The sequence below is a fragment of the Oncorhynchus masou genome, chromosome 6 (assembly GCF_036934945.1).
Source record: "Oncorhynchus masou masou isolate Uvic2021 chromosome 6, UVic_Omas_1.1, whole genome shotgun sequence".
Taxonomy (NCBI): domain Eukaryota; kingdom Metazoa; phylum Chordata; class Actinopteri; order Salmoniformes; family Salmonidae; genus Oncorhynchus; species Oncorhynchus masou.
This window is the reverse complement of record NC_088217.1, coordinates 44,568,224-44,640,312: the sequence shown is the minus strand read 5'-3', so window position 1 is coordinate 44,640,312 and position 72,089 is coordinate 44,568,224. Positions and strand designations below refer to the sequence as shown.

Here is a 72,089-nt window from a genome sequence, read left to right as displayed (position 1 = left end):
TCAACCACTCCACAAATTTCTTGTTAACAATCTATAGTTTTGGCAAGTCGGTTAGGACATCTACTTTGTGCATGACACAAGTAATTTTTCCAACAATTGTTTACAGACAGATTATTTCACTTATAACTCACTGTATCACAATTCCAGTGGGTCAGAAGTTTACATGTATTAAGTTGACTATCCCTTTAAACAGCTTGGAAAATGCCTGAAGGTACCACGTTCATCTGTACAAACCGTAGTACGCAAGTATAAACACCATGGGACCACGCAGCCATCATACGGAAGGAGACGCGTTCTTTCTCCTAGAGATGAACGTACTTTGGTGTGAAAAGTGCAAATCAATCCCAGAACAACAGCAAATGACCTTGTGAAGATGCTGGAGGAAACAGGTACACAATTATCTATATCCACAGTAAAACGAGTCCTATATTGACATAACCTGAATGGCCGCTCAGCAAGGAAGAACCCACTGCTCCAAAACCGCCATAAAAAAGCCAGACTACGGTTTGCAACTGCACATGGGGACAAAGATCGTACTTTTTGGAGAAATGTCCTCTAGTTTGATGAAACAAAAATAGAACTGTTTGGCCATAATGACCATTGTTATATTTGGAGGAAAAAGGGGGAGGATTGCAAGCTGAAGAACACCATCCCAACCATGCAGCACGGGGGTGGAAGCATCCTGTTGTGGCGGTGCTTTGCTGTAGGAGGGTCTGGTGCACTTCACAAAATAGATGGCATCCTGAGGAAGGAAAATTAAGTGAATATATTGAAGAAACATCTCAAGACATCAGTCAGGAAGTTAAAGCTTGGTTGCATATGTGTCTTCCAAATGGACAGTGACCCCAAGCATACTTCCAAAGTTGTGGCAAAATGGCTTAAGGACAACAAAGTCAAAGTATTGGAGTGGCCATCACAAAGCCCTGACCTTAATCCCATAGAAAATTTGTTGGCAGAACTGAAGAAGCATGTGTGAGCAAGGAGGCCTACAAATCTGACTCAGTTACAGCAGCTCTGTCAGGAGGAATGGGCCAAAATTCACCCAACTTATTGCGGGACTCTTGTGGAAAGCTACCCAAAACTTTTTGACCCAAGTTAAACAATTTAAAGGCAATGCTACCAAATACTAATTGAGTGTATGTAAACTTCTGACCCACTGGGAATGTGAATGATGAAATAAAAGCTGAATAATTCCCTTTACTATTATTCTGACATTTCACATTCTTAAAATAAAGTGGTTATCCTAACTGGGAATTTTCACTAGGATTGAATGTCAGGAATTGTGAACACAGAGTTTAGGTGTATTTGGCTAAGGTGTATGTAAACTTCTGACTTCAACTGTATCAGTTGAAACATCTTTACTACCCTACTGGCTACCGATGTCATTCTTCTGTGAGCTGCTCCATGTCAAAACCAGTTGAGAGCTGAACACTCTTGCTACCTGCAGATGATATTCCTCTGAAACTATGCTGTGTGCAATGCGCATGTGAATATATTTCACAGGCTTTGTGATTGTGTAGGCTGCTTTTTACATGATTTCTCCATTGTACTACATAATTGATAAGTCGTATACCTCCACTACACTACACTGATATGCATCCGTTGGTTATTAAGAAGTGAGTATACCTGCGTGCTTATACCTGCGTATACCCTCCACTACACCACTGGCTCTTTTGTGTTTTACAAAAAATCAACATGAGTAAGCTGGTATTACGATTGCTGTCCTTTCAGAATCACAAACTTGTCACACACTGAAGGCCTATAGGTTTGCCACTGGGCAAACATGTCTATAATATATATTCAGGCTGCTAAGATATTAATATTATATTTATGCGCTGAATGAATGGAGGGCTAGTAATTATTTGTTTTCTACTCTGCTGGTTTCTGGAAGAAATTAGAGTCCTCACTGTCCCAGACTGAGTCAAGAAAGAGTACACATGTATCTGACACCAGATGAGACCAGGACACTCAATATGTGGTCTCGAGATCGGACTACCTCGGACTGCGCAGCAAAATCATCCTGTTGTCCCGCATTTGGGTATTTTAAATATGGTCACCCTATCCCCGCTAGCACTAGCAGTAACCAGAAATGAACATTATATGTGGATCCCTCCCAACACTTTCCAGCATGAGCTACCAAGGTTGCTAAGATTGTTTTACAGTGTCAGAGGCCAAGTGTCCCTGTGTGTTTGACATTTTTCAACACAGAGTTTGTGTAGCCTGTGTGCAAATGTGTTCCTTCAGTTAAGTTCAACGTTAAGGTCTGTAGTTTTTCCATTTTACCTTCAAAGCACTGTGTGTGCATGTGTGTGTGTGTGTTGTCTCTGTTGGTGTTGTAGGCTTTGAGTCACAGAGGTAACAGCATGTGTCTGGTTTCAAAGACTGACCTTGTCTCTCTCCAGAACAAACATCTATAATGCAGAACCGCCTCAGCTTGCTTAGGTGACCACGATTTGATATAGGAAGCACTCACTAGGCTAATGACAAACCTAGCAAATAATAGCCTAATTTGTTCTGATCTGAACCTAAACTGGGCTGGGCGCAACATGATATCATAGGAAAACGTCATTCTGTGAAGTTTTTGCGATTAGAAAACAACAGATGATGTTTATGTCAATACATTGCAGTAAATAGGAAAAGAAGATTGTCAATGAATTTAGGTTTGTCAATACATTGTAGTAAATGGGAAAAACTGTCAACCCATCCTTCACCCACTCTCTTTCTCTTTCTTTCGGTCTCTCTCCCTTCTCTCTCACTTTCTTTGCCTACCTCTACCTCTCTACCTATCTTCACTTCTATCTCCATAATCCTTCTTTTACCCCCTCCACTCTCTCCCCCCTCTCTCTCCTATTTTCCTCTCCTCTCTTTCCCTATCCCCCTGTCTCTTTCTCTCTCCTTCCTCTCTTCTCCCCTCCCTCTGTCAATCTCCCCTCATTCTCCCCTTCTCTCTTTCTCCCTCCCTTCCTTTCATCTCTCTCTCTCTCTCTCTCTCTCTTTCTCTCTCTCCCACCTCCACAGACTGGAAATTGACATATAGAAGTCAATACATTGCATTGAATACAATAATTGTCAAGGATATTGACTGATAGGATTGCGTCAGGATTGCATAAATCAATACATTGCATTCAAGGCAAAAACGTTGATGATAAAGCTGCAATAGGTAAATTGGTGAAAGACTCAGACAGACAGACACAGACCTCTGTGACAGTTTTCTGGCCAGGAGGCTATCTACCAAAAGCTGCAACAGTCTCACCCTTCATCTGAACCCCTCTCCCCCCAGCACGGCCGGCCCTAGCTTTTTGGGAACCCTATGTCCGATTTGGTGGACCCCTTCTTGACGGCAGAGAGAATAGTTTTTTTTAAATATTTTTTTTACATTTCCTGTAATTCTCTCCATTTTACCTTGAGGTATAGGGAAAATGTTGTGATTTTAAAGCAAATTGGGGGTGATTGAGGACCCCCTAGCGGCCGGGATCCCTAAGCAACCCCTTATATTGCTTAAGCCCAGGGCCGACCCTCCCCCGCAGGACTGCCTAACTCACCACCTGAGAACAGACTTAATGCCTTCTCCCTTGTCAAGGAAACCACCATTACTGAACTCTTTTCTAAATTCAAAACCACAACCTGCGCCGTTGACCCCTTGCCCACTGCCATAGTTATCCGCCCCCTGGTGGTCACAATTGTAAACGCATCCCTCACATCTGACCCTGCTCCTACTCCTTTGAAAACAGCGGCTATCTCCCATTATGAAGAAACAGGGCCTGGACCCTGAGCTCCTCACCAACTACAGGCCAAACTCAACCCCTCCCTTCCTCACTAATGTGGTAGCATTACAAATCCAACAACACATCACCTCTCATAAACTTTTCAAATCACTCCAGACGGGTTTCCGGGCTATGCATAGCACTGAAACTGCCTTGGTAAAGGTAGTGAACGACCTCTGTGCTGCTAATGCTGGAAACATTGCCATCCTCATCATCCTCATCTGCAGCATTTGACACTGTAATTTTTCAATCATGCTGGGGTAGACTACTCTGGTTGACGAATGTGCTTAATATTAGCAGCTGAGAAATAAATATAGTAGAAGCTAGGATCCTCCTCTTTTTAGTGGCAACCATTATAACTCTGCTTTTACACAGGATTGTGTATAATAATGTCTGTGCTTATAAGAATATGTATTTCACTCCATTCATCAACCACTGTTTGAGGAGCAGTCTCTCGCTACACGACAGTTGATATTCTGCCCAAACTCTGTATGCCACGGGCTCTCTAACCCTGTTCCGAAAGCTAACCGGTGCTTAATTTGGGAAAACAAGTGAAATCTGTTCGGGAACATCGATAGTAACATGTTTTCTCAACAAAACATATTTCATGAATGAAACTGTTGACAGCCTCTCTGCAAGCTGGAGAAAGGAATTGAGAGAGGAGGAGATGGAAATGCAAGGTGGTGAGATATTCTGTAGGTAAAGGTAATGTGTCAGCCCATTCATTATGAAAGTAGAAAGAATGCCCTATTACTAGGCTATTCAAAATCAAATACAAATTCACTATAACTATACTCTGCAAGCCGCCCTGCACAGTCAATGAACCTATAGGCCTACGTTCTATACCAGACTCATGGATAGAAAGTTTGGAGTGTAGCATAGTGTCACCAGTCCATCCAGTTTGCATAATAATACACTTATAGACAATTAATAGAGTTTGTTTAATTTTGGAGATTAACTTGACCAATTATGTACCAAAGTGCATTTCTGATGCGTCAGCGCCATTCATGTACCGAGTGCATAGCAGGAGATTACCGTGACTCAACGGTCATGTGGACTTTGTGGTCATGACTGCCGGTAATACGGTCACTGGAACAGCCCCAATTTCAATTTAATTGACCACCAGAGCAACAACACAAGTTATATAATCTGTGAGAAGGTACTCACATACCTACAATGCCAAATGTGCTGTCCTTTCAGCTCCATGGACAGCACAATGGACAGCTCCATGGACTGCTCCATGGACAGCCACAGGCATCAAACAGAGGACAAATTAGGTTACTATACTGAACAAAAATATAAACACATGTAAAGTGTTGGTCCCATGTTTCATGAGCTGAAATAAAAGATCCCAGAAGTTTTCCAGGTGCACAAAAGCTCATTTCACTGAAAATGTTCTGCAGAAATTTGTTAGTGAGCATTTCAACTTTGCCAAGATAATCCATCTACCTGACAGGTGTGGCATATCAAGAAGCTGATTAAACAGCCAAGTCTACGACCATAAGGCTCCTTAAAACTTCTTATGGCTGCAGGTGCAGTATTGAGTAGCTTGGATGAAAAGGTGCCCAGAGTAAACGGCCAGCTCCTCAGTCTCAGTTGCTAATATATGCATATTATTAGTAGTATTGGATAGAAAACACTCTAAAGTTTCCAAAACTGTAAAAATATTGTCTGTGAGTATAACAGAACTGATATTGCAGGCAAACCCCTGAGGAAAATCAAACCAGGATGTGGCTTCTATTTTGAAAACTCCATGTTCCATAGCCTGCCTTTGCTCCATTTAAAGGGATATCAAACAGATTCCTTTTCCTATCGCTTCCTCAAGGTGTCAACAGTCTTTAGACATAGTTTCAGGCTTTTATTTTGAAAAATGAGCCAGGAAGATAACATTGCGTCAGGTGTTCGCATGAGTTTTGCTCACGCAACAGAGTTTGGGCAGCCATTGCCTTTCCCTCTCCTACTGAAAAATACAGTTGTGGTAGATATATTATCGATTATATATATTTTAAAAACAACCTGGGGATTGATTATAAAAAACGTTTGACATGTTTCTGTGGACATTACGGAAACTATTTGGAATTTGTCTGCGTTGTCGTGACCGCTCTTTCCTGTGGATTTCTGAACATAACGCGCCAAACAAATGGAGGTATTTTGGATATAAAAATAATCTTTATGGAAAAAAAGGAACATTTATTGTGTAACTGGGAGTCTCGTGAGTGAAAACATCTGAAGATCATCAAAGGTAAACGATTAATTTGATTGCTTTTCTGATTTTCGTGACCAAGCTACTTGATGCTAAGTGTACATAATGTTTTGTCGAGCGATCGATAAATTTACACAAACGCTTGGATTGCTTTCGCTGTAAAGCATATTTTCAAAATCTGACACAACAGGTGGATTAACAAAAGTCTAAACTGTGTTTACCTATATTGCACTTGTGATTTCATGAATATAAATATTTTTTTGTAATATTGTTTGAATGTGGCGCTATGCAATTCGTGAACTGTATTGTTGATTTAAGGGCTTGAAAGTAAGCATTTCACGGTAGCATAATTCCCCTTAGGCTATGTTCTGATTAGTTGTAATGATGGCATTGGAATTGCTGCCTCACATCTTTCATGGCAGTTTTTTAATAGTTAATTTGTTACTTTGTCTCTGATGATGGAACACACACATACTGGGGCTAATCTTGCAATGTGGGTCCTTCATAAAGTAATGATTGGTTTGGCTCCTCTCAACCAAAGGCATGTTGTTTTGTTCTTTTATTATTGCAGGAGTTGTCTAGAGACACCACTGCTCCTGGACGTCTCAGCTGTTTGAATTTATGCTACTCTGTTACATGAGAGGGAACGAAACACACATAGCTTAAGTCTTACATTGTCAGCAGCACTTTCGTATGTCGATAGGGACGTTGCAGAGTTGGCTGGTAGGTTACATCTCCTTAATTCCTTCTCTACCCCGTGGCAACCCCCTGGTCCTCCCCTTAACTCCACTCTACCAGACACGTAGCGTCACACTGTGAGTCACTCTTCTCGTGTTAATATGAGATCCCTCTGAAGTTTGGACTCTGATTACTTACACACTCCTGTCCCGCTGGCACTGTAATTACTGGGGTTGGGAACATACATGGAGGTGGGCAGAGCAAGGGTTGGACCCGTAGTAACAGGTTGAAGAAGGCAGAGACATCGTTAGGATGAATTTACACACACACATACACACACTCATTTGTCCTTAGATGGCCCTGCTCACACACTCATTTATATGTAGCCAAGCTGTTATGGGGACATGATGAGATATCCTTTAAAAGCTTTCCATTGCTCAATCTTTGGAATTGAGATTGGTGGAGAACCACACGTGATATCATTGTATGCAGATGACATTTTACCTTATCTAAACCAGAACATTCTCTATTATTTGGAAAGTAGATTTCAGTGGAAATGGACAAAGACGCATATGAAATACCTGGGTGTATTGATACTGTTAGGAATTGAAAACTGGTCACGGTGTGAAGAAATGCTCGACGCAAAATAGAAGGCAAACAACTTCTCCATATTTAAAGCTTTAATAGACAGACATAGACAAACATAGAAAGATATCTGCATATGGGAAGACCGACACATTCCTTTAAGCCGTTCGCAGCAAATCTCTCCCCTTCTATCGGGGAAGGCAGACCTAAATACTCCTCTTATATGTTTGTTGTCTCATCCTTCCCTGGGTCAAAACATTAAATCAAGGCTGAGACCTAGGGAATGAATAGACTATACATTTGAAACATCTTAATTGCTTAAGGACATCCATGGCCGATTTGATGGCTCAAGGGCCTAGATATCAGTTACTAAGACCTGCTTTATGGCGACCTCTGGCCTTAGAGAGGATACCAGGAGGCCAAATTCCAATAGGGAATAATCATCTGAATATAGGCCTATAAAATCAACTACTCTCCTTTAATATATAAGATTGAATCCAATGTTTAGAGATGGAGATCTCTCCCTATTTTTATGTTAGGTAGAGTCAACATAATCAAAATGAATATACTACCAAAACTCAGATTGGACAGATTGTTTGATGAGACAAAAGCTGTAATAGCAGAACTCTGCAACGTCCCTACAATTGGCTCATTCATCCCCCTCCTCTCCCCTGTAACTATTCCCCAGGCCGTTGCTGCAAATGAGAACATGTTCTCAGTCAACTTACCTGGTAAAATAACGGATAAATAAAAAATACAAAAATAGAGTGGAGGGATCCTCTTTAGGCTAGATAGGCCTATTCCAGGACTGTGTGGATCATACTAAATCAGAACTGACAACTGAGCCATATCAGATATTCTCTTAAAGTACACATATTCACTCTTCTGCCAGCACGGAAGGGGGGGGGGGTTCCCTGCCCCCTGAGAGTGAGAGGAGAGAGGGGACTGGGGAGACTAAAAGCCATTCTGGATGGACACCATGACTTTATTTGTGCACCATCAAACCTAAGACGAGTGACACTGCCAGGAAAAGTAATACCTCCCCCAGTCCAACTGCCTGTGTGTGACCTATGAAGTGCCATCATGCCCTTCGTTGGTCACACACAGTCAGTCATTTGGTCGCTGTCATGGACAGTGTGTGTTGGTGTCTTGTCTAATGCATGAATCATATATATAGCCTAACTTTTGCTCTTTTGTTTTCCTGGCCTGCAGCTCTTAGCCTGGTTGTTGAGAAGCATGGTTTGCTACAGTAAGTGGCACAACCATGAAGAGACTGTTGTGCCAGGGAAGTCGGTTAGAGAGAGAGAGAGAGAGAGAGAGAGAGAGAGAGAGAGAGAGAGAGAGAGAGAGAGAGAGAGAGAGAGAGAGAGAGAGAGAGAGAGAGAGAGAGAGAGAGAGAGAGAGAGAGAGAGAGAGAGAGAGAGAGAGAGGAGAAAGAGAGGGGAGAGAGAGAGAGAGAGAGAGAGAGAGAGAGAGAGAGAGAGAGAGAGAGAGAGAGAGAGAGAGAGAGAGAGGTAGGCCCTGGTATTTGTCCTTGAGAGGGCACAGAGAATGGCTCCGTTTCACAGTAACAGCCGAGTCGTTGAAGCCTTCTTTGTAAGGTAGAGTGTAGGGCTGTGAAGGTCATGGAATTTTCGATGACGGTAATTGGCCAGCCAAATGACCGTGGTAACTGTTAGAGTAATAACTTTTACGCACATTTTCTTGTGCTTCTGACTGCATGTGCTGCCATAGAAATATATCATTAATATCATTAATTGTATTTCTGTGTGCTGCTGCTGCATTTTGGGGCTGTTGCCAAGGCAACTGAAGACTTGTTTGGTTGAGCAACAAAGTTTCATCATGTTGTTAAGAGTCCATGTCATTTGGATCTCATTTGCAATGGGTTTTTATAACATACATTGGGCTGGCACAGTGGCTGGGTCAGTGTGTCTCTCTCTCTCTCTCTCTCTCCACTTCTTCCATTTTGCTATGGCAGGGCCAGGCTGATCCCTCCTGTTCTCTCCAGCTGGGCATCACATGCAGCAGAGCACCCAGAGAATTAGTTCCCATCGTTACTTTGGATGTGATTTGTTTTTTTTGCTGATTGTGTGTGTGTGTGTGTGTGGAACACACTGTTCCTGTTGCCACTGGGCACACTGAGCAAGTGTTGTATAAGTTGACATCTGGGGAGGGCACAATGTGTGCTCAGGGGTCAAGGGTCAGGAGGACTCTGGAGGAAAGCAACCCAGGCTGCTTCAGGCAGAGACAGCGAAATTGTGAGGGCATAGGGTTTGGAGTTCTCTCTCTCTCTCTCTCTGTACAGCTGAGCAGGAATTAGGTGTGGTTTGGAGTTTTCCTTATTTTGGTGACTATAAATAGAAGGCAGTTTTGTTTGGGAGTGGTCTGTTGAAGAGCATGAAGGGATTTGAGGCATCAAGGGGAGTTTGTCTCAGATTGCGCAAGCAGGGAAGTACAAGTAGTGATGTAGGATTGTTAAATGGGGACAGAGGGGTTGGATTGAGTGGGAGCGTGATAATGGTGGAGAGAAAAGGCTAGAAATTACTGGGTCTACTCTTCATGCTCTCATCATCAGTCTGACACACTCCCAGACTGACCATATTCCAGCTCGCCCCTCATTGGCATAGACCTTATTTTCTCGATTAGGTTTTGATGTGGAACTGTCTGTGCAAAATGCACATCTCTTAGCTGTTCTGATCTGAATCTGTTGCCTACTTGTAGTATGTTGTTTACTTTGCACATATTTTCCCATTCTGTGTGTCTTCTCTATGTATTTATCTGTAGTTGTTGAGCTGCCTGTAAGCAGGTTGTTTCTGTGTGTGTACCGAATGTGTGTGTCAGATCACGGTGTTGTGTGGCTCAGGCTGCAGTACTTTTCCATTGTGCTCTGCTTTGTCACTATCTCCGCTATAGGTCTCAGGTGTAGCTTATTCATTGGACCAGGCCCAGGTTCCTCATCAGCACCCACTTAGGGGTCATCATCGGACCAGTCATCCAATCTACTTTCTGGCTAGCTCACCTCAGCAGCCAGCCAGGCAGACACCCTGTCTGTATTCTTTCAATCCATCACAAACACTGCTCTTCCTTTCTACAGCACTCCACACAGAATGCCCAAGCAGTCTCACATTAAAAAATACTGTAGGGTATACTATGTTTGAAATACTATAGTATTCACTGTAGTGTTTTTGCATACTGACAGTGAATACTGTAGTATTATATAGTTAAAACTATAGTATAAATGCAGTATATACTATAGAGCAGCACATACTATAGTATTTACTGGAGTGTCTTTGCTGTCTGTAGTATTTACTGTAGTGTTTTTGTGGAATACTGTATTATTTACTAAAGTGTTTTTTGTGTGGATAATACTGTACTATTTGCTATAGTATTCTACAGTATACTACACAATTCTATACTAAGCACTACATACACACAATTGAGGGATACTACAGTGTGTATTATAATATTCTACAGTATGCTACAGTTTACTACTGAATTCTATTGTAAGTACTGTAGTATTCTATAGTAAACTGTAGTATTTTTTTAAGTGGGGTAGCATGAGTGGAGAGGATAGGAACAGAGGGAGGGTGATAGTGATTCAGCATGCAGATGGAAATAGTTTTGACCAGGGGGGTACATTAGAGGACAGGTAGGAGTTCCTCTGTGATTTGCAGACACGCATCACATGCTCCCTCACGTGCACACAAGCACTGCAGAGCCATGGGACAAATTGTTGGTCATGACACCAAAATACAATGTGCTACTGCCCAAATAACTTCTATCCACTGCCTGCGTCATACTTGTTTTAAAACACACACACACACACTACACTTATTATGCACTTCTCACTGATTACTATCAACATGAACTTGCAGGAACCTAATAGGCCCTGCCCCCTACATCAGACCACCGATGACAACTGCAGCTTCCCAATATTCTATTCAACTGTCAGAAGTCTGGCTGCTTTTAGTTGTGTCGTTGTGTGCGCGTGTGCATGTGTGTGCGTGTAGGATCTTAATTTACAGTAAGTATTACGTTTCCAGGGTGAGACAGCAGATTCCAGACCTCAGTTACCCTGTAAAGATCAAATATCCTATTTTAATATGATCATATTTCCAAGTGAAACTTTAAAAGCCAATCTTGAGTTTCCCTCAGCCAGCCTGTCCAGACTAGTTGTCCACGTGAAACACTCTCTCTCCCTCTCCCTCTCTCTCTCTCTCTCTCTCTCTCTCTCTCTCTCTCTCTCTCCCCCTCTCCCCCTCTCTCTCTCCCTCTCTCTCTCTCCCGCTCCCTCTCTCCAGAGAAGTAGACTAATCGCCCCTTTTTCCCTTTTTAAACCTTTCACTTCTCCATGTTGGTTTCCTTTGGTTTACCTGAGACGAGTCCTGTCACTATCTGTCTCATACAGAGCAGTCCGATTCAGGTAGGTGGGTCGAAAGGCTACTTTTACTGCTGCCTCTCCTTTTCTGGTCATGCACTAAGGACCCAACATGCATGCAGGATAATGGAAAGTGCGTGTATTTATTGTGCATGGGCCTTAAGGAGAGCCAATCCTGGGCTATGTGAGTAGATGGGATGTTTTGGTCAGTGTTGGTGGCATTTCTTTGTGTCGGCGCTCAGGCCTCTGAGACTTTGAATAGCATGTGTTTAGCTGCGTGACTGCTGATATTTAAGGTGAGAGGTGTATGATTGAGAGGGTTTATTTATTGTTGATGAGCCAAGACCAAAAGGCATGTGCACGTCTGGTGAGACGAGATCGTCACTCTGCTCTGGGCGAGAAAATCACAGGAAGGCTTGTACACAGACAGACAAACAGACAAACATAGGCCTACACGTACACCAACTTGACGAAACCTTTGAATAGCTATGCCCTGGTGTCAGGAAAGAGACATCTGGTTTAATCCTAATGGACTCCTTGACGTTCTCAAAGTTCTCTTACACACCCACTTCCAGTCCACACACATACATCGTGCCTCTCCACAGAGGATGGCTCTATTGACCTGCTGGCTCAGGCTATGCTGTGGATAAGGCCTTCATTTCCAAATACGCTCTGACGCTGAACATCCCTGGCCACTGTATGGAAATAGCATGATTCAACATTCAAACACAAACAAATCATACTCCCATTTGACAGGTAGTCTAGATCCCTGTGATCTTGGCCTTGTTATGAACAGATTCTGCTCTCTGGGTTCCTGGACACTGACTGGACACAGGTAGTGGGGTGTTGAACCAACACCCATTCACCCTTAGTGAAAAAAGGCTCTGTCGCACACACACCATTGATCAGTGTGTTCAGGTGCTCTTCTTCAGTGAGAAATGTCCAAACTTTCAGAAAATGTCATCAACAAACTTGTGAAAAGGGCACTGATTATCAGTACATTTTGGTCCCAGGACTGCTTCCAAAGAACAGTGAGGTGTATGTCCTCTAGTCCACATAGCATTACCTGAAGCCAGTAATGCTGCTCTCCTGGTTACCTGCAGGATATGACGTCAGGGTAGGAACAGGAAAAGGCTGTTGGACTGGAACCAGATTGGCTGGTCTAGGATAGGTGGGACTCCTCCTCAGTGGCCTCATCACTGACACTCTGTCACGGTGTCACTGCTGCTACTTAACAAGGTCACTACCTGCATATCTTCCCCTCTGCTTTATTGTCCTGGTTGCACTGTGTTTGGCACTTCCTAATCAATCTGTGTCAGAGAGCTGAGTTACTCACCTACTGCAGTGGCTCAGATTAAAATACATTAACAGGGGCTTTGGATGGGCCCCAGGGAGGCTTGGACTGGTTGAGATAAGGTTTCAGATGTGTTGTAGAAATCCAGCGTTGGAGTGAATTCCATTTAGATTCAGTCGATTTAGGAAGGGAATTTAAGTTCCTGCTTGCCTTCAGCCTTGGCATGATGCCCTCAGAAGTGAGTCAAATAGGTTGCCGTCACTTTTGGCAACTTGCTATCTCCAAAGTGAGTAAGATAATATTCCATCCATGCCGTGGACAGGTTTTAGAGGATGGATGCATCTGTGTGTGATGTTTTTGAATGTGTGTGTGGACTGTAGCCAAGGTGACGCAGCTGTGTCAGGTAGGCTGAAGTGATCTAGTGTCACACCTGTTGCATTCTGGTTTATGGACCTTTTACCTCTTAACTTTGGCGTCTGTGAGTGTGTGTAGCCTGTTCATGTTTCTAAGCGTGCGCAGAAATTGTTGGTACTGTACATTCAAAAGATAAAGCATTCTGACCCTATTTAGTGTCATTAGCTAGATTTTCTGTGTTTCTATGTAAATATTATAAAATATGCAACAACAAAAATTCCACCAGAAATTAGTTTCCATCAAACGAACTCATTGCAGCTAAAAGCCCGTCCGTGATGACGTAGTGCACATAAAAATAACTATTGTGCATACATTCCCCATCTACCAAATATATTTTTTAAGTTAAATGGGTTTCCATCGCATTTTCAACTCTACTGATGGTTTTATCACAAAAACTGTTGCGTTATATAGCAAATGTGCTCTGGTCCTTTCACGTGTGCTCTAGCCAACAGCTGGCAGATACAGTGCGGGTAGGCTACCTATATGATGAAATGATTATTGATAAGAGCAAGATTATTTTGATTAGTCAAATGGCAGCCAGTTATCAATCATCATGTCACCAGAATAAGACCCTTGATATTTATTGGAAAGGAGCATCAAGCTCATCACCGTGCACTTTCACTACCCTGTGAAGTTCATCATAACTTGCATGCTTTTCCAAGTTGTAGTGAGAGGACCACACAACATGTCACCGCGTGACTCCACTGTTACAATGATATGATGATTATTATATCACAAAAGATCTCACCATGTCGAACATTGTTAAAATTGTACCGGCATTTCCTGTTTCCATCAGCCCGGTCGTGACTTTTTTCATGCGTCAGGTAATTCATCCGCATGAAATGGTGGAAACCTGGTTAGTGTGTAAATAGTGTGCATGTTTCTGATGTGATCTGAACTGATCTGTCTGTCTGGGGAATAGTCTGAAACTGAGGTGAGCAAGCTGAGGCTTTCTCCATCCACCAGCCCAGAGAGAGGGGAAAAGACAGGCCAGCAGAGGTGTTCTGTGTGTGTTTGTGTGCAGCCCGTCTGGGTTATTGTGATATTAGGGATGCCATAGACACCTACTAAACCTGTAGTCTATCGATTCCATTCTAAATATGTTCTAAAGCACTTAAAAGATAGGCCTAACACAAATTCCTAGAGATATGCAAATAGCCTAGGAGGTTGTTGTGGAGTCAAGCTCAGTCCTGCCTTCCTTTGCAGAGGGATGTGTGTGACTGTGATTGATGGGTGCATTTAGCCTACAGTGTTGACTTGCTTGTATGTGAGCTACAGCCTTTTTAATCTGTCCTTTTAGCCCTAGGCTGCTCTCTAGGTTTACTACAGTAGCTCCTGTCCTGTCTGAAGTTACTCAGCACCTGCATATTAGCTCCCCTCCAGTTCCTCCTCTGCTCTACTCTGCCCGATTTGCCTGTTCCCCTGGCCCAGGGCCAGCCCTAACCTTTTGGGGGCCCTATGAGAGATTTGGTTGGAGGGCCTCCTACCTCGCAGGTAAAACATTTTAGCGTCTCCTCTCTTGATGTCAGAGTGAGAAATTTACTTTTTAAATTCTACACATTTTCCCATGGGGTGTAGAGACATTCTTGCAATTTTAAAGCAAGCTTTCTGCAATTCTACACATTTTACAACGACTTATGCCATGTTAATATGATATCTGAGTGAGAGTGATTAACATTTTACATTCACATTTTAGTCATTTAGCAGACGCTCTTATCCAGAGTGATTTACAACCATATATCTCAGTCATAGCTACTTTATCGAAGAAAAATAACCTTACTATCAGCAAAGTCAGTGCTAGTAGGGGGGGAAGTCAAGTGTGAGTGTTAATTCATAAAAGCCAATTTGATATTTTGGAGAGGGGGATTATTTCAGATTTCAGATGTTTTCTGACGATGGGCTGGTACTCTGCTGTCCTAGCTTCAGGGGGAAGCTGATTTCACCACTGGGGTGTCAGGACAGAAAGGAGCTTTGACTAGGCTGGGCGGGTGTTGCCCTCCCGTAGGGGTGGGAGGGCCAAGACACCAGTGGTGGCAGAATGGAGTATTCTGGTTGGGGGTGTAGGGTTTGAGCATAGCCTAGGGAGGGGTAGTTCCTCTTGCTGCTCTGTAGGCAAGTACCATGGTAGTGTAGTGGATGTGAGCTAGCCCGTGGAGTGTGCAGAGGAGTGGGGTGACACGGGAGAACTTGGGAAGGTTGAACATAAGGCGGGCTGCGGCACAAGCAGGGAACCTAGCCAAAAGCAAGTTGCAGCAGTATTGACAGGTGCCTGGATTAGTACCTGCACCGCTTCCTGTGTGAGGTAGGGTCGTACTCTGCGGATGTTGTAGAGCAGTGGTCACCAACCAAACAGTTCTGTAAAAAACAACAACGAGAAAGGGGGTGGTAGGTGGATGTGATTCAGCAGCCGTAGCACCAGGAAGGCAAAGTGTTCCCATTTTTAACCATTTTCTCTTGAGGTAGAACTCCACCTACCCGGCAGGACCAGAGAGAAAACAAGTGCACCTACGGGCCTACCGATCACCAGGTCTGCACAGTTTCCTTGAGCCATAGACTGTGAAAAGAAGCCTTGGGCGCACAGCAAAGTTGATACGGTGAGATTTAAAAACTTTAAAACCTAGAGACTAGAGAGACTCAACAAATACAGCAAGACGCTGCTGTTTTTATAAGTAAGTTCATTAGTAAGCACTTTCAACACTTTGTTCAACACCTTTATAAGCCATAAAATGTGCATTCTAGCTACTTCCACTCACGCTACTGCAAGCACTGCAGCTGCAATAGATTTTGATAAACTTGCGTTGATGTTATTATTAGCGGCTTGTCTCTTTTTTTATATTGAGTAATATTTAACTTTATCTGGACATCGGACTAACAACATGAAATGGTGCATGAGGCAGAAATAATGCAGCTGGAAGTCTGTGTCCCCTTTTCTCAGGGAGGGAGGGAGAGCGGAGGGACAGGGACAGACAGTTTCACCGCTGCTACGGTATCTCCCTCCCCTAAGACTGACCATCAGATGCAGGCCATCAGTGTAGTAAAATAATTAAAAATAATTACAAATATTATGCTCATTCAGCTGTGCCTCACAAGTATTACAACAAATTATTTATTACCAGTGTGATCATGTACCTTACATTTTGAAATATAATTTCAAAATAGTCTGAGAAGAACAACATTGGCCGGGCAATTCATTGCTACAGACATATTTTTAGTAGATTAATGTTGCTTAAGTTTAAGTCATATAGAAATACAAAATCTAAGTGGTAGATCTCAGCTTGCATTTTGACTCAAAGTGATCTTGACTCAGAAATGGTTGGTGAGCACTGTTGTAGAGCATGAACCTGCAGAAGTGAGAGACTGCTTGGATATTTTCAGCGAACGTCAGGGTGTTGTCCAGAGTCACGCCAGGGTTCTTTGCACTCTGGTAGGGTGACACTGTGGAGTTGTCAACCCTGATGCCAAGGTCTTGGAGCGGGCAGGTTTGGTATGGTTGTTTAAAAAACATTTATTTAAAGTTTCTTGAATGTTTTTTTGAGGTGTGGGTCGACATCCAAGCTGATCTCCCAGGCACGCAGAGATGCATGTCACCACCTGGGTGTCAGAAGGGGGGAAGGAGCAATTGAAGTTGAAAATAGTTTCCTAGGTTTGAGGCAGAATCTTGACATTTAGAGTGATAGAAAGTGGCTTTAGCAGCAGATACAGAGGAGAAGGTAGAGAGGAGGGAGTGATAGTATGATAGGTCCTCCATAAATGTAGTTTTGTTCTGTAAGCTCACAATGAGTCACTCAGATCCGGAGCAGGGGGGGGGCAGAGGCTTCCAGGAGGAAAAGGGACAGTGCGAGTCATGGGATGCGGAAAGGGAGGAGAGTAGGGTCGAGGGGGCAGAATCAGGAGACAGGAGGGAGAAGGATTTGGCAGAAGGGAGAGATGTGGGAGAGAGAGAGCGAAGACAGCAAAGTAGTAGACCTGGAGGGGGGTTGCAGCGAGATTAGTAGATGAACAGCCTCTTGTAAAGATGAGGTCAAGCCTTTTGCCTGCCTTGTGAGTGGGAGGGGACTGGGAAAGGGGTAAGTCAAAGGAGGCATGGAGGGGAGACCAAGAGGTGGAAAGAAATTAATCAAAGGCAGGTGTCGGGAGGTTGAAGTCGGCCAGTACGATGAGCAGTGGGCCATCATCAGGAAATGAGCTTATCAAGGTGTCAAGCTCATTGAGGAACTCTCTAAAAGCACTTGGTGGGCGATATATGGCAACAATGTTAATCTTGTGACAGTATGGAATTCAAATGAGGAGATGGACAGGTTATTGAGGGAGAAAAGAGAACATCGCCACTTAGGAGAAACGAGAAGCTCTGTGCCACCAGCAAAACGGCGGCCCCCTGGAGGTCAGAGTCCCTGTACACGTGCACCTGTGTGCCGGTCGGTATTCAGCCATGATTAGTACAAGTTTAGCTGGCAAGCTACTAGACTAATTGACCAATCAAAAAAGTGTTTGCTGACATGGCTAATTGAGTGACTGACATAACAAGAGGAAAACTGCTGATGCACAACCAAATTTCAAAATTGCACCTGGTGTATTCTACTATTCTAACTCTCAGCAGTAAGTTGAGACCCAGACTGAGTTTGCTTATGTCTCTAATGAAACAAACCTTACCCACCTTTCACCCAGCATGCTATGCTGCCCCACCACTTCTGGGGATATTTCCTTCAAAAATGGGTCCATTGTTGTAGCACTCCCTAAAGTCTTGCAAGTCTCTCCAAAGTTCAGGCCAAAGTCCACTTCTCTTCAGTGCTGGCAATAACTATTAGTGTGAGAATGTTATTTGCCAGGAAGTCAGACATTATTGGCAAGACCTGTCATTTGGGACTGTGTCTGACGTCTGTGTGTGTGCGCTTTATGGAGATGTGTGGAGGTGAAAAGGACTGCCCCACTGCTCATATTGGTTCTCAGGCTATGGCCTGGTCTGTCAGTGGATCTCTGTGTCCCTCTGGCACATACTTCAGGAACACGCTGTTTAATGCTCTACCCACCTCACTAACGACCAACGATCATGCTTTACTGCTCTATAGCAAGGTTACAGGCACCTTTCTCTTCCTCTCTGACATTATTGTGCCCCTCCCTAAAGTCTTGCAAGTGTTTGCAAAGTCTAGGCCAAAGTCAACATGTCTTCTGGCAATAGGCTACCATTGGCATGGATATTGACCAATGTTCAGGTCAGAGATGAATGGTCAAGACAGGGCCAGAGTGTCAGACATATTGCTATATTAGTGTTGGGTAATGCGTGTGTCTGAGGCAGTGGGTGTGTGGTGCCAATGCGGGTGGCAAGGAGTTAATGCCTACCTGATAGTCCCTTTGTGCCCTGTGGCGTCAGCCTCTGTTTGTCTGTGTGTTTTAGTTCCTTTTCTTTCTTCCTGTGGCCCATTTCCTCCCTGGAGTGTTCCAGGAGGCTGGGTTAGAGAGATTACTGTAGGGACTGCTGCTGCTGCCTGTGGTCTCAGGAGAACAAGCTAGTGTATATCTTCTCCTCCGCCACTGGGCCAGACACACACACACACACACACACACACAAGCATACGCACACTTCCGACTCCTTACCTGTCCTGTAGTGACTGGCCATTCTGTGAATGAGGAGTTGGTATGTTCTCCCTATGTGATAGCCTAGGCTAATCTGTTTCAAGAAGGGAAGGATTACAGTCCCCATCCTGCAGCTCAGGAAACACAAGAACCCCATCTCCTCTCTTTCTATCCACGGACTCTTCCTGCTGTACAGGGCCCCCAGTTAGCATGTTATGCCTATCTGGTAGCGAAGGTAATGTTGACAGTTTATCTGCAGAGTAAACTGGAAGAGAACAACACTGTTTTATTCCATGTTCTATTTTGCTCTTAAGACTACCTTCACCTTAACGGATACCATTATTTACATCATACCAGACCGCTGTTTGTTCCATAATCAACATGCTGTTGCCCTCAACGTTATTTCTCTGATTGAAAACTCATTGTTACTGTGTTTACAAGTGTGTTTGCGGCTTTCTGTCTTTGCGAATTACCCACCTTTGGGCACTGGGCCTGCATTATTTTATCACCAGTCTCACCCTCTCAGTCGTTGGTCTGAATGAGGAAATGCAGTTTGTTGTGTGAGGTTGTTAAGGTTTAAAACACTTCTGTCACACAGAGGGAAATAGCTGAGTTCAGTTCAGCTCATCCCTCCTCATAACTCTGTTTTTCTGCTTCTTTCCTTTTTTCTCTCTCCCCCCCCTCTTCGTTTGCACGCTCTCTTCCCTCGAAGGGTTACCACCCAACAACCTGCTCCTGCTTGTGATTGGTGGAAGTGGGCTGAGCAGGCGGGTCTGTGTTTGTGCTTGTGAGAGATACCAGTCAGAGCAAGTGCAGACTGTCAGTGTCAGGAGGGTTTCAGTGGAGTCAGGCAGACCAGACTCTGGAAAGCAGAAGCAGCTGCGCAAACCTTCCTCTTTCAATCTCAGGACCCAAAGGACTGTCTGTTCCTACACCTCTCTGCCATCTGCTTTCTAAGGCCAGGAGGAAAAGAGGGATTTAAGATCAACAGACACCGATGATATTTCTCTCTCTCTCTCTTCCTACTTACCTCTTTGTTTTTGTCTTGCAAAATCCCTCCTGCACAGAGGAGAGATAATCACAGCCAAAGAAAAGGAGGGATCGAAAATAAACGACAACAACATCATCATACCCAGCGGCCTGTGTGTGGTTGTCCGACTGTCCCGTTGCGGCCCTGCTGCACTGTCCCCCCGAGGAGGGAGACTAATGCATGTGGCGCTGTACTCCGGGTCAGTGGAGGATGAGTCCGGTCATGGAGGCTCAGACCATGCAGGCCAAGCAGCAGCAGACGCAGCAGCAGCTACAACACTATCTGGAGAAAGGGGTCCCGCTTGAGCCCTTCATGCACCAGGTGGGGGGCCACTGCTGCGTGCTGCGTTTCGGGGAGCAGACCATCTGCAAGCCCCTCATCCCCCAAGAGCACCAGTTCTACAAGAGCCTACCCAGCGCCATGAGGAAGTTCACCCCCCAGTTCAGAGGTAAGAGGCTACCCCGGAAGACACATTTCAGTTGAATGCATTCAGTTTTACAACTGACTAGGTATCCCCCTTTCCCTTTCCTAACCACAAACTCCACCGCATCCATCTACTGTGTGTGACTGGGCTAATGTTGTGCTGCTGTGTTCTCTCTCTCTCTCTCTTTTTCCACATTCCATCCTCTCTCTCACTATCTCTTGGAAGGCGGTTGGAAAAGAGGGTAGGTTATTGCAGGTGCATGCATTTTTCTCTATGCAATTTTCATTATTCACAGTCCATGTAAGCCCACAGTTTTAGGGTGTTTTCAGGAAGTCTGACAGTGCCCCTCCACAGAAGGATCAGGTGGGTTTTGTCAATTCTCCAAGGCCCAGGGTAGGACTTTGCAGGCCAGCCAGGATGCTATGTGGTAGCAGGTGCTATTGGACCTGGCCACGGGAGGGCGCTGTAGCATTGGAGCACCACCAGGGTGTCCTGCCCTGCCCCTGTGTGCAGTCACACAGAAACAGGTTGGAGCTGTGTTTCTCTGCCCAGAGAGCATGCAGAGCAGGTAGAATGTAGTATAGTATGCATTAACTGAAGACAGGTTTAGTTGCACACATACACAAATATGCATTCTAACAGGAGAGGGGTGAATCTGTCATACCATGACATCAGTATCTTAGGCTTGAGATTCAGAAGGCAGTGTGGACCTGCAGGGTCCTAAAGTCCTCCCAATCTGGTTAACTCTCCCCTTCCACCTCCAGTGCTGCATCTCCCCTCCACTGTCTAGCCCTTTAACAGTGGGTTATCTAACACTGTGTTATGGTTCACTGCAGCTGTTTGTCTTTAGTCCCTGACAGACAAGTGAAAGGTGAACCTGTGTGTGTACACAAGGAAGAGGAGATCCAATTCATCCCAGTCGGTATCTCCCTTTTCTATCTTCAATCTTCCCTTTGAGCTACAGTACCTTTCCATGTTAATATTTGCAGCTGTTGTGTCTTATGCATCCACACAGAGAGTTGGGGTGGCTGGGTGAGAGAGGTGGATTCTGGGTAGGGTGGGGCATGACTCATGAGAGAGGGGGGTTAGAATGATGCACTTGCGGGATGGGTGGAATGGCGTGAGAGACTGAGTGGCTGAAATAGGCTTTCACTTCATCCATCTGGTCCGTCTACAGAGACTGCAAACTGTGCATGCTGCTGTTCTGCTCTTAGTGCACAAGTTGTTGTAAGACAATATGCATAGGTTTACATGTTTTGTGTTTGTTGGTACTCTATGGTGTTTTTAAGATGTTTTATTTAATGTTGCTCTGTCGTCTACTGTTTAATAAAATTACTGCTATAATGGTTTGATAAACCAGTTTAAATCAATTCAAATCAATAGCATTTTTGATTGCATCTGCTCGAGCTTTGGTGGTTTGTGTTCGGAGTGACTTTCCTTTTCTGCATGATTGATAGTATAATATTGGAAGTGTGTGTGTGTTTACACAACAGCATACTGTACTCAAATATAAACAAGATTTCCAGATAGACACAGCCTCAATTTGTTTTCCCCAAGCCCCATATCTCCATTGCTCTTTCTCTCTCACTTGTTCAAGATCCGAGTTGGGAGATCTGTGTGTATGTTTGTCATGTTGTCCAGGTCCTTTGATCTCTATCAGGTTGAGAGACACCAGGGCAGACAGAAACTTTAGAAAGGCAGGAGAGTAAAAACAGTTGGGGGTAAGAGACAGTCTATTTGCATGTAAAAGGATCATTGAGCACCAATATGTGAAGTTCATCGTGTCATGTCAAATGAAAGCTAAGAGTATATCTTTTTTAGATTAATAAATATATATATAGCATTTTTTAAATATATATATATTTAAAAAATGCTATTTTCTATCCCAAAAAAATGGAATAAGAAAATAAGTAAACCCACATATCTAATTTGGTCTCCCTCGTGAGGAGGGAGGATAATGAAAGTTCACGGAAGTAACAAGAAAAAGTAGACCTATCCACTAGTTATTGTGATTTTACTGATATCACTTTTGTTCATGAATTGTTACGTGATAACTAGAAGTGTTTCGAAAGAATCAGTAATGGAATCTATGCAATTGAATTGGCTACAATGGGAAATCATAATAGTTACGAACCACAATTGGGTTCACAAGTTTGGACAGTACAGCACAGTAGAGTACAGTAAAGAAAAATAGAGTTCAGTACAGTATTGTAGAGTTCAGTAGAACACACGAGGACAGTACAATGTATTGTACTCTACGGTACAGAACTATACTGTACTGGATACTCTACTGAGCTCTTTACTAGCTAGGTTTCCATCCAATTGGTGACTGATTTTGATATTCTAAAATCCACAAAAACAATATGCACATCTTCCCACCAGAGATGTTACAGTCAAATTGTCTTGTTGCGGACAACAGTCATTATGTGATAACGTAGTGCACATATAAATAACTTTTGCGGTTACATTCACATGTACCGAATAAAATATACGATACATAAAAAATCCACCTGCATTGCTTGCTGTTTGGGTATTAGGCTGGGTTTCTGTACAGCACCTTGATATATCAGCTGATGTAAGAAGGGCTGGATAAACACATTTGATTTGATTCCATTGAATTTAAACTCCACTGATGGTTTTATCAGAAGAAATGTTGCGTTGTGTAGCAAATCTATGGTCTTGGCAGTGAGCTCTAGCCAACAGCTCACAGAAACAGTGCGGGCAGGCTACCTACATGATGAGTACAAGTACGGCAGCCACGCATCGATCATCAGAATAAGACCCTCGATATTTATTGGAAAGGAGCGTCAAGCTCGTCACCGTGCACTTTCAACACATCTTATTTCATCTGTAGCCTAATAAACTGCATTCTTTCCCAAAATCGTAGTGGGAGGACCACACAATATTTTGTGACTCCACGTTTACTTCGATATTATGGTTATTATATCAATATTTGCACATAAAGGCATTTCCACCATCGTTTCTCACATAATTCATTTCACCGACACAACAAGATCCCACCCACAAATTTGCTGTTTCCATCAGGCCTGTCGTGACATTTTTATCCGACATGTACTTTGCTTGCATTAAAACTCTTTTGGGATAGGGAGCAGCATTTTCACTTTTGGATGAACAGCGTGCCCAGAGTGAACTGCCTCCTACTCTGTCCCAGATGCTAATATATGCATATTAGATGTGTATTGGACTTGTTAATGTGTGAAAGTTACATATTTCAAAAAAATTTTTGAATTTTGCGCGCTGCCTTATCAGCTGAATGTTGTCGAGGGGTTCCACTTGCGGAACGCCTGCCCTAGAAAGGTTAAAAGGTTGGATGGAAACCTGGTTTATGATTGGTTCAGATTTGGTCCGGCTGAAACAAATTTGTTCTAGTTTGTGGGTAGAGCTATACCCAAATAGTGTGTAGAATAGTACCCAAATATGCAAAGGAGGATTATGCATATTTATACCTTTGTGTACCTATTTAGGATAGATCACCATGAAGAGAATGACATTCAGAGTTTTTGGAAAACGTGGTCACATAAAAAACTGAGTGAGATTTGCCAGAATTCTGTTACCAAACGTTGAATCTGCACAGTTCTTCCAGTGAATGTGTTTTTGTCTTCAGTGTAAAGTGTTAAAAGTAGTCCTTGTGAGTTGTATGGTTTGTTTAACTTTGAAGTCAATGGTTTTGGTTTGGCATATATTTTAAGTGAAAAATCTTAGTCTCAGCGCAAATCTGTTACCGTGGAATTGCCCAGACAAATACTTCCCAGTTTATTCTATTTCCTGCTTAGAAATTCTAATACAGTATTACAGAACGAGAGAGTCAAAATAACCATTGCTTTGCCATTTCTACGAGGTTGATGTCTTACCGGTTTTTCTTCTTCCTTTTGGTCTCTCTCTGTCCCTCAGGTGTGGTATCTGTGATTTTTGAGGAGGATGAGGAGGGCAACCTGTGTCTCATAGCGTATCCCCTGCAAAGTGACTCTGGGGTGGGGGACCTGGAGAATATAGACCCATCGGCCAATGGCGAGCCCAACAGCAAGATGCACCAGTGGGGCATCAAGCATCTGTCTGCCCAGAGTCTGCTGGACTCACGCAAAGACAAGGACAAGAGGTGAGAGACGAGAGAGAGAGACGGATGCACTTGAAACACTGTTACAGAGACCTACTGAGATACACCTATAAAGAGATATACAGGGTGACTGGTGACTGAGACACACACACACACACTTTAAAACCCCAATGCTCATTTGAGACCCCTCTTTTAAAGTCACTGAGATCTATTCTTCTAGTCAAAATAATAAACATTTTTATTTTACATTTATTTAACTAGGCAAGTCAGTTAAGAACAAACAGTGGGTTAACTGCCTTGTTCAGGGGCAGAACGCCAGATTTTCACCTTGTCAGCTTTGGGATTCGATCTTGCAAACTTTCGGTTACAAGTCCAACGCTCTAACCACTAGGCTACCTGCCGCCCATGATGGGGATGTTATTTGCTTAATATACTTAATATAACCATGCCTGTGCTGAAGCCTGTGTGGAAGCACCTGCTTTCAAGATACTTTGTATCGCACATTTTCCTTTATTTTGGAAGTTACCTGTTACCTGTATGTTGAGACACATTGTAGGTTCTAGAATGTAAGCTTGATGCTCTCCACCCGTCCTGACTCCTCTCTTCCTATTTCCCCCAGTCATAAGCTCGAGGGGGAGGTGTTGGAGTGGCTGCAGCAGGAGGAGGTGCCTGTGGGAAGCAGAAACGCCATCCAACACAACCCCTGGAGACTCAAACTCCAACAGAAACACCTGCAGAGGATGAAGGAGAATGCCAAGCACCGCAACCAGTACAGTATCCTTTCAGCGTGGAACAACCACTTTGAACATCAGGCCGTCCAGCACCTGCCTGCAAAGTTTGTCCATGTACTGTACCTAAACATATTACTGTATAGTGCTGCCTATTTCTTCACTCTGCAGAATCTTGTGCCCAAAGTAGCCTTACAATCTCACAGATAATCCACTTGTGACATCTGTGGATTTGTAAGTGAAGTGGATTGATGTGAGGAAAGGCTCGAGATGGATTGGTGTCCGGTCCAGCTGATGAATTAGTGTCTGCTGATAGGGATTCAGGTCTTCCCACTACATTAGCGGAGAGTTAAGTCTCCATCCAGATGCATTAGGAATATGATGTGATTCTCCTGTCACCAGAGGCTCCTTGACTCAGGACCCCTTCCCAGAATTCATCCTGCTGGAGAACCTGACGTGGCGTCATGCGGTTCCGTGCGTGCTGGACCTGAAGATGGGCACGCGGCAGCACGGTGACAACGTGTCCGAGGAGAAGAAGGTCATGCAAATCCGCAAGTGCCAGCAAAGCACCTCTGCCTCCATCGGAGTACGCCTCTGTGGCATGCAGGTACAATGTTAACTTGTGTTATTGATGGGGATGGGGCAGAATTGAAGAGTCTGAAATGATATATTGGCGAGACATAGCTTAGTTCTAGTTCAGAATGAAAGGGAAGAAATGTGTTTCTGAACCCCTCCGTCTCCTACCTCTCTCTCTCAGGTATACCAGTCAGACTCGGGTCAGCTCATGTTCATGGATAAGTACATTGGGCGTAAACTGACCCTGTCGGGCTTCAAGGAGGCTCTGTTCCAGTTCTTCCGTGACGGGCGGCGTCTGCGGCGCGAGCTGCTCTCCCCGGTGCTGCGGAGGCTCAGAGAGATGCAGGCAGCTCTGGAGGGCTGTGAGTCCTACCGCTTCTATTCCTCCTCCCTGCTCATCATCTACGATGGTGAGCCGCCCCGCACACACACACGCAGAGGCCCCGAGGGCGGTCTGTCTGAGGAGGAAGAAGAGGAGGAAGTGGAGAAAGATGAAGAGGCAAGTGCGTTTGGGTTTCCCGGCAGCAGTAGTAGTGGTAGCACTGATGGTGGACGTCTGGCAGCCCGATCTGATGCGGGCCCTGGCCCGGCGGTGGACGTGAGGATGATTGACTTTGCCCACACCACGTGCCCTGACTATGTGGAGGACAGTGTGGTGCACGAGGGCCAGGACAGTGGCTACATCTTCGGTCTGCAGAACCTCATCACCATCATATCCCAGCTGGAGGACCACTGCACAGACTAAAACACACACACGCACACACAGTTTCTCTTCTCTATTTTGGACTCATAGAAGAAGCAGCACACTGGACTACAGAGGCTGGCCATAGGTGCACACTGAACATTGCTGTAGTCAGTTCTTCCACAGGAGTCCTTCATTTGGGTGTTTTTGTTTGTATCCGCAAGGGATACAAAGGGCCATGAAGGTTACATTTGAAGAGACATTTGCAATCTTCTTTAGTTGACTCAGTGAGTTGTCGCCATTATCTGCTTACTCTGTTACCTATTACGAAGTTGGTTATTTTACCCAGTTATTTATTTAGGGAAAAAGCAACACAAGGAGGTTTGAAATGAAGTACAAGACTGCAAGCATGGATTCCAACTGTCCAAAGGTGCCTGGCTTATGCAAGCACACACACACATGCACTGATTTTGATGTGTGCTACTGATCGGGCAGATGTACTTGAAAAAGAAAACAGAGGAACTGATGTATGTGTGTGAAATATTAAAGTTGATGAGAGGAAAGAGAAAACGTCATCTCATCTTCCATTTTTCTTCTAAACCAGTTTATTTTTTCACCCTCTTCTTCTCCTTTTGCATTCATAGAAGATACTATGTTATATTCAGATAGCAATTACATTACATACAGGGACTATAGCTTTATTTATTTGACATGTTTCTTAAATAAAATTTAAATAAAAAATTGTATGTTATTGTATATTATTCATTTTGTTAGAATAATATTAATTAATATTATTATTTGACATATTCAGGTACAGTTGAAGTCGGAAGATTACATACACTTCGGTTGGAGTCATTAAAACTTGTTTTTCAACCACTACACAAATTTCTTGTTTACAAACTATAGATTTGGCAAGTCGGTTAGGACATCTACTTTGTGCATGACACAAGTCATTTTTCCAACAATTGTTTACAGACAGATTATTTCACTTATAATTCACTGTATCACAATTCCAGTGGGTCAGAAGTTTACATACATTAAGTTGACTGTGCCTTTAAACAGCTTGGAACATTCCAGAAAATTATGTCACGTCTTTCGAATTTTCTGATAGGCTAATTGACATCATTTGAGTCAATTGGAGGTGTACCTGTGGATGTATTTCAAGGCCTACCTTCAAACTCAGTGCCTCTTAGCTTGACATCATGAGAAAATCAAAAGAAATCAGCCAAGACCTCAGAAAAATAAATTGTAGACCTCCACAATTCTGGTTCATCCTTGGGAGCAATTTCAAAACACCTGAAACTACCACGTTCATCTGTACAAACAATAGTACGCAAGTATAAACACCATGGGACCACGCAGCATTCATACCGCTCAGGAAGGAGACGCGTTCCGTCTCCTAGAGATGAATGTACTTTAGTGCGAAAAGTGCAAATCAATCCCAGAACAACAGCAAAGGACCTTGTGAAGATGCTGGAGGGAACAGGTACAAAAGTATCTATATCCACAGTAAAACGAGTCCTATATTGACATAACCTGAAAGGCCGCTTAGCAAGGAAGAAGCTACTGCTCAAAAACTGCCATAAAAAAGCCAGAGTACGGTTTGCAACTGCACATGGGGATAAAGATCATACTTTTTGGAGAAATGTCCTCTGGTCTGATGAAACAAATATTTGGCCATAATGACTATCGTTATTTTTGGAGGAAAAGGGGAGAGGCTTGTTAGCCGAAGAACACCATCTCAACCGTGAAACACGGGGGTGGCAGCATCATGTTGTGGGGGTGTTTGGCTGCAGGAGGGACTGGTGCACTTCACAAAATAGATGGCATCATGAGACAGGAAAATGATGTGGATACATGGAAGCAACATCTCAAGGCATCAGTCAGGAAGTTAAAGCTTGGTCACAAATGGATCTTCCAAATGGACAATGATCCCAAGCATACAAATTTGTGGAAGAAATGGCTTAAGGACAACAAAGTCAAGGTATTGGAGTGGCCATCACAAAGCCCTGACCTCAATTCTGTAGAACATTTGTTGGCAGAACTGAAAAAGTGTGTGCGAGCAAGGAGGCCGACAAACCTGACTCATTTACTACAGCTCTGTCAGGAGGAATGGGCCAAAATTCACCCAACTTATTGTGGGAAGCTCGTGGAAGGCTACCCAAACGTTTGACCCAAGTTAAACAATTGAAAGGCAATGCTACCAAATACTAATTGAGTGTTTGTAAACTTCTGACCCACTGGGAATGTGATGAAATAAATCATTCTCTCTACTATTATTCTGACATTTCACATTATTAAAATAAATTGGTGATCCTAACTGACCTAATACAGGGAATTTTTACTCTGATTAAATGTCAGGAATTGTGAAAAACTGAGTTTAAATGTATTTGGCTAAGGTGTATGTAAACTTCAGATTTCAACTGTACCTATATCTTGTAAATTATCTGGATTGTCCACAGTTTGTTGGAGTGGAAATAAAAACAGTTTTGGTTGTGGTAAAATGTACTGTTCTGCTCTGTTTTCTTTGTGTGCTAATACAGTTTCGATCATTCTCACTACAATCAGACATTTTCACCATCTTAAGAGTACAAAAACAAAACTTGCATTGCAAGTTTTTACTGCTTCTAAAACTGCTTCTTGCCCCACATGTTTTCTAAAAATAGCTTTCAGCTAATACAATGTTGCCATGTAATGGATGGAAAAACATGTATAATTTATTGAAAATGTCACTTGGATCTTTTTTGGCACCAACAAAATCAAGTCCCCTTCTGGCACACCGAGTCCAATTGGTTGTAATGGGACTTCGTGTTTTTACCCTGCAAACTAGAATGAACCCTGACTATAATAAACATCTGACAACGCTCTTAGATTATACACATTTGATGGAAGGAAAGTTAATGTGAATGATGATGGGGAATGCCTCTCAAAGTGCCAGCGCATTTATAAAACAATTTAATCCATGATTCGTTTGGAAAGTATGAGAACTGCAGCTCCATAATGTCAGTCATGATGCAGTCCCACTACCACCTGCTGGGTCAGGGGGAAAGACCTGACCACAGGGCTCAGACTGCTCTATTAGATCACATCTAAGAATGGAGGCTAGAATCCCATCTAAATAACACTTGAAAGTATCACTTTCAGTTTATTAAAATGTCAGATGAACATTTATCATGATCGTATTGGGTTGCAGAGAAACATGGGCTCTCTGGAGAGGAGAGTCAATCAGCCAGTCTCGGGAGGAATGCTATGAGTCACAGACTTCTGGAGACATGTGATCCACTCACTGAGCATTCAGAGCTCTTCTCTCTCTCCTGTGTACACGGAAGTGATAGACCATTATCTGCCCAGCATCTCAACTTCCCCTTTAACTCTATGTGCTGTGCTTCAATAAATAACATATGGTGGACATTGACAATCAGAGATGATTTCTGCAATACGCACAAGCCATTGTGTCGGTCAGTGCGTCAGTCTTCTGTCTACAGGTCTCTTGTTTCTCTAGTTAGTCTGACTGATTTAAAGGGGCAGTGTCCTGATAAACCTATGCATGTGGGGTAGGAGTCTCATGTTAAACCTCTGCACTGTGTGTGGAGCAGGTCTGACCAACTGGCTGATGTGACCCAGAGGACACAGCTCCAACCTCAGGGTAAACAGCTGGGTGGATCAGGGCAGGGGACACACAGGCAGTACATGTACACACAAATGCACACAGACACGCACAAACACAAGAACATTCACTGCTTGAAATCACTCTCTCCATACTAAAGATATTTGATGTGTTTTATCTAGTCCCATTCCTGTGTGAGATTGCAGATAGAGAGATTGAGTGATTTGATATAGTATAAACTGTCATATCTCCAGTCTCTTGAGAAGGGACTGTAGTTGATGTTAATGTAACAGTGAAGCCACTGAGGTGACTGTTCTATCTTCTAAACTGTGTGTGTTGTTCATATCCTTGCCCTTCTTTTAACGCTGCTCTGGCTGCCATTGCAAGTGGTCCAGTTGCTTAACAGTGGTACAAAATCACTATGGCAACAGCACCATAGTATTTTTAGGTTTTCTCTGAAGCTGAGGATTAAATGGTGTTCCAGAATCTCAGATGTTTGTGATCATCATACCCCAAATGATGAAATACAATCCCCTTCAAACACTCAGCTCCATTTCAAACAAAAGTATTTATTTCTTACTTGTTTATGTGTCATTCTCCAGTGACTACCATGTGATTCACCTATATTTGGAATCAGAGTTTCAGCTCTCCTATTTTTCTCTCAACCTCATTCTGTCTCCTCTAAAAGCATGCGCTCAAATTCAGCATCTAGGCCTAAGGCCATTCTTAAAATACTCACCCCGGCTAACTTAGGTTTCTGTTTGGTGAAATCGAAAGGAGCCAGAATGCTGCAGAATTTAAGCTTAATTCCTCTTGCCCTCCAATTGAGTCCCACACAAATACCCATCTCATACACAAACAAATACACTTCAACAGCCTGCCAGAACTCACAAACGCATACACAGATTAAGTGTGTTTAAGAGTTCTGAGAAGACCAAGCTAGGCACAACAAAAAGCATGCAAATGTCAAAATGCATGAAGGGAAATAAACACAAACAAGTTTGTACAGCTCATCTTTTTTGGACTGAGTATACAGGTGGATGGACGCAGGCAGACAAGCACACTGATTCCCTTTCAGTCCCATCTCCCACTCAGTCCATCTGTCTCCTCTCTAACAGACAGCCACCCTCATTTGTCTGACATGCGAAGGCTTTCAAAGGCTTACATACATTTATTGTGGCTCTGCCGCGTTCGCCTCTCAAAATGGACTGTGTGTGTGCATGCGTGTGGTTATGCTTGGCAAGTTTTGACAGAGGTTAATTCAGCCCGAGTCCGTGCCTGAGGGGGTTACATAAACAGAACGAGGCTGTGACAAGAGAGATGCTCTTTTCCAACTCTCCTCTCTCTTGCTCCTAGAGAGTACACATAAAACTTCTCTGTGATAAAGGATGTTTCGTTGTGTCATCTGTAGGAAGCCAAAGGCAACGTTGACTTTTGAAGGAATTATATTATATTCAATTCCATCACATGGAAAACGATACAATACATGATGTTCTATAGATCCAAAACATGAATAACGACACTGAAAGAACAGGGATTGACATGACTGACATACATTAACTGCCTCTAAAAATAAGGGAAAGAACAGTTTAATCTGGAGCAGTTGCAAATTAACTGTCCACTCCATTCACTGTGTGTTCCCACAAGTCTCTACTGCACATCTGCACATTTCTCTGTGTGGACGTGTGTTTCTCTGTTAAGAGTTCATGCAGATTTTTCTTCAGGGCCTGTATGAGTGTTTGGCAGAGCTAAATGTATTTGTTGTATGGTAGCCTACTTGTCCAGTATGTGAGTGTGATGGTCAGCTACTTATAAGATCATAGACAACACTGAGTGAACCACTCAGACATCTGTCCATTGACTGAGGGAAGCGTGTCCCCTCTGGGGCCAGCCTCACAAGGACGAACAGATACAACAAAAGAATAACATCAGTCTTAGTGTCAATAGTGGTCTGTCATGTTGCTGTCAGTAATGCATTTTTTAAACAATATGCACCATAAATATACATGTATTTTTATGTATAATTGTGATGTTCAGTCAATCAGCTCATGGAGAAGCAGGTCAGAATTGTACTGATGGAAGTTGCAAAAATATGTTTTCCCCGATTAATCAATTAGAGAGGATGGAGGCAGGTACAGTGACAACAGTAGCTGATCAAGGTTGTTCGTACACCTCTAGGAAGAGGGAACGCAACACCCTACTACAACTCAACTCCCCGTGGAGTGAAAGAGGTATGGAATTGTAGGTGCGAGTAAGGATGACAAGGCAGATAATTTACCGTTTACTGGGAATTTATTCCGTCACACAGTAAATTTGGGGAAAAGGGGCTGGATGGAACCAAGGAAAGTAAATGTCAAAGCCCCCTCTCCTACCTACCCACTACTTACCTAATTTAGCACCACCTGGTGTGCTAACCAAAATACAGGGGGTGGCACGCCCAGGTCTTACCTAGTGTGCATAGACATAGTACATACTATGGGTATAAGTATGCCTTCAGGCCTCTTGCCTAAGCACTCCCTAGGTGCCTTCCCCTTCCCCCTGGGAACAAATGAAACAGAATATTACAAACAATTTCACAAAAACAACTCTGAGAAACACAGGACATTAAATGAGCTCTATCTGACTGAGCAGCAAACTAACACAGAAGATAACCATCAGCTCTCTCACCAACAACTAACATAGTACATACCAAATCTCTTTCTAAGAACCAACCAACCAACCAACCAACCAACCAACCAACCAACCAACCAACCAACCAACCAACCAACATATGATATAACCCTCAGCTTTCTTCTGAGCAGCAGAACACTGGCTTATATAGCTGGAGAGGAGTCTAATGGGCTACAGCTGTATCCTGACGAGGGGGCGGGGTCAGCTCTCCAATCATCGATGTAGCCGACCAATCAGCTGCTTGGGTGAATTTCAGGAAGCCATCCTGAAACACACACACATACAAACAAAACCACAACACAGAAACTGGGAAATGTAACAAAGGTGGATGAGGCCATCAGATCACTTAACATACAGATTGGGTTAGATTGGAGGTCCGAATGAACAAGTGCTCTTTCATCGGTGAGGGGATAGCTGACAGAACAAGGGACATCTTTGAGGGTTGTAAAACCAATATGTTATGCAAAATGCATTTTCAATGTTATTAATTTGTTATTGCATTGTCCATTGCTAATGATAATCATGGAAGGAAGGTTCCCATTGGGCACAGACGTTAATTCAATGTCCTTTCCACATTAGTTCCATGGAATTTCATTGAAATTATGTGGAAACAACTTTTATCCAACCAGCGTGTGCCCAGTGAGTTACCTCATATCCATTCCTTCTCTGGCTCTGTTGCCAGATGTGTCTCATTGGATCATATATTTTCAACTGCTAGAAACAAGCCACTTCCTCTGAAGTAATGGTGAAAACATAATGGTCATGAATCTGCGCTCAGTTTACTCTCAATGGCACACAGAGGCTGTGGTACAGCGAAGCCTATTATCACATCAATTATTATCTGGGTGATTTTTTTTCGAGGTCGCACAGCAAGATATTTTTTTTAGCAATTTAGAGCAGACCGGAATGGCTTGTGTCAACTTGAACTAGCTAGCTAGTAAATGTTAGCCAGATAGCCAGCTAGCTAGGTTAAATAAGAAAAGATGCATTAATTCAACGTTGGCTAGCAATAAAGATACTTGGGAACAAGTCAAGGTTCCTACCCAGCAGCTTCTCAAAATATTCTTCCACTTCATAGCCGCTTCAAGAACATATTTACTCAGATAGTCTGAACTTCATGTGTCTCACCTGACAGCATGAGGTTGGCGCCTGAAACAAATAACTTGTATCTACAGCAGGCATAAGCGATTACTGTAAAGAAATACAGTATGTTGGTGACATTTTTACAGTTGGCTTCCAATTACGGATAATAATGGCATTTTTCAGCATTTAACCATAATGCAGTGCAATCTACAGCATTATTGCTGTAAAACACATGTACAGTATTTTACTGTACATTAAATCAAATCAAATTTTATTTGTCCCATACACATGGTTAGCAGATGTTAATGCGAGTGTAGCGAAATGCTTGTGCTTCTAGTTCCGACAATGCAGTAATAACCAACAAGTAATCTAACTAACAATTCCAAAACTACTGTCTTATACACACAAGTGTAAGGGGATAAAGAATATATACATAAAGATATATGAATGAGTGATGGTACAGAGCAGCATAGGCAAGATACAGTAGATGGTATCGAGTACAGTATATACATATGGGATGAGTATGTAAACAAAGTGTCATAGTTAAAGTGGCTAGTGATACATGTATTACATAAAGATGCAGTAGATGATATAGAGTACAGTATATACGTATACATATGAGATGAATAATGTAGGGTATGTAAACATTATATTAGGTAGCATTGTTTAAAGTGGCTAGTGATATATTTACATCATTTCCCATCAATTCCCATTATTAAAGTGGCTGGAGTTGAGTCAGTGTGTTGGCAGCAGCCACTCAATGTTAGTGGTGGCTGTTTAACAGTCTGATGGCCTTGAGATAGAAGCTGTTTTTCAGTCTCTCGGTCCCAGCTTTGATGCACCTGTACTGACCTCGCCTTCTGGATGATAGTGGGGTGAACAGGCAGTGGCTCAGGTGGATGTTGTCCTTGATGATCTTTATGGCCTTCCTGTAACATCGGGTGGTTTAGGTGTCCTGGAGGGCAGGTAGTTTGCCCCCGGTGATGCGTTGTGCAGACCTCACTACCTCACTACCTTACGGTTGTGGGCGGAGCAGTTGCCGTACCTGGCGGTGATACAGCCCGCCAGGATGCTCTCGATTGTGCATCTGTAGAAGTTTGTGAGTGCTTTTGGTGACAAGCCGAATTTCTTCAGCCTCCTGAGGTTGAAGAGGCGCTGCTGTGCCTTCTTCACGATGCTGTCTGTGTGGGTGGACCAATTCAGTTTGTCTGTGATGTGTATGCCGAGGAACTTAAAACTTACTACCCTCTCCACTACTGTTCCATCGATGTGGATAGGGGGGTGTTCCCTCTGCTGTTTCCTGAAGTCCACAATCATCTCCTTAGTTTTGTTGACGTTGAATGTGAGGTTATTTTCCTGACACCACACTCCGAGGGCCCTCACCTCCTCCCTGTAGGCCGTCTCGTCGTAGTTGGTAATCAAGCCTACCACTGTTGTGCCGTCCACAAACTTGATGATTGAGTTGGAGGCGTGCGTCGTGGGTGAACAGGGAGTACAGGAGAGGGCTCAGATGCACCCTTGTGGGGCCCCAGTGTTGAGGATCAGCGGGGTGGAGATGTTGTTGCCTACCCTCACCACCTGGGGGCGGCCTGTCAGGAAGTCCAGTACCCAGTTGCACAGGGCGGGGTTGAGACCCAGGGTCTCGAGCTTGATGACGAGCTTGGAGGGTACTATGGTGTTAAATGCCGAGCTGTAGTCAATGAACAGTATTCTCACATAGGTATTCCTCTTGTCCAAATGGGTTAGGGCAGTGTGCAGTGTGGTTGAGATTGCATCGTCTGTGGACCTATTTGGGCGGTAAGCAAATTGGAGTGGGTCTAGGGTGTCAGGTAGGGTGGAGTTGATATGGTCCTTGACTAGTCTCTCAAAGCACTTCATGATGACGGAAGTGAGTGCTACGGGGCGGTAGTCGTTTAGCTCAGTTACCTTAGCTTTCTTGGGAACAGGAACAATGGTGGCCCTCATGAAGCATGTGGGAACAGCAGACTGAGATAGGGATTGATTGAATATGTCCGTAAACACACCAGCCAGCTGGTCTGCGCATGCTCTGAGGGCGCGTCTGGGGATGCCGTCTGGTCCTGCAGCCTTGCGAGGGTTAACACGTTTAAATGTTTTACTCACCTCGGCTGCAGTGAAGGAGAGTCCGCATGTTTTTGTTGCAGGCCGTGTCAGTGGCACTGTATTGTCCTCAAAGCGGGCAAAAAAGTTATTTAGTCTGCCTGGGAGCAAGACATCCTGGTCCGTGACTGGGCTGGTTTACTTTTTGTAGTCCGTGATTGACTGTAGACCCTGCCACATACCTCTTGTGTCTGAGCCGTTGAATTGAGATTCTACTTTGTCTCTATACTGACGCTTATACAGTGTTTTACTGTTAAATTACAGAAAAGTCTTACAGTGTATGTGAGTACAGGAGTCTGCATTTGTATGAGGTGTGTGTGAGCTCGTGTGTGTTTTATATGAGTGAGACCATCTTTGTGTCTTACTACACAATGGCTGTTCAACAGTCTGACTGCCTGGAGATGTTTCTCAGTCTTTCGGTCCTGGCTTTGATGCACCTGTACTGTCTCTTATCCATTTCATACACAAACCAAAATCCCACAAATTTGCCATAAGCTTTTTTACACCAGCTTTTCCATATATCTGAAAGGGGTAAAGGGTAAATGAAACATGGTTAAAAGCCACCTAAAGACCTAGTCATGATACCAGCATTTTCACAGACCCTGTAACAAAAATATTGGTATTGGGTTTAGGGTGACCACATTAAAAATACCCAAATGCGGGACAAAAGGATGATTTTGCGGGACATTCGCACAACAGTGTAGCCTAAATGAAAACTTTTTGGGCAGCACTGACAGATGAAGCCTATTGAATCTCATTAGAATATGCATAAAATGCATACTCTGATTGCAACGTCTGCCTAAGCCCACACATATTGTCTTAATTTAAAAAAATATTTTTAAACAACTTGGCACATCTATATTTGGGGAGTTTCTCCCATTCTTCTCTGTAGATCCTCTCAAGTGCTGTCAGGTTAGATGGGAGCGTCTCTGCAGAGTTATTTTCAGATCTCTCCAGAGATGTTCGATCGGGTTCAAGTCTGGGCTCTGGCTGGTCTACTCAAGGACATTCAGAGATTTGTCCCGAAGCCACTCCTGCATTGTCTTGGCTGTGTGCTTAAGGTCGTTGTCTTGTTAGAAGGTGAACCTTCGCCCCAGTCTGAGGTCCTGAGCAAGTTTTCTGAAAGGTGAATGTATCACCCAGTGTCTGTTAGAAAACAGACTGAACCAGGTTTTTTTCTAGGATTCTGCCTGTGCTTATCTCAATTCTGTTTATTTTTTATTCTAAAAAAAATCCCCAGTCCTTAACGATTACGTGCATACCATACCCATAACATGATGCAGCCACCACTATGCTTGAAAATATGGAAAGTGGTTCTCAGTAATGTGTTGTATTGGATTTGCCCCAAACATAACACTTGGTATTTTGGACAAAAAGTGACACTGGTAATATTCAACAGTGCTCTGAAATCGGAGTAGATAGCCAGAATTAACAATGTCCATTGAAACGCACAACAACTATACCACTTTGCTAAGAATGATGTGAATAATCAAGTCAATAAATGTTGGTTAGTTAGTTAGATGGCAGGCAGTATATTTACTATCTGCTAAGTTCGATGTATTAGTATCCAACTAACGTTAGGTAACTACCTAACATACATTCCTGTAATGCTATGTGGTTCGTAAGGATAGCGTAGCTAACAAATTGTCAACCAACATAACTGGGTAACGTAACTTATTTCAAAAGGCATTACTTTATTACATTGCTCAACATTTTATTTTAAGTCACTTAAGGGGTGGCAGATACCCTGCTGGGTTGTTTTTATTGTTCTTTCCCCTGCAAAGTGTAAAAGTATCATGGTGGACTTTCCACTACGTTGAGACATTAACTTTGGAGTTCCTTAACGGAGTTACTCCATCATATGGCTGTTTGTACTGTTTGGATTAAACAGTCTAGGTAATATTGCAGTTGGCGTAAAACAAAAAAACTAAATCAAATCCACTACCTGGTTGCTGTTTTTTTGTCTGCCTGTTTTTTCCCACATGGGTCTTCCCCAGTTTTTTCTATAGGTACTGGATAATTCCCCCCTTGTCCCCTGATCCAGGCTGTGCTGGACAGGACCAGGATGGCGGCCGCATACTGGCCAGATGACCCTGGTTCAGCCTTTTATTATTTATTTTACCTTTATTTAACTAGGCAAGTCAGTTAAGAACAAATTCTTATTTTCAACGGCCTAGGAACTGCCTGTTCAGGGACAGAACGACAGATTTGTACCTTGTCAACTCGGGGATATGAACTTGCAACCTTTCGGTTAATAGTCCAATGCTCTAACCACTAGGCTACCCTGCCGCCCCAGCCTTCTCCTGTCCCTATTGTCTGGGACACCTTGGCAACTGCCCCTGAGACCCGACCTGCTGTCTCAGACTGGGGGAACTATATGGCATCCGAGACCGCACTGCCTCAGTCTGTGGGCTTGACCGCTGAACGGCACCAATGGTCCATGTTAGGACTACTGGAGGGCGTAATGTACACCATGCAGAGCGCAAGGGCACCGGCTACCCGCTCAATGGCAAGCTGGGATCTGGATGTGGTCTTGGCAGCTTTGGCAAAGCCGCATTTCGAACAGTTGGAGTCTGCCTCCATGAAACACCACTCTATGAAGGTGGCTTTCTTGGTAGTGATTACTTCTATGAAGAGGATGGTTGAGCTCCATGCTCTTTCGGTAAGTTCTGAGTGCTACCGGATGGACCCCGGTGCGAGGAGTATATCTCTCCTCTCCAACCCTTCATTCCTCCCGCAGGTTCTGTCAGACAGGCATGTGAACATCCCTTTTATCCTGTCTGCTTACGACCCCCCAGGAGTGGCAGTGGACTCTGGGCCTCCCTCCGGCATGCTGTGCCCTGTGCGGACACTGGCTGCCTATGTGGAGCGGACACAGGCAGTGAGAACAACAGACCAGCTCTGTCTGCTATGGTGAGAGAGTCCTGGGGGCTGGGTTATCAAAGCAGAGGCTCTCTCACTGGATCGTGGTCACGATTACGACAGCATACCGCCTGGCTTGCAAGCCAATGCTGGGATCTGTGGTGGCACATTCAACACGAGGTGTGACTGCATCCTGGGCTCTATTGAGAGGAGTGCCCCTCGCCGATATCTGTGCTGTGGCCAGCTGGGCTTCCTCCTGCACCTTTGCTAGGTACTATCGGGTAAGTGTGGCACCTCCCTCTGCGGTTGGTTCAGCGGTCCTGGGCATCGCCTCCCCTTCAGGGGACTGTGCCAGGACCCCCCTTCCACATTGATGGCCCCTGCGTCTCGTTCCCGCGCTGGGACTTCGCCGCTGGCTGGCCAGGTCCCTCTAGCACCGACTAAATCTGGTACAGGTATACCAACATATTGGAGTGATCCAATGTAGTAAAACATAATGAAGGTTAAGTATGTAACCACGGTTATGTGAGCTATATGGATAATTCCTATCCTCTACAGTGCTAGAGGCACCTCAGAAATGATGTAGAGAATGTGTTGCAGCCATGGGGTCTTTTTATAGGGACAGACCCTAGCCGTGACACAGGTGTACGAGTGAATCTATAAATCCTCACCTCGGATGTATCCCTCTGCCGCGGAGTGATACTAATATATTGGAGTGGTCCATATAGCTCACATAACCGTGGATACATACGCAACCTTCGTTTTCGACACACCCACTACTTTCCTTTCGACACACCCACTTTCCCATACTCCGGTCGCCATATTGGGATGCAGCTACCCCCTTCTCTGAGAGTCTCATCTTTCGATAGGTGGTGAGTTTGTTGCTTGGTTTGGGTTTTGCACACAATTTCGTGACGATTTTCTTGTCTGGGTGTGGGTGTGTCATGTGTAGAAAAAAGCTGCTATCACAAGCCCCATGTCTTGGAAAAGGGGCAAACTTTATATCGGCAGAAAGAGGTTTAAGCTGCAGCCACTACAATAGATAAATCAACAGCATAAACACACAGGGAGCTATTCACGGGTTCCTCAATCGACTCTAGGTCTAATAGAGAGACACTTAGTCGTCCAATTTTTTTTGCACATAATTGATTTACATAGTCACTTTACCAGTTGCTCACTTTTCTGTGCTTGCATGATTCAATGTCATTCTAGGGCCAACTGAAAGCTGTACAAAAAATAACATGCAGTGATAGAAATTGTAAAATGCTGACCCCTGATGGCAGTAAGTGTTATCTAGAGCATTTTCTGCATTCCCAAATCATTGAAGTTAAATAAACAGTATTTTAATTTGTTCATGATCATGCATTTTAATTTCAGTGAAGGTAAATTAAACTACTGAATGAGCAGTCTCATGTGAAAATGTATAAATTGTAATGACCTAGCAGCAGTTATTCTGTTTTGCATTTACTGCAAGTGTAATATTTCTTGTTTTATCATAATCAAACGCATATTTGAGATTTATCTGTTTTGACTAGATGGGATACATTTTTGTCAGATTTGACTTTTGGCAGCATGTTAGGATAATTAATGTAGCAGGTTATGAGAATTATGCCGTGTTCAAAAATACTGGGAACTCTGAAATCTCCGAATTCAGTCCGTTCAAGACAACTGGGATCTCGAAAAAGAAAACTGCTACGACTGGGAAAAATCGTTTTGAACTGTCATCCTAACTCAGAATTCGAAGTCGGAATATCGGACATCTTTCTAAAGCTCCGTCATTCCGACCTGAAAATCAGTGACATCGTGATTTGACCTAGTTTTTTTTCCTTTTACCAGTTGTATTGAAAGCATCACACGTTTCAAATTCAGACATTCTTGAACGCAGCATTTGAAACCCCAAGATCTGACGTGTAGTAGGAGCCTCATTGATGACGTGTCTTTTTTGTGCAGAGCGGTTCAATGGTGCCACGCAAACTGTGATGATCCTTCAAGTGGCACCAGTTTAACACAACGGGAATCGGATAAAGGACACCATGGGCAGTGAGTAATTTTTCTAACGTCTGTCGATGTATCTGTGAATTGCATCTTAAATGTATATTTTGAACGTTTAGTTAGTTAGATTGGCTGTGAACGGACATGTATTGTAGCTTGCTACTAGCTAGCCAATGCTAACGTCAGCTGTAATGTTAGGTCGTTAACTACCTAAAGTTACCGTACATTGGCTAGTTAGCTAGTAGTTATGGTGTTATAGTTCTTAGCTAACCAGGGTTACACAATCGTTTTACTTATCTATTAACTGTAAAATTAAGAATATTATAAGTTAACGGAATGGGAAGCTAACGGTAGGAGGCAGCTAACGTTCAATCGCTGCTGACTTTAGCTAACGAGGCTCATGAAATGCCCACAATTTGATGACTCTTGGCACTTAGTTGGGACATTTCAGATTGCTGTGTGCACCTTCAACATTCGCTAACTAGTTACCCTCTACAGTCTTTGTGTCATTCTAGGAAATGTTACTAGCTAGCATAGTCTGCTGTAACAGTACCTGTGTGTAGAGATACTGCCGGTTCAAGTCTTTGTAATGACAGTGACAGACAAACTGGGTGGTTCGAGCCCTGAATGCTGATTGGTTGAAAGCCGTGGTATATCAGACCGTATGATAAAATTTATTTTTGCTGCTGTAATTACATTGGTAACCAGTTTATAATAGCAATAATGCACCTCAGGGGTTTGTGATATATGGCCAATATACCACGGCAAAGGGCTGTGTCCTAGCACTCTGCGTTGCGTCGTGCATAAGAACAGCCCTTAGCCGTGGTATATTGGCCATATACCACACCCCCTTGGGCCTTATTGCTTAATTATGACTATTTTGCTGCTAGCTTGCTAACATTGTTTTGAATAAACCACATTGGCATTCCCAATGAATGTCAACTTCTTTGAAGAACTATGGTTAGCTGTCCAGCTACAGTAGATAGAGGTTGACTGATGATTTTAACGCCAATACCGATTATTGGAGAACCATAAATATATATTTTAAAATCAGCCGATTTTAATCTGTATGTTTGTGTGCGTAATAATGAAAATTACAACTACTGAGTGAACACTTATTTTAACTTAATATAATACATAAATAAAAGTCTTAAGTCTCAAATAATGAAACATGTTCAATTTGGTTTAAATAATGCAAAAACAGTGTTGGAGAAGAGAGTAAAAGTGCAATATGTGCCATGTAAAAAAAAAAGCTAATGTTTAAGTTTCTTGCTCAGAACATATGAAAGCTGGTGGTTCCTTTTAACATGAGTCTTCAATATTCCCAGTTAAGAAGTTTTAGGTTGTAGTTATTATAGCAATTATAGGACTATTTCTCTCTATACCATTGGTATTTCATATACCTTTGACTATTGGATGTTCTTATAGGCACTATAGTATTGCCAGCCTAATCTCGGAAGTTGATGATAGGCTTGAAGTCAAAAACAGCGCTGTGCTTCAAGCATTGCGAAGAGCTGCTGGCAAACGCAGGAAAGTGCTGTTTGAATGAATGTTTACTAGCCTGCTGCTGCCTACCACCGCTCAGTCAGACTGGTCTATCAAATTATAGACTTAATTATAATATAATGAACACACAAATACGAGCCTTAAGTCATTAATATGGTAAAATCTGGCAGATTAATTAGTCTTTGTTAGGAAGAAATGGTCTTCACACAGTTCACAATGAGCCAGACAGCCCGAACTGCTGCATAAATTCTGACAATGCTTGCACAGAACGCAAGAGAAGTGACAGAATTCCCATAGTTAATATATCCTGCCAACATTCATTTATTTTACCTAAATATGCAGGTTAAAAAAATATATACTTGTGTATTGATTTTAAGAAGGGCATTGATTTTTTTATTGATTTTACCTTTATTTAACTAGGCAAGTCAGTTAAGAACATTCTTATTTTCAATGACGGCCTAGGAACAGTGGGTTAACTGCCTGTTCAGGGGCAGAACGACAGATTTGTACCTTGTCAGCTCCTTCCGGTTACTAGTCCAACGCTCTAACCACTAGGCTACCCTGCCGCCCCTATGGTTAGGTACATTGGTGCAATGACAGTAATTTTTTTGCAAATGCGCTTGTTAAATTAAATTATCACCTGTTTGGCGAAGTAGGCTATGATTCAATGATAAATTAACAGGCACTGCATTAATTATTTGCAAATCAGGACAAGCTAGTTAAACCAGTAATATCAACCATGTGTAGTTAACTAGTGATTATGTTAAGATTGATTGTTTTTTATAAGATATATTTAAAGCTAGCTAGCAACTTACCTTGGCTCCTTTCTGCACTCACGTAAAAGGTGTAATCAGCTGTAATCGGTGTCCAAAAATGCAGATTACCAATTTTTATGAAAATTTGAAATTGGCCCTAATTAATCGGCCATGCCGATTTTAATCGGTCGACCTCTAGTACTGTATTTCTATTGCCTCTGTTAATCTGCTCGCATAATCAGCCTAGCTATAGGCCCACTAGTTTGTTCCCACATATAATAAAGCTAGTTATCTCACTGGATTGATTACCTTACTTAGCTAACTAACTAGTTAGTAGTTTATTGACGATGTCTGTAAATGTGAGTGGAGCCTAATTTTTCCATGCATGGGAGTGATGACATTTCATCCTGATAAAGTGTAACTATCTTGCACTGGTTAGGACAAGACTTATTTTACTGTGCATGTAGTTTTTTTCCCCCAAAAAAAGAAACTAACCAACCTCATGGTTTTTTTTTCAGTCAAATTTTTGGAAGTCATAAAGCCGTTTTGTGCGGTCTTACCCGAGATTCAGAAACCAGAGAGAAAGGTATAGTATACCGCAATCTCTCCTCACTAGCTCTTCAACAATCTTAGCTCTAGTGATGATTCTAAAACCTCCTTCTTTTACCTATACAGATTCAGTTCAGAGAAAAAGTACTATGGACTGCCATCACTCTCTTCATCTTCCTGGTGTGCTGCCAGGTTAGTATCTGCTGAACATCTGTCTCTGTAATTCGATATATTGTATGGTTCTTGCAGAGAAGCCCTGCCTGTCTTTGGTCTTATTATCACTAGCTGATAATATGGTAAAGGCCACAGGTAATGATGACTCAATGAGTGTAGTTTTAACTCTTGTGGGTACAGTGTATTGGGTTCATTCTTTCTTTGTCTCCTGTCCTAGATTCCCCTCTTTGGCATCATGTCCTCGGACTCTGCAGATCCCTTCTACTGGATGAGAGTAATCCTGGCTTCCAACAGAGGTGAGAAACGAACAGTCTGGTTCTACTTAGTTTGAATGCTTGCCTGTGTCTTTAATCATCAGTCCATAGGGAGGAAGACGAGTTTAAATGTTTGAACTGTGTGTCCCTAGTAACATATTTGGCCCCGCCCACAAAGGTTTTTTAAAATATATTTTTTAAGGAATCTCTCATTGAAATGCATTAATTTTAGTGCTGCGTTAAATGGCTTAAATATAATATTTTTAAATAACCAAGTGTTCTATCTATAACCCAAGTTGATGCCATATATGATTTGTAAAGCCAGCAAGTAATTATTTCAAGCTACAATGCCAAGGTGGTAAAATGCTAATTCAATGCAATAACTGCATGCATGCTGGTGTCCCGTGCCATTGTAAAAACCTGGGTCCATAGTGAGTGGGAACATTATCATAGTTTTTGCTTTGCTTCTTCTCCACTGCAGTGTATTTCTGGAGGTTAGGACTGGAAATATATCGTGCTGGTTGGATAGTCAGCCAGTCATGATATTGGCTGTTAAGTAGCTACAGTTACTACTACTAGTAGCTAGCTAATAGAAGAGAATACTAAAAATAATGTTTGTCAAGTGTCATGACTGCATGTTAAGTATACCTAGCTAGCTGTGTGTGCGTTTTGAACATGACAACTTTCAAACAACCCAAAGATGGTACGCTATCTAGTTGGCTAACTATTTTCGAATTATGCATTAGTTTCATAACCCAATCTAGCAAAGTTTGCAAGCTAGCTTTATCTGGCCTGCATAAATATTTTCTGCCTTGTTTGTCGATCTTTAATGCTACCTAACAATGCAGTACCAACCTGCCTAGCTGCCCATCCAACCAGCTAGTAATAGGCAGCTAGCTAATAGTGCTGAGTGATTAGTGCTTTTTCATTTCTGTTTGATTTAAAAAATAATGGATTTTGGTATTTATTTTTAAAAATCACAATGCATTATGAAATGACATTCAAATGTTTTTTTTGTTCTTCATGTTAAATTTCTAATCCAAAAATAATTAACATTCAATTGCCAAAACATTTAAAATATGTGATTCTCTCAGGTCCACATTGGATAGACATCAATAGGAAATTACTATAAAATATTTCAGATGTGTATATTACTTTTATTTTATTGTTTTTTTGACTTTATTTGTAATTCCTTAAAGTCATCATCTCATCTCTGCTCAGGCAGTAGCAGCCAAACAGCTCTGTGCTCCCCAAATACTGTACTGTTTTTAGTCATCATATTTAGCTAGGCTAGCCTGCTCAAGCATGCTGCAGAGCTGTCTGAGAATCCCTTTACTAGTTCTTCAAAGTAAATGAGACATACTTTCAGGAAGTATCTCCATCCCTCTGTGTACATTCCTCTCTCATGAGGTCTGCGTGAAACTAACTGAACATAGTTAAGTGTATGTGTTCTTGTGCTGAACTAGGTTGAATATTTGCTTTATGGAAACTACAGCTTCCTTCAGCCCAGCGCGCCACATTTTTCTTGATGTGATTTCTCATGATTTGATTTCTCTGTAGAGAAATGGTGCGTTGGGCTCACCAAAACCCTCAACTAAATGGAATTCAAGTAATTGAACAGCTGTCGGTCAATTAGTTGTTTAATAACCAAAAAAGGAAATGTCGGTGACTCGGCACTACTAAATACTTATAGTACAGAAAATACCTTCAAGTCTAAGTTGGATATTAGAAGTGCTGTACTTACTAAATAATATATTGTACTGCCAGTTAAGATCGCATGAATATGATCTTAACCAATAAATATTGCATGTTAACTTTAAACAAAACACAGCTTTACCCTTTCTGGTTGTTGCTAAGCTAAACAATGGGCTCACAGCATTGACATAGCGGTCTAACGCACTGGATCTCAGTGCTTGAGGCGTCACTACAGACATCCTGGTTCGAATCCAGGCTGTATCACAACCGGCCGTGATTGGGAGTCCCATAGGGCGGCGCACAATTGGCCCGGCGGCGTCTGGGTTTGACCGGTGTAGGCCGTCATTGTAAATAAGAATTTGTTCTGAACTGACATGCCTAGTTAAATAAACAAATATTGACACCTGTCTCTTCATTTATTAACGACTCTCAATCTTGGCTACTGATTATGTTAGAGGCATCTATATTACACCTTCACTGTTTGGTTCCCACCTCTTACATGGAGAAATAATTATTCCCTGTGATGTTATCAGGTCTCATCTCTTTTGACAAGCAGTCTTTGCAAAAGCTGACATTCTTTAGCTGATATCAGCGTATTCAGAGCTTTGCCTTTGTCAGAATCCCCTTTTCCATTACAACAGTGTTGGTTCATAATAATGGTTGACTGATCCTCCACCATTCTACAGGTACTCTGATGGAGCTGGGTATCTCACCCATTGTTACCTCTGGTCTCATCATGCAGCTGCTGGCTGGAGCCAAGATCATTGAGGTTGGAGACACCCCCAAGGACAGAGCACTCTTCAATGGAGCACAGAAATGTAGGTCCACCCTCATCATCTTGCACAGAAGAATTATTTACCAAGGAATGGGATTCATCATAATATGTTGAATTATGGTTATATAGCCACCTGGCAACTGTTCTGATTTGTGGGCTTGTATATGATGGGTATTAGAATAAGGGTCTCTAGCCTGTCATAAGGCTGGGGTGTATTCAGTATCCCGTTGCAAAGTGTTTTTCCACTCACAACAGTCCAAGGATATTGAATGCAACCATCTTCCTTTTTCTCTGCAGTGTTTGGCATGATCATCACCATTGGGCAGGCCATTGTTTACGTGATGACTGGGATGTACGGAGACCCCTCAGAGATGGGTGCTGGGATCTGCCTGCTCATCATCATTCAGGTTAGTTAGACCCCTCCCCAGTTCATATAAACAGTTCACTAATTGTACCCTTTAGGTACAGAGACCTAACTTTCACAACTAAAACCCTTTGGCAGCCATTTCTTTAATCTGTCAATCAGCCATGCTCAACTGTCTGCTCTGCTTTCATCCGCCTGGTCAGAGCATTGGGCCAGTAACTGAAAGGTTGCTGGTTCGAATCCCTGTGCCGGGAAGGTGGAATAATCTGCCATTTTGCAAGGCAGTTAGCCCACAACTGCTTCCCGGGCGCTGCACCTCTCCCATTTCAGTTGAATGCATTCAGTTGTGCTGACTCGGTATATCCTTTCCCTTCCCTATTTTTTAAGCTCTCTCCTTCTTCCCCAGCTGTTTGTGGCAGGTCTGATTGTGCTGCTGCTGGATGAGCTGCTGCAGAAGGGCTATGGTTTAGGCTCTGGTATCTCCCTGTTCATTGCCACCAACATCTGTGAGACCATCGTCTGGAAGGCCTTCAGTCCCACTACTGTCAACACTGGGAGAGGTAGGTAGCACTAAGGCTAGTATACATATGACCAAAAGTAGGTGGACACGTGCTCGTCGAACGTCTCATTCCAAAGTCATGGGCATTCGTATGGAGTTGGTCCCCAGTTGACCTGGGTAGCTCTAGCAGGGCAGAAATTTGACGAACTGACTTGTTGAAAAGGTGGCATCCTATGACGGTGCCATGTTGAAAGTCAATAAGCGCTTAAGTACAGGTCAATCTACTGCCAATGTTTGTCTTTGGAGATTGCATGGCTGTGTGCTCGATATTTATACCTGTCAGCAATGGGTGTGGCTGAAATAGCCGAAACAACTAATTAAGGGGTGTCCACATACTTTTGTGTAACTAGTGTATGTGTATTTACAATGTGCTCTTGTTCTTCAGTCAGGGTTGTTCCCCCTGCTGTGCTGTGGTTAGTTAGGTAACCTTGTCTCTTGTGTCTCAGGAACGGAGTTTGAAGGTGCCGTCATTGCCCTGTTCCACCTGTTGGCCACCCGCACAGACAAGGTGCGCGCCCTGAGAGAGGCCTTCTACCGCCAGAACCTGCCTAACCTCTTGAACCTCATCGCCACAGTCTTCGTCTTTGCTGTCGTCATATACTTCCAGGTCAGTGGACAGACAACCTGTTTTTATAGCCTATATCGTCTTGACTGTCATTTGATTGGTTTTACAAATGGCTTTCAATTCATTGCTTACTTGACCTTTATGACCATTGGCTCTGTTGACAATGTGAACATAAATGTTCAGACCAGAAAGCTGCATGCATGGAATAATTGAAGACGAACTTTGAATACCATTGGATTTCCGTGGTTGTTTTTGAAAGGTCTTGAACACTTCTCGCCTCCTTCCAGGGCTTCAGGGTGGACTTGCCCATCAAGTCTGCCCGTTACCGTGGTCAGTACAACACCTATCCCATCAAGCTCTTCTACACCTCCAACATTCCCATCATCCTCCAGTCTGCCCTTGTGTCCAACCTGTACGTCATCTCTCAGATGCTCTCCACACGATTCAGTGGCAACTTTCTGGTTAACCTGCTGGGCACCTGGTCTGTAAGTACCTGTCCGCAATGACCTTTGAGTGTCGCTTCTGTGTTCATTACACAGGTGGAGACTTGCCTCACCCATGTTCATTCCAGCAGCACTATTTAAAAATGTACAGCCACTTATTTTTTTCTCGTCACATTTAACCTTCATGAGGTTAAAACCAATACTGAATAATTCTGTGTGACTGTAAACAATGTAGTGTCTGTTTGATGCCATAGTGGTGGTTATGATCACATGTTTTGGACTACTATGACAGCACACTGGTAGTGTTGACCGATTTAGACATTTCGTTCAGCAGTCCTGTGTAAGAGAGCTAGCCGTAGGAAGGTTTTAAGAGGGCTCAGACTAACATTTTCCCCTGGTCGCACTGGTGCCTCTGTTTTTCAGTTGGTGGCACCAGCCCAATATTTGGTCGCACTCCCATGGGAAATGCATAACCATGGTAGCAATTGAAAGGGAACAGTTTGGAGATTATTGGAAAATTGATTTTATGTGCATTTTAATCTGAAAATACTCCTGATACATTCAGTAACATAAAAAGATTCCTGGAAAATGTAGGGTAGAACGTAAGACCAAAAGACCAATCTCTTAAGTGGCCACACCTCTCCAAATTGTGCACAGTTCCTAAGTAATTTCAATGCCCTTTTATTACTCAAGAATCTTCAACGAGTAAGGTGCTTTTGAGCTCACCTAGCTGTGTTGTTGAGGAACTACAGCAAGCACAACCCTGCCTCCCCACCATCACACAATTACTGTTTACACAATCTAAAAACAATCCATTTTATAAATCGCATAATGGGTGAGATGTGCATCACATGATATTTCAGTGTTAGACTTTCACAATGAAATTCAAGGAAAGTATCATTTTGATACACATAGAAAGGAGTCATGATTGGTGGGCACGGTTTTCTTTCTGAGCTCTGTAGAGAACCTGAACTGTACGACATGGTTTCCAACAGGCCAATATTCTACATACTTTAGTGCAAAAACTTGGTAATTTAACTACAATGAACATACAGTAGTCCATTCTGCACATACTTGTCCAGTCTGTTTCTTTTACGCCTGCTATGTAAAAGAGACAGAAATGCATAATTGAGTGGTCGCAGTCTTGAGACCTGTTTTACTCATAACAGCCCTGATTTGGCTATGCTTACATGGAGAATCTATACTTAATTGATTGTGTTTTGTATAGGATACTTCCACTGGAGGACCAGCTCGTGCCTACCCAGTTGGAGGTCTCTGCTACTTCCTCTCTCCCCCGGAGTCCTTTGGTTCTGTTTTGGATGACCCCATCCATGCTGCAATCTACATCGTCTTCATGCTGGGCTCCTGTGCCTTCTTCTCCAAGACATGGATCGAGGTTTCAGGATCCTCGGCCAAAGATGTGAGTCACTTGATGTATTTGCTTCATCTGTTACAGATGCACTTTTACTGTAGGTACACTGAAGTATGTGTGGTAGTTGCTAACTCTGCATGTCTGACAGGTGGCTAAGCAGCTGAAGGAACAGCAGATGGTGATGAGGGGACACAGAGAGACCTCCATGGTGCACGAGCTCAACCGGTAAAAACATACACACCTTTTGGTTGCACTCTGCCCCAAGTGTTAATTTCTACACAATTCTAAAATCTTGTTCTTTGTGAAGGTACATCCCCACGGCTGCAGCTTTCGGTGGCCTATGCATAGGTGGGCTGTCCGTCATGGCGGACTTTCTGGGCGCCATCGGTTCGGGTACTGGAATTCTATTGGCCGTGACCATCATCTACCAGTACTTTGAGATCTTCGTCAAGGAGCAGAGTGAAATGGGCAGCATGGGAGCGCTGCTATTCTAGAAACACCCTCCAACACGCACCACAGACACACAGCCTCCACCCTCTACAAATTACTTTTTATTTTGCATTGTATCTAATGCGCACAAATCAGTACACTCTGCCTCTGCGACGCATCCTCTTTCTCAGCTTCTTTGTGTTCCCAGAAGCTCGAGGGCTCACGCAGACTGGATCTCACTGGGAAAGAAAGATGGTACTTGACCCAGTGTTCAGCATGGAATTGTGTCTGTTCTGTCCCGTTGTTTTTCAATACCATTTACCCTCTCTTCATCTGACCAGCCAGGCTACTCTGCTGATGGTCTTATCTTCTATAGAAGCTTGCTCAAGGAAATTGAAGACTGACTCCATTTTTAAAGGAGTCTGTTCTTAAACCAACAAGCACTACACCTGGACATTTTTGGAGAGTGGAAAGAAAGTCATGTCATGTTCATTTCAGGTCATTGTAAGCTGTGCATGGGATTTGAAGAGCCACATTGGGGTAAAGAAAGTATAAATATACTTGTATATGTATCCTTTAAATGGCTCTGGGAATCTCAAACAAGCTTTGTTGGTGTATTTACTTTTTAAAACATTTTAATCATGGAATATTTGTATTCATGCTGGTCCTATCAATAGCATATGTTAGTACTTTGTCTCTGGGTCCTAAAGGAAAGTGTTTGTGTTGTGGTATTTTATTCCCAGTCAATCGCTGTAGAAACTGCCTAGATGTCATTGGATGACGGTGGGTTTGGTAGGAATGGGGTTTCACTTCGAGTTTTTTACTTTCTGTATTGGACATAATTACGAAATTTGACCAGGATTAAATTTTTTAGATCCTCATCCCCCACTGAACTGTCAGTGTCCCCAAATAAAACACTACCATGGACATAGGGCCCATGTCTTTGTTCAGGCCAATATTTTTCAATAAAAAGCTAGAAAACATTGTGTTGAACATTCACATGGCATAAGTCACAACAATATGCATCAAACAAGGTATATCCCAATATTATTGTGGTACATACTGCCAGATGAGTGCAGTACAGGTTTCACTACTACCAGTCACCTGGTACTGTTGGTAGGAGTTTCCCCGCACCACTGGTCCAGTCATTGTTTTTATCCTCATTATGGGGGTTGTAATCTGATCCTGGATCAACCTCGAACTGCTGCACAAATCACCAGTGGCTGCCCGGATGACGTCATGAGACTGCGTCCAGAAAGAGAGGTCAAAGGAAACGGAAGCCGGGCGGTTATTACTTACATGGCTATGTTCACTGCAGCTAATTGTACAAAAGCCGTCGTTGCTTCTGATCTAAGTAGAGGACCAACGGATATCACCACCGTCCGTCATGTCGTACTGTAAGCAAGAGGGTAATAGTGCACCTTAGATTTTCATTCATTTCGCTTGTCCAATGAATGTCATTGAAGGGGCTTGCATGGAACGTTAGGTATCTAGTTAACTTGCGGTGCTTGTTCCAGCTTGATTTGTGCAGTAATTTCATGTAGCTTAGTTCCAATCAGTTATAGGGTTTGAAGAGGTCTATAAATGGGGCAATCAAATTCTCAGGATTAATCTGATTTGTAAAGGAAGGCTATTCGTACGAGACGAACACGTTAACTTCCACGCTAGCCAGATAACTTCAGGCAGAGCTGTCAAAGCGCTTACCGGAAGATACCGACCCTGCGGTTACGCTTGTTTACACTAAGGTCAACGCGATCATGGTTCCATTTAGTTCTGACTCGAGGTGGCATTCAGCCATTCGCTTTGCCCACGACTACTCTTGTGTGTGTGAACTACATCCACGACGCTGTGTTTAAACATCTATAAACGTCAATCATGGCTTGCCATATGGCTTTCGAAACGTATGGCCCTTTATCTTTCTTCAGCAAGAACCAATCCTTCAAATAAAAGATACACTTACATGCTGACCACACTGTTCGCGTTGCGCGAGCAAAATAAATGTTCACGTACATGGTATTAAATCATTACACCCACACTGCTCACGATATTCTGCGTAGCATTTATATAACTTGGTTATTTTTGTGATGTGCTGAAAGTCCCGCCTCTCCCATCTCCTCATTGATTTTTAGGAGCATATACCCACGTGGGTGGTGGTGTTAATGCACGTTACAGTTGGTTGCCGACCACCTGATTAAGTCAGAAGAAGAAGCCTGAAGGAGGAGAGATTACTTGAAACAAACGTTTACCCTTTTATCTGTGGATTAATTTTCGAGTAAAGGACACTGTTAATATCCCAGGACAAATTAGTTGCAACAGCAAGCTAGCTAGCTAAATTGACATCAATGTTTAATGCTTTTTGACCTGTCCCAAAAATTAATATGGTGGTTCAGAGTTCGTTTTGATATTTCAACTTGCGTGTCATGATTGCATCTGGTATGTGTGGACAAAATCAACATGCATTTGAAGGTCTGGTCAGCATGTTAAGGTGTGTTCACACTGTACCTTAGGCTAGGGCTAAGAGCGATTTTAGCCTGGGGCTAAGTGAGTTTTCACACTTGCACATTCTAAAGTGGGCTAGCACCAACCTTAGCGCAGGACTAGCTGGCTCTGCTCCGGAGCACTTTTTGGAGTTTTCCAGTGTGAATCTGGGTCAGGAACAACTACGAGAATGCCCAGTCCAATCAATAAAGCTGCACTGTTATTTTGACAAGTCTATTCATACTATTTAATCATATTTGAGGACAAAAACCAAATCCATGCCAAAACATTGATTGCTATGCCTAACAAACATGGTTATTATGGCTAATGTCTTCTCACGTATCAAACTAAAGCTACAAACACTACAAATGGAACGGCAGCAAACACTTCATTTCTGTTTTCATAGATTTTCCATTTACTTTTAAATGGATATATCCATGATAATAATATTGTTGAATGATTCCTACTAGATCAGAAAAGTTGATGCCTCGTTCATGCACACCATTCTCTGTACAGGGGTGAGAAAGAATTTCAAAAGTGAAACATTGTTTGAGGTCAGACAGGCAGATGGCGACGTTTATACAAACCATCACTGTTGGAAATCAAATGCTAGGCTAGACGCAAGATGAAATAATGTGTTAATAAATGCCGTATTGCTTATAACAATGGTCACATGTTGTTTGTCCGTTAGCCCTGGGCTGTGGAATATCAGTGTGATTCCTTAGCCCAGGGCTAAAGCTTAGCCTAGGGTTAACAAATGCTTGTGTGAACACAGGCTAAACTAGGCCAGGGCCAGTCTAGCCTGTGGCTATGATAGCCCGGGGCTAAGAACAATGCAGTGTGAAAAGGCCTTTTATAGCAGTTTTGCACATATCCATACTGCTATGGGTACCTTACACTTAGACAGATGTGCACAGCATGCTACATAGTTAAACTTACCTCAATGCAGGGATGATATATGCCACTGTACTCCAATTTGTACCTTTATCCAAATCCACACTGTTCCGTCAAGAAGATTGAAATACTGCTAGTTTTTTTTTCTGAAAACTGCCCTTTTCATTCTCATGCTAGCTGTAGCCACCGCAGCCATTTTGGGATGGCTTTGTCAGCCAATCAGCTCCTTTGTTGTTTAACGTATCATGCCATTCCATAATGGCAGCTGTAGCTACTGCTAGCTAGCGTGAGGATGAAAGGGATTTTCAGAGAAAATAGCAGTATTTAAATCTTCTCGGTGGAGCAGTGTGGATAAAGGTAAAATTTGAATACAGTGGCATATCCCATCCCTACATCCGACCTACGTCTCGCGCCGTCTCTACGGTGTCCGAATGTAACCATGATTTGCTTTCCGACTTCAGTGCAGCTCAGTGTAAACAAGTATAACAAGTAGGGTCGGTATCTTCTGGCAATCGAAGCGCATGTCATGTCAGGTGACAGTTCAGTTGTTTTTATATCTGGACCCTGCTGGTTAAACATAGTTAGTGGGCATTGATTCAGCGTTCTGTTTACAGAACTCTGGTGAAAAACAGCTGTTGTCGAATTGTAAACTTAGCAGCTATTATGGCCAACATATTAATAGCCAACCACTTGCCTTGATCCAATAGATAAATGCATTTGTGTGTTTATTGGGTCAGTCAGACCATATTAACCATGAATTTGTATAATTGGTCTCCCACTTTGCTTTAATAAAACCAGCCTGGAGACAGGGAAGGGGAAGTGCAATTAACATGTCATGGTCATAGCAGGGTGCCCATTGTTTCCTTAGATATCGCATCTTTTCATGCCATCGTCTCACCTGTGTTTTCGCCTTGCCAGGTAAAGATCGCATCATCTTCGTTACCAAGGAAGACCATGAAGCACCTAGCAACGCTGAGCTCATTGCAGATGACCCCAATGACCCCTACGAAGACCAGGGTAAGTGGGCTGTGAATTCATGTCAGGGATGTAGAAGGATTATGAAACACTCAATAGTAGTGTAGTCATTACAAAGATACCAAAGAGGTGAATTCTGAAGTTACAACCATGTCAATTAAGTGCATTCGGAAAGTATTTAGACCCCCTTGACTTTTTCCACATTTTGTTATGTTACAGCCTTAATCTAAAATGGATTCAATAAATAAAAATACTCATGAACAGAAATAAGGTATTTCTGTTCTTTATTTTTAATACATTGACAAAAATGTTTAAAAAACAACAGTTTTCACTTTGTCATTATGGGGTATTGTGTGTAGATAACTGAGGATATTTTTTTTGTTCATCCACTTTAGAATAAGGCTGTAACATAACAAAATGTGGAAAAAGTCAAGGGGTCTGAATACTTTCCGAAGGCACTGTGTGTGTGTGTGTGTGTGTGTGTGTGTGTGTGTGTGTGTGTGTGTGTGTGTGTGTGTGTGTGTGTGTGTGTGTGTGTGTGTGTGTGTATAGAGAGAGATATTACAAATTTAAAACAGAAATACCTTATTTACATAAGTATTCAGACCCTGAAATTGAGCTCAGGGGTATCCTGTTTCCATTGATCATCCTTGAGATGTTTCTACAGCTTGATTGGAGTCCACCTGTGGAAATTCAGTTGATTGCACATGATTTGGAAAGGCACACACCTGTTGTATATAAGGTCCCACAGTTGACAATGCATGTCAGAGCTAAAGCCTAGCCATGAGGTCGAAGCAATTGTCTGTAGAGTTCCGAGACAGGATTGTATCTAGGCACAGATCTGAGGAAGGGTACCAAAAAATGTCTACAACGTTGAAGGTCCCCAAGAACACAGTCCTCACACAGAACCCATCATTCTTAAATGGTGAAGTTTAGAACCACCTAGACTCTTCCTAGAGCTGGCTGCCTGGCCAAACAGCAATCGGGGGAGAAGGGCCTTGGTCAGGGAGGTGACCAAGAACCCAATGGTCACTCTGACAGAGTTTGACTGTGGAGATGGGAGTACCTTCCAGAAGGACAACCATATCTGCATCACTCCACCAATCAGGCCTTTATGGTAGAGTGGCCAGACTCTCAGACCATGAGAAAGAAGATTCTCTGGTCTGATGGAACCAAGATTGAACTCTTTGGCCTGAATGCCAAGTGTCACATCTGGAGGAAACCATGCACCCCTCATCAGCTGGCCAAAACCATCCCTAAAATTAAGCATGGTGGTATTTTATTAGGATCCCCTTTAGCTATTGCAAAAGCAGTAGCTACTCTTCCTGGGGTCCACTCAAAACATAAAACATAATACTGTCAGGGGTGCGTAACTGGTGGCAGGGAAGTCAAACGCAGGAGAGTAGAACTTGGTAAATAGCCGGAGACGTTTAATGTACATAACTACCTGCATACAAAAATAACAAAACACATGGGCACAAAACCCGTATCGCACCAGTCACATAAAGCACACATACTTACAATAAACAATTCCCGACAAGGACATGGGGGAAACAGAGGGAAAATATACAACATGTAATTAGGAAATTGAAACCATGTGAGTGAAAACAAGACAAAACAAATGGAACATAAAAAAATGGATCGGTGATGGCTAGAAGGCCGGTGAGGTCGTCCGCCGAACACCCCCCGAACAAGGAGAGGAACCGACTTCGGGAGAAGTCATGACAAATACAGAATGGCATAATACAGAACATCATTCGACAACAGCAGCTCAAGGACAGAACTACATATGTTTTTAAAAAGGCACACGTAGCCTACATATCAATGCAGACACAAACTATCTAGGTCAAATAGGGGAGAGGTGTTATGGTGGCAGCATAATGCTGTGGGGATGTTTTTCAGAGGCAGGGACTGGGAGTCTCAGGATTGAGAGAAAGATGAACGGAGCAAAGTACATAGAGATCCTTGATGAAAACCTGCTGCAAAGCACTCAAGACCTCAGACTGGGGCGAAGGTTCACATTCCAACAGGACAACAACCCTAAGCATACAGCCAAGACAACACAGAAGTATCTTTGGGACAAGTCTCTGAATTTTATTTTTTTATTTAACCAGGTAGGCTAGTTGATAACAAGTTCTCATTTACAACTGGCCAAGATAAAGCAAAACAGTGTGAGAAACAACAACAACACAGAGTTACACATGGAATAAACAAGCGTACAGTCAATAACACAATAGAAAAAAAAGTAAGTATATATACAGTGTGTGCAAATGGCGTGAGGAGGTAAGGCAATAAATAGGCCATAGTAGCAAGTAATTACAATTTAGCAAATTAACACTGGAGTGATAGATGTGCAGATGATGATGTGCAAGTAGAATTACTGGTGTGCAAAAGAGTAGAAAATACATAAAAACAATATGGGGATGATGTAGGTAGATTGGATGGGCTATATACAGATGGGCTATGTACAGCTGCAGCGATCGGTTAGCTGCTCGGATATATGATGTTTAAAGTTAGTGAGGGAAGTATAAGTCTCCAGCTTCAGCGATTTTTGCAATTTGTTACAGTCATTGTCAGCAGAGAACTGGAAGGAAAGGCGGCCAAAGGAGCTGTTGCCTTTGGGGATGACCAGTGAGATATATCTTCTGGAGCGAGTGCTACGGGTGGGTGTTGTTATCGTGACTAGTGAGCTGAGATAAGGGGGAGCTTTACCTAGCAAAGACTTCCCCTGAACAGGCAGTAAACCCACTGTTCCTAGGCCATCATTGAAAATAAGAATTTGTTCTTAACTGACTTGCCTAGTAAAATAAAGGTTTAAAAAAATTAAAATAAAAAATAGATGACCTGGAGCCAGTGGGTTTGGCGACGAATATGAAGCGAGGGCCAGCCGATTAGAGCATACAGGTCGCAGTGGTGGGTGGTACAGTGGGGCAAAAAAGTATTTAGTCAGCCACCAATTGTGCAAGTTCTCCCACTTAAAAAGATGAGAGGCCTGTAATGTTCATCATAGGTACACTTCAACTATGACAGACAAAATGGAGAAAATAAATCCAGAAAATCACATTGTAGGATTTTTAATGAATTTATTTGCAATTGCTTCCAAAAGGTGCTTCAACAGAGTACTGAGTAAAGGGTCTGAATGCTTATGTAAATGTGATATTTATTTATTTAACATTGTATATGTTTGCAAAAATGTCTAAAAACCTGTTTTTTTTCATCATCATGGGCTATTGTGTGTAGATTGATGAGGGGGAAAAGTCTATTTAATCAATTTTAGAATAAAACTGTAACGTAGCAAAATGTGGAAAAAGTCAAGGGGTCTGAATACTTTCCAAATGCACTGTACATGCCAGCAAGGTGGAAAAACTTGCCGTTCTGCCCTTGAGTAAGGCAGTTAACCCTCAACAGCAATTGCTTGCTGGGCGCCGATGACGTCGATTAAGGGGGGTTGGGTTAAATGCGGACGACACATTTTGGTTGAATGCATTCAGTTGTGCAACTAACTAGGTATCCTCCTGCCCTTTCCTCTTATATCCCTATTCCTCTAGGCCTGATTCTGCCTAGTGGGGAGATCAACTGGAACTGTCCATGCCTGGGAGGGATGGCTAGCGGGCCCTGTGGCACACAGTTCAAGGAGGCCTTCTCCTGCTTCCACTACAGCAATGAGGAGGTGAAGGGTTCAGAGTGTATCGACAACTTCCGCGCTATGCAGGAGTGTATGCAGAAGTACCCCGAGCTCTACCCACAGGAGGACGAGAACGAGGGAGGGGCAGATGCTACTGCCGTGGGAGGGGCAGATGCTACTGCCGCGGGAGGGGCTGATGCCACTGCGCCTGCTGAGGGCTCTGCCCCCGTTGATTCTACTTCCCCTGAGCTGGCAGAGGACTCGTCCTCAGCACCAGTGGCGTCTAGTGACTCTACCCTGTCCTCCCCAACACCTGAGTCTGCCCCGTCATCCGACAATACACCCCCCACAGACAGCCAGGCTGCCAGCTAAAATCACCCACTCTCCACCATCCCCCGGTCTCTCCCTGAATCCACTGCCGTGCACAGACCACTCTCTGGGGAGATCAGCTTTGTCAACTGATGCCTCAGACCTGTTCTCTTGGTTCAACATTCATCACGAGGGAGAATTACTTTTAAAGGGGGCGAGAACTGCAGAGGAGTTAAGTCTCCTACAGGGAATATGCTGTGAGAAGAGGAGGACAATACAAAAGAAATACACGTCTTTTTTCTTATGCTTTTTTATCCAGTGGTTGTTGAGCTACTGATGTTCCTACAGTGGTGAGTTTGTAGAGGAGGACTTGTTCGCTGAAGGGGACTTTAGTTAAAGGTTTCTCATCCAAAACAATTTAGCTTCTTATTATCAAGCTTCAAATCAGATCATTTGTGCCATTCTATGTTAATTCTACACTGGAGGTGTGTAACCTACTATCAATGTTACTGGTCAGACGAGTTTGTGATCACATGACTTAATGTTAGGCTTGGGCGGTATACCTCATACCAGGGTATTTGGAAATAGTTGAGATGTTTTTTTCAATACTGTTAATAGCATTGAACATTTAAACTATTTATTTGATGTTTTTCAATACATTTTAATATTTGTTGCTAATTTTTAAGTAAATACCCACACAGTCAACTTGTGCAATACTTTAGGAGATAAAGCAGGTTGCGTTCTTCATTTCACCGGTAGTTCTTCATTTCACATAGGTCCCCAGAACAGTTGAGCCAATCATGTGGTTGTTTGTTTGTAAAAATCACAACTGGAGAAAGCGGGAGGAGGTGAGAACAGCTGTGTATATTGAAAGTCGTGTTTTTTTTGCTTTAATAAAGTGATCAGGGAAGTGCAACTATAGTTTTCCTTCAGAAAAAAATACGTTAGTGCAACACATTAGGCAGACAAAAGCTTCATTGTAATCAGATGACAAAAGTAGTGCAACGCTATTTGGCTGGCAGTCACACAAGTAAATGAGCTTGCAATGAAAAAGCAAGGTATTTTTTGCAAAAATAATGCATGGCCATTGTGTGCCTGTTTATCATAGAAAGAATGTAGCCAGCTACATTTCCTAATGTTTCGCTTAAAGTTAATATTGGAGTTAATCTTTTACCGAAAAAAGTAGGCTGGCTACACCAATAAAAGTAGCTTCACATCAGTCAGAGCACTGTCTGCTGATATAATGCCCATTTGTGAATTCTCATCCGAGTGGAGAAGTGCAATTGAAGCACAAAATGAGTCTGATGCAGAGCAGAAATTACATTAAGTAGCATTTTACGTCTGCGTTTACAAAACGCTGCAAGATATTTCTTTAAAAAAAAAAAGAAATGCTGCATTAAATTGGTTCCCAAGTGGTGCAGCGTTCTAAGGCACTGCATCTCAGTACAAGAGGCATCACTGCAGTCCCTGGTTCAAGTCCAGGCTGCATCACATCCAGACGTGATTGGGAGTCCCATAGGGTGGCTCACAATTGGGCCGGGGTAGGCCGTCATTGTAAATAAAAATTTGTTCTTAACTGACGTGACTAGTTAAATAAAGGTAACATTTTTTTCAAATTTAAATTAAAGTGACCCCTAAATTTAACTTGCTAGTTAATCTAAGTAAATTGCTGAATTAATAAAGTGGAGGCATCATATCGTGTTAACTTTCTGACGTGTTCTCCCATCTTCTCAGAGCAGGCAGGCCAGTTGCCCTAGCGACTCCAGACTCCACACAGGCACAATGTGTAGTCTACATATGCTGCTTCAGAGCCAGTACTGTTCTTCCTTCAGACAAGCATGCATCAGAACTTTGTTAATTTGCAGTGTCTCACGTTCACATTCACTTGTAAATGTCCAAACTCACCAAAAATAACATTTGGTAGCTCCTAACTATATATGTATAACTTTATGAGCTGGATTGCCTGTTTTTGCAATTCCTTTATTTTCGTTGGCGCCCGTTAGCATATTTAGTCAGCCCCCATTGAAATTCGTTATTACCTGTGCTAATTTTGTTAGCATTCTGTTAGACGCCCAATGTTTGTTTGTTTTTGCTGTGTTTTTGCGTACGTGTACGAAGCCTGTAATACCGTAATATTCCGGTATGAGAAAAGGATGGTATGATATGGAAATCTGGATACTGCCCAACCCTACTGCATGTTTGTGTTTGACAGATTATGGTAAAAAATAGGATTAAAGCTCGATTACTCTTGTGTACTAAATTGCTGCTCAAAGATCATGTGACATTTTAAGTTTTGTCAAAAGTCCTGAATGTTGCTGTTGGCATGATATTTTTCCACCAATCTGTTCTTTGATTTTTACCTCACTATTACTTAATATATTTTTCCATCCAATGACCACCCTTCATAACCCATATACCTGAATAAAGTGGAAGTCCATTGTCTATGCAATCATTTCCTCGAAGGAGATAATTAAACACTGCGTGCCAACTGGGATTTGGTTATGGGTTGCATAATAGTCTCTTGAAAGAGAGAGCTGTTGGAAATATACTGGTCATTGACAATGACACTAATAATCAGAGGGAGGGCTTTGGAAGATTGGGGCTAAATCCTAATTTGAGATGTGTGTTTTAGGGCTGACCCCATTTAGTCAACTGGTCGATAGGCTGTTGGTCGAGCAGTCGCAAAAATACATTTCTTTATGGCACACGAGAACCCCGTCAGCGCCTTAGGAGACTAATCCATTGCGAAGGCCACGGGGATGGCTCACCAGTAGTACATTTACCGTTCTAATCTACAGTATTTGTTTGGTGAAGGTCATTTCTGTTAATGCATTCAATATATTATTGAGGTATTTTACATTTCTCATTGTCGGAGTGGATACGTTATTTGCGGACCGCACAACCTAAGCTACGCTTGTGATGAACGTGTTTAAGGTTTATTTCATTCCATTTACGGAGTTATCAATGTTTGGATTGTCTTTTGTTTGTAGCGCTCCTGTCAATGTTCATTAATGATGCATGCCAGATTATGCATATAAGTAGGCCAAGGCTACCTGGTTTGCGCACAAATGTAGACCTATAAATGTGCCCATATGAGGAACTGAAAGTATTTCTGATTGTCTTAAAACCTGTTCCCAACCCTCCTCCCCTTGCTGATGACCTTAGCTCCTGAAGTTGTCGGCAATAGGCTACACCACGGGTCGGCAACCTTTTCAATTTGGAGTGTCAATTTATCTTACCATTTCTACCAATTATTTTTAAATGTCTCATTGTCGTGGAACAGTTTAGTTTCATTTATAATAAAGTCTTAGTATCTCAAAATCATTATCATATGGTTCATCAAAATTCTAAAAGTAACGTATATTGCCATTGCCAACTATGTAGACTAAAAATAGCATACATAAAGCCAACAAATAAAAACATTGCATACTGCAGGTAAAACATATTTTGATACAAATAAATATCCTATAAATCACATGGGCCACTTGTGGCCTGTCTGCAAGGAACTTGAAACACTGAAACAAGGTGTCAAAAAAAGACACAGCCTTAGCCTGTTTGTAATGCAATGACATCAATACAGGATTCATGTGAAAATGTGAGATATAGTGTGTCTAAATCTCAGGATTTGAGCCTTTGAGATATGACTCTTCTGGTTAGGTGCCACAGGTCCTGGAAGGCCAAATATGTTTGGTGCTGGCCACTATTATCAACAACTCATGTTCTTATGAAGAAAGACTGAGTACATAGAAGGTGCTTCCTTCACCTGCTTTTGAAACATGTAATTTCAATCCTTTAATGCACTGGTACTTTCTTTTACCTGTCCTGATTAAAGTTATTACAGAACAATGTCTTATTACCTCTTTCAAACATTTCTACCCATATGTTTAAATACTGTTCAAACACAAATGAAACTAGAGATTCATACATACGACTGGACCATGATGCTTTGAAAGTGATTCATCCTCTGGGGTCTTGTTCATTCTTCGGTGAAACTGCACCACATACATTGAACCTTGTATCTTTTCAGATTAAGATATTAGCTGCATGTTCCTAACACTTACATTTCTCAGGTTGATCTTTTTATGTACTCTGTAGGCCCTATTTGTTGCAGAATAGATGGCGGTGATTAGGACGTGTGTAGACTGCCACCAGAACGCGCACCCTGTGATTGCACTACGCTGAAGAGAAAGACAGGACGCCCAAAAGAGACATGGAGGAGAACAATAGAAAATAAGATGGAGTGACTTGACCTGGGGAGCCTTCACCAAGAAAGCTGCAGACTGGAAGCAGTGCACTCTCCTGTGGATGCCTTTATGTGCCTCAAAATGTAAATAAGTGTGTGTGTTTGTTGCACTTTTCATTAGCACACTACACATGAAAAATAAATGATTGGAACTGGACCTGAAAAAAATACAGTACACTAAAAGCAGTCAAAAGCAGCATTGTACTGTACTGAGAACCTGGTAGGCATAAAAAGGCATGGCTTTGGCTATACACAGTCTGAAAAGCTGGTATACTAGGGTTTGTTGTGTCTAGTAGATTCCAGTGGGGTGTCTGTCTGTCTATGTAGGACGACCTCAAGTTAAATCATCTTCATAAGAAAGGCTCTAAAGATTCCAGTATCCAGTCCATCCTCTTTGCATCATATGGCAGGGTTGTAGTCTTATATGGGCACGATTTTCCATCAATTATTGGTCAAGACACTTGGTCAAGCCTTATCCACTGAGTTTGTCCCTTTCCTGAATAATCTAGTGAATCAGTGATTTCCATTCAGGGTGCTCTGTTATGAGTTTGGAGAGGGTGTTCAGGGGCAGCCCTGCCTTAGGCCCTCTGATATGTGGGCCCCCAGTTGGGAGGTCCAGGGAACCACCACACTCTGCATGGTGACCAGCAGCCGTCCCGTTCCTGCCTCCTCTGGACCCGCCAGCATGTACTCCACTCCTGGAAGAAGAGGGAGAGGGTTCAGCCTCAATCCTGTTTATTAGAACTTATATCAGAGTGAACAGAGTAGCTCCCAACCTTGTGGAAAAAATAAGGACAATATTTAGAACATATTGAATATAGTAGCACACTACTCTGTTCTGTTTGGTGATGTATAAGTTGGGTTACCTGGATTAAGGATGGGGCAGGTGCACCCCCGGATAGTCCAGGATATGGGGTAGAGACTGTGTGTGCCATGGGAGAGGGGCACCTGTCCTGACCGCAGGACCTTGCGAACTTTGACCTGTACCTCTGCGTGGCTCCCCTTGTCATGAGCAGACAACACACTGGCTTTGATCACTGCCACAGACACACATGAAGACATTCATCAGTTACACCCAGCTAAATCAAAGGATTGTGGAATGTATGCCTAATGTAGCATAAATCCTCACCGGAATTTAATGCCATGTACTGTATGCACTGCTTATATCACTTGACTAGACCAATGGTCAAGAGGCCATTACAGAGTGAGGGGAAAAATGTTGATACTGTATGTACAGTATGTGAGAGCCTTGGAAAATATTTTACCATAGGCATGTTTGGTCTTACAGAGATCCGAGACACTCCTCAACTTTCTCTCCTTACAGCTGCATTTCCCTGGAAGGAGCCATAGACAGACAGTGTCAGCAGTACATGAATATGTTTACTCAAACCAGTGACGGTAAGCTTTAAGTAGTGAGGTGCATAACTCTAATGCTAGTGTGCATCATCATTCACCTGTGTAGTGCATGGCAGAGACTGCCAGTTCCTTTGACCACACTGCCTCACCCTCACTGGTCAAGGCATGGTCCATGTCAGGAATCTTGCCCCCCATAGGGACATTGAAAACCTGGTTATTTACATAGCTGCTGAAATGACAACGAGAATACGGAGGTCAGATGAAACTGGTAATAGGAAAGAAAGCCACATTAGAAATGTTGGATTTAGTAGAGAAAAAAATGTCTTTCCTGTCAAGGCAAAGCCCAGTGTCGGGGTCACATTTTTGGGGACAAGCACAGGGTTTGCACCCCTTCCCCAAAGCCCCAGTACCCAGGGAAACAGTGGCTACAGCTTGTTCCCCCCACTCCAGGTCTGCAGTGGCACTGTCCACTCCTGGGGTGGCACCATGGGCACTCCTCCCCAGAGCTGGCTGGTAATGAGCCCAGTGGGTCACACCAACAACCTGTGAAAGAGAGAAAAAGACTTACCACACACACACATATTTCTCCCTCGTCTCTTCTCGCTCTACCCACACATACTACTGTGACAAATCCACACCATTAGAGACAGATGTTTTAATATACACCCATGCCTGCAATTTCAAGTACTGTTATACATGATGTATAACTGGAATTCACTGACATGTGGGACAACAATTAATGTACAACAGATGAAATGTAGCATTCACATGTTATTCTATATTACTTTCACTTGTCCATAGGTTGTCCTGACTTACGTGTGCAGATGTGGGAGGAGCCAAGGGGCATGGCTGGGTGGCGGTGGTAACCGTGGCGACAGCGCTGGCACCTGCGCCCTGCTGTGTTGTGTCGGCATTCGTCACAGACACCCCCACTGGTGGCCCCTGAGGACAGCCACGCCCTCTGGGAGAAGTGACAGCTTGTTGCGTGGCCGTAACACTCACACTCTGGAGCACAGGGAGACAACGATGGGACGGGAGAGAGGACGGAGGGGTTAGTCAACTGGAAGGATAGATTATGAGATGACACCCAACGGTGGGTTTGCCAACACTCCCGGTTTGGCTTGGAGTTTTGACCTCCCTGCAAGCAAAACTTTTCCAGGAGATTTTATTCATGTTTGAATGAAAAGTAATAACTGATATATGAACAGTGTTGAAGTATTTCTGTGATCTCTCAACATGAGCTTGATTTGAGTTGCCAACCCTGCCTGGCCATTGACCCATCTTAGTAGGGCACTCACTGTGGCACGGGTGTGGCTCCCCACTGCTGCCGTTGGCTGCCCTCCAGGGACGGTCATTGTATAGAGGGGCACACCTCTCGCAGTGTTCTCCTGCTGTGTGGTGAGTGCACACACACCTGCCAGGCACCTGCAATAAAACAGGGCTATTTAACACAAAGGACAAGCTTAGATAATGAAGCATTTTTAACACACACACACAGGCTGAGCAGGCCACACTCACCATGTCCTTCAGTTTGTCCTGTCCGCCACTGTGTAAACAGTGTTCTGAATGGCCATGACAGAGACAGGTACCTCGAGCCAAGAACGTGTAAATGGAAAAGGGAGCTGAGGCAGGGGGCTCTGAGCTGGGCTGGGGGGAATGGAGGAGGGGGTGATTCAGGTCCGTAGGAGGGTGGGAGAGTCCAATGGAGGAAGAAGAGGTGGAAGGTGCGGCAGATAATGGGCAGGTCTGGGCCTTGAGAAGTCTGAGGCGGAGGTTGGTGAGGGTCAGCTGGGAAAGGCTCTCTGGACTGTAGGGGTCAACTAATCCACCAGGGCCCAGAATCCGGAATATTACCTTTAGAGAAAGATAAGGGTCTACTGTATACTGTTTGTCTACTGTGCTTCTAAAATTGTGTCTTACACCACAGAGTAAATGAGACATTCTGTCGCCTTACCTCTCCCCTGCTGCACGGCTTGGCACTGGAGTACCGGGACGTACAAAGCGAGCCAGGCTGACCGGTGTCATCAGGAAGACCAAACGCAAGACTGCAGTTCTGCGCAAACAGCTTGAGTGTCTCCCACGTCCGACCAAAGTCCTGCGAGCGCTCCATGGCCATGGCAGCGGGCCTGGGTGAGTGGAACAGCAGCACCACGTGGGTCAGACAGAAACGAGTCTCCAGGTCCAGACGGACCTCCTCCTCCTGGTCAGTGCCCACGCCCGAGGCCCACCAGGTGGCTGGGTGCTGGAAGGGATCATCCACCATGTGGGCAGGTGGGTGAAGGTCAACTGGACAGGGGTGGAGGGGAGTTGGGCATGGGGAGTGTTGGGACCCATTCCCACAGCAGCCTGAGAGGGATGTGAGGGTCCTGCCACTGGCCAGGTTGCCCATGGGAGGACTGCAGGCATGGTCTACACACCTCGAGGCTGAATATGGGGTGGATGGAGAGAGTTAATGCAGAATCAATTTAAAATAAGAGATCTGTGTCAATGCACTCAGTGGCCAGCAGTAAAGGAGGCTGCGTCGTCCACGTTAACCCAATAATATCAGAGTAAATCAGGTGACAGCAGATTGATGAGTGCTGCATTTTCTGATCACATAACACCTCACATAATTTTGCCCCAAAACAATGAAAACATCTCACCCAGTGGCATATGGGCTATTAAGGTGAGCGCAGATGCCGCCCCATGATAATCAGCCCACTTTGCCAAACGCAGGTGCGCACAATATATAGCTTGTCTTTGCCCAGCGTGCCTCTCCATGGTGCTGTTGGAGACGCAGCACTGTGGCGCTCCACCAATGCTCTGTCAACGTCATCGAACATAAATCATGTAGCCTATACAATAGAAAGAGTATATAGTCTCTTTGGGCTTTTCTGTAGACTACAGGGCGACCAGATTTATGACAATGTCATGAGACACTTTTTACATAATCGTGTTTTCGTTCAAATAGCATAAATGGCGCACTCTTAAATAAAAATGCGCTTCAATGTGAATATGAATTAACAAACACACCATATTCTAAAAACATGACAGGTCAAAGTAAAATGGACAATAGCCAATTGAATGTAATTATGCTACTCAAGACTACTGTCAGAGAGTTTGCGCAGTGGGCTAAATTGTCATGGGAATGAGCAATTTCAAGTTTAGGCCTATTCGTCATTTTCTGAACTGTTGATTGCTAAGAAGAAAACATGAACTGCATTTTACAAGATAATGCCATGCCTGAAAACCTGTGTAGCTAACATACTGAGTTTCGTGTTTGGGGAAGCTTACAATTGATCCTACCATTTCTACCGATCTGATCTGCGTGCCAGTTAGAATGTTCATATGCGCATTTCAATAATACAGTTTGTTTCTCAAAATCATTGTCACGTGGTTATTAATACAAATCTGAATTCAAATGATAAATCTATCAAGTTGAAATTAAACGAATGCAAGAGCACCAGCCTCGGACATATAGACGCATTGATACAGTGCTCTCTGCCATATGGACTGATAAACTGTGGGCCATTGGTGGCTAAAGAAATGAGCGCATGGAACACAGAGATAGCTTAGGCCAATTCAGTAAACCTATAACTTCCATTGTCAACTAAATAAAAATATAGAAAGCCGACAAATAAAAACAGAAAATATCCTGATGAAAATGCAGGTTCTTGCAATCGCATTTATTCCTCTACTTCCCCCCTGTGCCTTCCTTTCTATTTGTCTTGACTTTAACTATCTAGTGAATTGCAACATTGTACCAAATCAATCAACTGGGTCAAGCCGGAAACTGTAGCTATAGCAAACTTGCGACATTGTAGCCTATTCCGGGGTCTCCGTTTCCAGCGCACGTGAGTTCTAGACAGACAGCTGTTTTTCTGCGTGAAGGAAAACTGCTCTGGTATTTTTGGGCGCTTCGCCTTGGGCAACATATCAGCAAGGATCGGGCCTGGGTGATAGGCTTTCAGTTATCGATAAAATGTGCCATTCATAACTGTAAAGAGAACAAGCCAGATTACGGAACCTTCAACTGGTGGCACGGCACTGTGTACCCAATTCATCCCACAATGGAATGTATTATGATACAATACTATCCAGTGCGTCGTCACCATAATAGCGCCGAATACAGGCGTCGCCGACATAAGCATTAGGCCTATATTATGGGAAAAATCGAATCTAAAATGGGGAAATACCATAGGCCTATTTGGATATTATTTATAAGAGTTAAAATAGCCTATGTATGGTGATCTTGAATTCCAGATATAGCCTATAATCTGGCTAGTTGGCTGATAGCCTATTGCTGCATCCCGTCATATCAAATGAATATCAAGATGATGGCCACTCACCTGTCCCGCTCTGCATGAGCGCTAAAATTAAAGCGCAGGTAATCGCCAGCATCTCAAATCGAAGACGAACTGTAAGTGGTTTCACAGGCTCAGAATCCCGCTGGATGAGTTATCACCAATCCAATGACAACAAAAGTGCACACAGTCAAATAGTCGAATTATTCTCGCCGGTAGTGCAGATGCGCCTCAGCATCACATGTTTTTGTTTATACCCAAAATGAGCGCATTCCAATGAGAACATCAAAATTGCGCATACCTGCCCAGATCCCTGTTATTTGAAATCCTATCGATGCGCAGTTCGAGTCATCCAAATGTTTTGTTTGACATCTTGTCATTAATAATGATGGGGGATATGATTGTATTCGCATTCAGAGAATTAACAATTAGCATTAATCAATGACGAAGTGTTCCGTGCGCGGTTGGTCCTTGTCGCACAGATCTCATCTAGGGACAAGTCAGGCATGCCCTCATGTCAACAACGATACCAGCTCGTGTTTCCTCGCACAATACATTGTCATGTTATTGCTACACCTCTACACTCTATGCAGGACCCTATGTGTGTAGCCTATGCCGAAGCCGCCTACGGTCAAGTGTTGTCTTGAGTGAGAGTTTAAATGGGCTCACACACGCCCTGAGATTGGTTGGCATTTACCCATGACCGTTCTCATAGCAGCCGGATATTATGCTGGCAGCACGATCGAGGATTTATTTGTATTTTTCCATAGTAAGAGTCCCCTGCAAAGACATGCTAAACTTTGTGAATATTTTTAACACAGCATGCTAACAACTTTTAAAATAAATGGATCATTTGACATTTTATTTTTAATATTGTATTTTTCATACAATTTATATTGAAAGTTTGCACAAATACTGATATGTTGAAAGTTATTGTGTAGGTCAAATACAAATATATGTTATTGGAATTACTCAATAGAGTCTGCAAAACTTAAATTGGTCTCTTTTGCTGAGTAATGCTTTTAATACAAAGTGCTGGTGACCCCTTACTTCTCGCACTCCATTCACTGCAGTGCAATACACTGTACATGGGATACATATTGGCTTGCAGAGAGAATGTTTTTACCTGTCTCAGCTAAAGTGGGGTGGATCATACTCAGTAGGTTCTCTACTAACCAAATATGGTTAGTTTTTGAGTGAGACTGTGTAGTACACATCCAGCAGCACTTGTCAGATAGTAGTTTAACCGAGAAGGAACATGCACACACTCAATTATTGTGAAGATGACTCCAAAACACAGATGTAGAAACCACTGATAGTCAAGGAAACACTTGAGTCTAATGATTCTGAGGATGAAGTAGATAAACAGCCAATGATCCAAATAAGCAAGGACACACTCCAGTGTGTTTTTGTCAGCTTAAGCAGCTATTGATGAATTTAGGCGAGAAACTCCAAGTCGATGTTTACACTGACCCTTTATGAATGGGAAAAGGTCCATTCACAAAGAGTTGTCAGGAATCTTCAAGCATATAGCTGGAAGGGCTTATTTGCAGCAAAAGTAAAGGAATTAAATCCCTATTGTGCCATTCTTTCTAGGAATCATCACTTTTCCATGTGCAAAGAAAGGCAGTGAAAACAGGACAGACTACACAAACCATTGGTTCAAAACAGCAATATGTGTGAAAATTATTATTTTCTTTGCCAATGATCTCCTCCACATTCAATGTGTATACTCTCCAAATTGCAGTCAGTGCAAGGAAGCAATGTTTTACCGGGGGTACAAAAATGAATACTTGTACCAAGTCATATTTCAGACAGGTAGCAAAGTTCTCTCTACAAGATAATATGTATCCCATGTACAGTCTATGACAGTGCATTGTATTGGGAGATATGAAAGAGGCAGAGTAAAAAGTCATCAGCAGGCCTTGCAACACAGTCCTCCTCCAAAACGAACCATATGTGGTTAGTAAAGACTTGAATGTGTATTTTCCACCCCACTTTAATTGAGACAGAAAAGTTCTCTCTTCAAGTCAATATATATCCCATGTACAATCTATTACAATTTATTGCATTGGGGCTATGGGGGGAGTGAAGAACAAAGTGCTGCTGAATATGCACTACTTAGTCCCCCTCCAAAACAAAACATGTTTGGTTAGTATAGACCCTACTGAGTATTTCCCACCCCACCTTAGCTGAGACGGGTAGAAAAGTTTCTCTCTACAGCCCAATATTCTCGGCATACCAGTGTAAACATAGTATTCTATTATTGGTCTTAATTTAGTTTTTAGTTTGTTTTTATTAAAAAACGTATTGCTTTTTATTGTTGGCACGATAAAAGTGGTCATTGATTAAAATGATTTTGAATGAGTTGTCCAGATTGCAATGTTTTGAAAAGCGGGCATTTATTTTGAAGGTTTCCTCATTACCATACGAATGTGACATCAACATTTGTTCTGCTGGCAGAATAATCGTAATTTACCCAACCCCTTTTACAAACATGAAGTGACACTGTTCTCTTCATCCAACAGAACATGACAACCTGGATTCAGGGTTTGATGTACCACAATAAATGTAAATCTGTTTCCCTCCATTTATTATGCTATGTTATGTTTCATATTGTATTAATTTGTGGATGTCCATCATCCTTTCGCATGATATGTTATGAATTGCAATTCGTACAATATGTTGCGAATTTGCAAAGCTTATGATATGTTTTGAATTCCCTTTTGTTGTGGCTAATGTTAGCTAGGTGGCTAACATCATCTAGGTTAGGGTTAAGGTTAGGGTTTAGTTAGTGTTAAGATTAGGGTTAATTAGGGAAAGGTTAGCTAACATGCTAAGTCATTACAAAGTAGCTAAAAAGTGGTAAGTAGTTGCAAAAATGCTAAAGTTGTCTGTGATGAGATTTGAACAAGCAACCTTTGGATTCCTAGACATTTGTGTTATATTCCCACCCATCCACCTTGACCATCCACCCTACAGTTGCTTTTGCCTTAAGTAACCTTCTGTCTCATGTAACTATACCAAACGTACCATATAATACTAATTAGTGTCTCAAATGTATGTTTACAATGTTACATCTAGTCTGTGAGACCAGGCTGTGCAATAACAATTTAAAATCGACCAAAATTGCCCTGCATGGGATAGGCTTTTTTTCAGTCTGGCGGCACACAGACTGAATTCCAGACTCATCCACGAGGATTCCGTAAATGAGCGTGAGTAGAGTGTGTGAGGTAGGCTTATTTGCAAGGGCTCATGAACATGGTTAATGTGAACCAGCCGCAGAGCGCATACCAGCTAGCAGCCTTACAGCACACAAACCAGGGCCTCCTTAATGGCAGGGAAGGAAATTAGTTTATCTACTTTTTCCTCCTGTTTTTTTTCAGCCACAGTAATTCCTTATTACAGTTCTCTTTGATGCCTAGTTTGAAGAAACCTGAACCGCTGGCGAAAATAACCCAATTCTTTTGGCTTGATAGCTCATTGTCACACTATGATATGCTGCACCATTCCATGTGAGCAGAACAAACCCAGATTACTCAGTGGCATGCGACGCATACAAGGCAAGCAGGTACATATCCGCAAAACATTAGGGTTTGACAACTCAGACTTGTGACACATGTGGGAAGGACTTCAGACTATCACAGACAACAAAGGCACATCCAGCTCTGTGATGGCCACTGAAACCTCCCTCCCAGATGAGCTTGACATATTCTATGCTTGCTTCGAGGCAGACAATACAGAGCCATCCC

At 43.0% G+C, this 72,089-nt stretch overlaps 3 protein-coding genes and 1 pseudogene across 4 annotated transcripts; 3 read left to right on the top strand and 1 right to left on the bottom strand.

Annotated features, from left to right (window-relative positions):
- Positions 1–19,656: 19,656 nt before the first annotated feature.
- LOC135542108 (inositol hexakisphosphate kinase 2-like) lies at positions 19,657–27,528 on the top strand. Its single transcript, XM_064968766.1, has 5 exons — positions 19,657–20,365; positions 24,254–24,458; positions 25,036–25,190; positions 25,576–25,751; positions 25,902–27,528. Exons 1-5 carry the CDS (start codon positions 20,098–20,100, stop codon positions 26,463–26,465), a joined length of 1,368 nt encoding a protein of 455 aa, XP_064824838.1. The 5' UTR covers positions 19,657–20,097; the 3' UTR covers positions 26,466–27,528.
- Positions 27,529–40,671: 13,143 nt separating this feature from the next.
- Positions 40,672–51,157, top strand: LOC135542107 (protein transport protein Sec61 subunit alpha). The gene is made up of 12 exons (XM_064968764.1): positions 40,672–40,782; positions 43,514–43,581; positions 43,671–43,736; positions 43,936–44,014; positions 46,354–46,485; positions 46,740–46,849; positions 47,213–47,366; positions 47,812–47,972; positions 48,218–48,415; positions 49,602–49,793; positions 49,894–49,970; positions 50,053–51,157. The coding sequence occupies exons 1-12, from the start codon at positions 40,776–40,778 to the stop codon at positions 50,237–50,239; spliced, it is 1,431 nt and encodes a 476-aa protein (XP_064824836.1). The 5' UTR covers positions 40,672–40,775; the 3' UTR covers positions 50,240–51,157.
- A 278-nt stretch (positions 51,158–51,435) lies between these two features.
- Positions 51,436–60,897, top strand: LOC135542105 (mitochondrial intermembrane space import and assembly protein 40-like). Of its 2 annotated transcripts, none has more exons than XM_064968763.1 (3): positions 51,436–51,571; positions 54,465–54,563; positions 58,070–60,897. In XM_064968763.1, the coding sequence occupies exons 1-3, from the start codon at positions 51,562–51,564 to the stop codon at positions 58,516–58,518; spliced, it is 558 nt and encodes a 185-aa protein (XP_064824835.1). In that variant the 5' UTR covers positions 51,436–51,561; the 3' UTR covers positions 58,519–60,897. The 2 variants fall into 2 exon arrangements, with proteins under 2 accessions (XP_064824835.1, XP_064824834.1); XM_064968762.1 differs by having other exon boundaries at positions 51,436–51,583.
- A 1,104-nt stretch (positions 60,898–62,001) lies between these two features.
- On the bottom strand, positions 62,002–68,579 carry LOC135542106 (netrin-4-like; annotated as a pseudogene).
- Between the last annotated feature and the right edge of the window lie 3,510 nt (positions 68,580–72,089).

Bases quoted from the DNA above. Each gene is read 5' to 3' on its own strand.
- LOC135542108 (XM_064968766.1), top strand. From the start codon at position 20,098: ATGTGGCGCTGTACTCCGGGTCAGTGGAGGATGAGTCCGGTCATGGAG. The intron at 20,366-24,253 runs GTAAGAGGCTAC...TCTGTCCCTCAG, and splicing joins GTTCACCCCCCAGTTCAGAG to GTGTGGTATCTGTGATTTTT. The intron at 25,191-25,575 runs GTATCCTTTCAG...ACCCCTTCCCAG, and splicing joins CAAGCACCGCAACCAGTACA to AATTCATCCTGCTGGAGAAC.
- LOC135542107 (XM_064968764.1), top strand. The intron at 43,582-43,670 runs GTATAGTATACC...TTACCTATACAG, and splicing joins TTCAGAAACCAGAGAGAAAG to ATTCAGTTCAGAGAAAAAGT. The intron at 46,486-46,739 runs GTAGGTCCACCC...TTTTCTCTGCAG, and splicing joins CTTCAATGGAGCACAGAAAT to TGTTTGGCATGATCATCACC.
- LOC135542105 (XM_064968762.1), top strand. From the start codon at position 51,562: ATGTCGTACTGTAAGCAAGAGG. The intron at 51,584-54,464 runs GTAATAGTGCAC...TCGCCTTGCCAG, and splicing joins GTCGTACTGTAAGCAAGAGG to GTAAAGATCGCATCATCTTC. The intron at 54,564-58,069 runs GTAAGTGGGCTG...CTATTCCTCTAG, and splicing joins TGACCCCTACGAAGACCAGG to GCCTGATTCTGCCTAGTGGG.